At 42.3% G+C, this 60,948-nt stretch overlaps 1 protein-coding gene and 1 non-coding gene across 6 annotated transcripts; one reads left to right on the top strand and one right to left on the bottom strand.

Moving 5' to 3' along the window:
• Nucleotides 1-8,629: 8,629 nt before the first annotated feature.
• Nucleotides 8,630-49,274, top strand: CDCA7 (cell division cycle associated 7). Of its 5 annotated transcripts, XM_042243708.1 has the most exons (11): nucleotides 36,000-36,098; nucleotides 36,804-36,899; nucleotides 39,343-39,468; nucleotides 39,888-40,124; nucleotides 42,836-43,072; nucleotides 43,374-43,451; nucleotides 44,318-44,521; nucleotides 45,084-45,221; nucleotides 46,190-46,339; nucleotides 46,732-46,868; nucleotides 47,959-49,274. In XM_042243708.1, the coding sequence occupies exons 1-11, from the start codon at nucleotides 36,078-36,080 to the stop codon at nucleotides 47,987-47,989; spliced, it is 1,455 nt and encodes a 484-aa protein (XP_042099642.1). In that variant the 5' UTR covers nucleotides 36,000-36,077; the 3' UTR covers nucleotides 47,990-49,274. The 5 variants fall into 5 exon arrangements, with proteins under 5 accessions (XP_042099643.1, XP_042099642.1, XP_004004629.1 ...); XM_042243709.2 differs by lacking the exons at nucleotides 36,000-36,098; nucleotides 36,804-36,899 and adding an exon at nucleotides 8,630-8,832; XM_004004580.5 differs by lacking the exon at nucleotides 36,804-36,899.
• On the bottom strand, nucleotides 11,110-11,182 carry TRNAE-CUC (transfer RNA glutamic acid (anticodon CUC)). Its single transcript has one exon. It is a non-coding gene; the product is annotated as a tRNA-Glu (tRNA).
• Nucleotides 49,275-60,948: the final 11,674 nt, after the last annotated feature.

Raw genomic sequence — 60,948 nt, 5'->3', positions numbered from 1 at the left:
CTAAGCTCCCAGGGAACCGCCAAGGAAGTCCATATCTGGCTCCCTTTTGGGTCTCAAATCTTAGGCTCCAGTGCGCTGCGGCAGCTGCTCAGTTGCTTCAGTCGTGTCCAGCTCTTTGCAACCCTATGGACTATGCCCGCCAGGTTCTTTGGTCCACGGGATTCTCCAGACAAGAAGACTGGAGTGGATTGCCATGCCCTCCTCCAGGGGATCTTCCTGACTCAGGAATTGAATCCATATCTCAATGTCTCCTGCACTGGCTTCCTGCTAGGTTATTCACCACTGGTGCCACCTGGGAAAGCCCAGGCCCCAGTATGAATGTATGTACTTAAAATTGTTTTATTTTTCTCCTGTTGCTGCTGCTGCTAAGTCGCTTCAGTCGTGTCCGACTCTGTGCGACCCCATAGACGGCAGCCCACCAGGCTCCCCCGTCCCTGGGATTCTCCAGGCAAGAACACTGGAGTGGGTTGCCATTTCCTTCTCCAATGCATGAAAGTGAAAAGTGAAAGTGAAGTTGCTCAGTCGTGTCCGACTCTTCATGACCCTATAGGCTGCAGCCTACCAAGCTCTTCCTTCCATGGGATTTTCCAGGCGAGAGTACTGGAGTGGGGTGACGTTGCCTTCTCCTGTTAACCTGTCTTTATTATGAGAGTGAGGGGTCTTAGCCAAGAACTTGGAAAAATAGAGGGAAAATTATTTTATTTCCCCTACATCACTTCAGAAAGCAGAATGCTTAGCCCTTATTTCGCTAAGATTACTCCACAATAAGAGTAAGACTTTAAAGGATAAAAGAGCCTGTATATAAAGTGCTCAGTTCATAGATGGCTCCTGCCATGGGCTCAATCGATTATAACTATTATCATTGTTGTTATTAGTACTGTATTATATCTTAATACTCAAATTAAAAAGGCCAGGTCTGAGAAAGAAGCACTAAAAGTATTAATATATTCCAGCTACTTCCCAGGTAAGTGCTTACATCCTTGGTTTACTCTTTTTCTTAATTGTCTTTGTTTAAACTACTCTCCCTAGCCTTTTTCTGTGTTTCATTTTTACATTGCTTTAAGGAGACTGGGTTGATAGTGGACCAATTTTTCAATTCCCTAAAATTTTATAATCTAGTCAGCTTCCCCCTCAAAATAAATATACTTACTGCCTCCAGGCCTTGGTTATTTTTAAAGGACTATATAGCTGTGATTGGGTTGTGCAAGTTTTCTTGTTCATAGATACTGTATACCACGATGTCTTAGTACTGATAAATGGAATATTGCCTGCCATAACAGTAAACAAAGGATGTCTCCAATTTCCAGAGGTTGCAGCTACAGTCAATGGTGAACTGATGAGTCCTGAGGGGACTCAGGAAGGAAAGAATACCTGCCAGCTAACAGCTATCATCCAGTCCCATCACTTGATGGCAAATAGATGGGGAAACAATGGAAACAGTGACAGACTTTATTTTCTTGGGCTCCAAAGTCACTGCAGATGGTGACTGCAGCAGTGAAATTAAATGACACTTGCTTCTTGGAAAAAAAAGCTGTGACCAACATAGACAGCATATTTAAAAAGCAGAGACGTTACTTTGCCAACAAAGGTCCATCTAGTCAAGGCTATGTTTTTTCCAGTAGTCATGTATGGATGTGAGGGTTGGACTATAAAGAAAGCTGCTGCTGCTGCTAAGTCACTTCAGTCGTGTCCGACTCTGTGCAACGCCATAGACGGCAGCCCATCAGGCTCCGCTGTCCCTGGGTTTCTCCAGGCAAGAATACTGGACTGGGTTGCCATTTCCTTCTCCAATGCATGCATGCATGCTAAGTCGCTTCAGTTGTGTCCAACTCTGTGCAACCCTATGGACAGCAACCCACCAGGCTCCTCTGTCCACAGGATTCTCTAGGCAAGAATACTGGAGTGGGCTGCAATTTCCTTCTCCAAAAGAAAGCTGAGCACTGAAGAATTGATGCTTTTGAACTGTGGTGTTGGAGAAGACTCTTGAGAGTCCCTTGGACTGCAAGGAGATCAAACCAGTCAATCCTAAAGGAAATCAGTCCTGAATATTCATTGGAAGGACTAATGCTGAAGCTGAAACTCCAATACTTTGGCCACCTGATGTGAAGAGCTGACTCATTTGAAAAGACCCTGATGCTGGGAAAGATTGAGGGCGGGAGAAGGGGACAACAGAGGATGAGATGTTGGATGGCATCACTGACTCAATGGACATGAGTTTGAGTAAACTCTGGGAGTTGGTGATAGACAGGGAGGCCTGGTGTGTTGCAGTCCACACCGGGTTGCAAAGAGTCAGACACAAATGAGCAGCTGAACTGAACTGAACAGCTATCAGACTCCAGCCACTCCCCATGTTGAGCGCTAAAGAAACTCAGGATATGAATACATAGCCTACTGGCCCCAAATAGCTAAGGTGCATATCAAAGGGATGACTTCACTGAGCCCAGACTTGCATCTTTCTATATATAGAAAGTGAAAGTGAAGTCGCTCAGTTGTGTATGACTCTTGGCGACCCCATAGACTGTAGCCTACCAGGCTCCTCTATCCATGCATGGGATTTTCCAGGCAATAGTGCTGGAGTGGATTGCCATTTCCTTCTCCAGGGGATCTTCCCAACCCAGGGATCGAACCCGGGTCTCCTGCAATGTAGACAGGCTTTACCATCTGAGCCACCAGGGAAGTTCTAAATAGAAAAGTACTAAACTACTTAACTTCACATATCTGAGTTTTTTAAATTAACAATAATCTTTTGTTGTTCAGACTACTGCCCTTTGTTGCAGAGCTTATATATATCCTGGTTCCTCCCTCACATCCTTGGAGCAATTATCTCAGGGTTATTTGACATGCTGCCTCCCAGGCTTAAAGTCCTAAAAATTCCTGCTAAATAAAACACAACTCTTAACTTTCAGGTTATGAATTTTTTTTTTAGTCTACAGTACATTGAACAACACTGTGTAAATTTTTAATAGATCCCCAATATTCCAAATTGATATTATTACCTAAAAAAAGTCAACTTAAAAAAACACACACACACACATGGGATTTCCCTGGGGGTGCAGTGGCTATGACTCTGCTCTTGCATGCAGGGGGCCCTGATCTGATCCCTGGTCAGGGAGCTAGGTCCTACCTGCAGCAACTAAGACCTGGTACAAAACAAACAAACAAACGTGTGTGAGAGAGAGAGAGAGAGAGAAGAGAAACAGAAACGATGTCTGGAATGATACATAAGAAAATATTAACTTTGTCACTGGCTGATTAGATAGGTGATTTTTTTATTTTAAATTAATTTATTTATTTTAATTGGAGTCTAATTACTTTACAATATTGTAGTGGTTTTTGTCATACAGTGACATGAATCAGCCATGGGTGTACATGTGTTCCCCATCCTGAACCCCCCTCCCACCTCCCTCCCCAATAGCAGGTGCTTTATATTTTATCTTTGTTTTGCTTATTTGTACAATACCTCAAAAATTACTTGTACTTTTTTAGTTGAAAATGTACGTATTATAATCTAATATCTTTAGCATACGGAGAAGGCAATGGCACCCCACTCCAGTATTCTTGCCTGGAAAATTCCATGGACAGAGGAGCCTGGTAGGCTGCAGTCCATGGGGTCATGAAGAGTCGGACACGACCGAGAGACTTCCCCTTCACTTTTCACTTTCATGCATTGGAGAAGGAAATGGCAACCCACTCCAGTGTTCTTGCCTGGAGAATCCCAGGGACAGGGGAGCCTGGTGGGCTGCTGTCTATGGGGTCGCACAGAGTCAGACACGACTGAAGCGACTTAGCAGCAGCAGCAGCAGCAGCATTACTAAATATAAAACATAAAGAAGGACTACTTACTGTATAGCACAGGGAACTGTACTTAATATTTTCTAATAACCCACACAGAAAAAGAACCTGAAAAAGAAAACACAAACACACACACACACACACACGTATGTGCTAAGTTGCTTCAGTCATGTCCAACTCTGTTGGACCCTATGAGCTGTAGCCTGCAGGCTCCTCTGTCCATGGGATTCTCCAGGCAAGAATACCGGAGTGGGCTGCCATGCCCTCCTCCAGAGGATCTTCCAGACCCAGGAATCGAACCCATGTCTCTTATGCTTCCTCCACTGGCAGGCAGGTTCTTCACCACTATACATACCACCTGGGAAGTATATGTATAACTAAATCACTTTGCCATATACCTGAAACTAACACAACATTGTAAATCAACTATACATCAATTTTAAAAAATAATTGACTGAAAAAGGGAAGATACGGGGTTTCCCTGGTGGTCTAGTGGTTAAGAATCTGCCAGCTAGTGCAGGAGACATGCGTTCAATCCCTGGTCTAGGAAGATCCCCAGGCTGTGGAGCAACTAAGCCTATGCACCATAGCAACTGAGCCTGAGCACCTAGAGCCTGTGCTTTACAGCAAGAAAAGTGATCTCAATGAGAGGCCTGAGCATCGCAACTAGAAAGTAGCCCTCTCTTGCCACAACTAGAGAAAGCCCACATGCAGCGGCGCAGCCAAAAATAGACAGAAATGAATAATAAAATCCTTTTTAAAAATGAAGATATGCGGAGAAGGCAATGGCACCCCACTCCAGTACTCTTGCCTGGAAAATCCCATGGACAGAGGAGCCTGGTGGGCTGCAGTCCATGGGGTCACAAAGAGTCGGACACGACGGAGCAACTTCAGTTTCACTTTTCACTTTCCTGCATTGGAGAAGGAAATGGCAACCCACTCCAGTGTTCTTGCCTGGAGAATCCCAGGGATGGGGGAGCCTGGTGGGCTGCCGTCCATGGGGTTGCACAGAGTCAGACATGACTGAAGTGACTTAGCAAGGAGGTGAGAAGGTGGAATGAATTGGAAGATTGGGATTGACATATCTGCATAATTATGTGTAAAACAGATAACTAATGAGAACCTACTGTATAGCAAAAGGAACTCTATCCTCAGTGCTCTGTGGTGGCCATTTAGGCCTATTTAAGGAAGAAAATCCAAAAAAGAGGGGATATGTGTATATGTATAACTGATTCACTTTGCTGAACAGCAGGAACTAACAACATTGTAAAGCAATTATATTCCAATACAAATTAATAAAAAAATAAAAATAAAAATAAAAAAATGAAGATATGGTTAAAAATAAATAAATAAACTAATATCTTTAGATAAGCCTACTAGATAGAGTTTTCTATCTTCTCAGCCCAGTGGGGTCTTTCTGTATCTCACCGGGCTCTGAAGAAATCACACCAATTATTATCCATGATGAGATCAGATTGCTGTCTGCACCCCTAATTCCAGGTAAGCATTTTTAACAGGTAATCAACAAAACAGCACAAATTGATTCCACTGCTACCGAAGATGGTCTCTGGGCCCTTGTTCCATCAGATGTGAGCTGATGATTTCGTCTTTGGAACAGAGATAGCCCTCAATTTTAGTTTAGGAGCTGTACCATGTTGGATACACATCCGCAATATATAAGATGGGTACAAGGATCATGATTTCACAAGAATATAGTGATGGTTAGGAATGAATGTAAAACTCCAAAGAGTGCCTCGCAAGAGCTAGCATTCAACACCTGGAAGCCATTCTTATAATTCTCTGTAGGCAAAACAGCACATGGTCCCTGTCCTTTCCACTATCTCCTAAGTCTTTCACTTTCCTGAGTTTGAGTATCTCGGAAAGGCAGCTCCTTCTGCACAGCCTCACCAGTGAAAGGGAACCAGCCTGCATTCCTTTGGTGCTGAAATGATAAAGATGCATGTATTAATACCTCTTAAGACTATACTATTTTATACATCTATATGATTTATATAAGATAGATATTTAGGCATCTAAAATCTATATTTAATTCAGCTGCTTATAATGACTACTGAATCATAAATGTTACTGCTAATTCTTGAATAGCTTTTTCTCTGCTTACTTATAATATATTAACCATCTAACCACCTAAAGATTTTCTCCCTCTCTAAATAATTAAGTTGATAAAATACTTCTTGGGTAGTTTTCATTTTCAGGTTCCTCAAGACTTCTAAGTCTTTTTTTTAAAATAACAGCTATCTTCTAAGTCTGTATCTCTAAAACTTTTAAGGCTAAAGCCAGAGGCCTCTCAAATTAGACTGTTTCAGCTCAAATTCCAACTCACTGTTTTCAAGCTGTGTGACAAGCTACTTAACCTGACTGTGTTTCAGTCTCCTCAACAGTTTAATAAGAGAATAATAATACCTATCCTAGCCCATAAGTTAAACAGTGAGAGCCTGGCATGGAGTAAGTAGCTATTAATATGTGATCAATATTGTAGAAGTGAAATACACTCCACAGGCATTTGCAGCTCCATCAGTCCATCAGAACGGCAACTGCCTACATGCATGAGTCTGTTTTAGGTGACTGTGAATGAAAAACACTGCCTGCCATATCAGTAAACAGAGGATGTCGCAGTCATCAAGCCATGATATTACAGCTGCTGGGAAGGAAAGCTCGGAGGGAACTCAGAATGGAGGCAGAATGCCCCCCTATCTAACAGTCAGCCACTGCAACCACCCTCTACAGTGCACCAGGCGGAGTCTCAGGGTGAGAAAATATGGGATGCTGCCCAAGATAGCTGAGGTGCATATCAAAGGAAGAATTTCAAAGAGCCCAGACTTTGCATTTTCCCATATACAGAAAAGCAGTAAATTCCTTAGCTTGAGATATGTGGTTTTCCTTAATTAACTAATCTTTTGATGTTCTGACTACCTGGTCTGAGAGCCACATTGGGATAGAAGTAGAAGTAGGGGGCTTTGATCTTCAACATGTGAATGGTTATTAATCACCAGTTTTCAGGATAGAGTCCCTTACTTCAGTGGCCCTTAACATTAATCTCTGCAAATGATAAACAGCTGTCTCAGGGGTGAGGTAGTCATTTAGGGGTACCAGTTGGGGAGGAGCCTGGGGCTCCAGCTGCTTCTTACACTGAATTTCAACCTTTCCTTCTGTTTGTAGCTCACTTGTACCCCTTTTCAGAAAGCTGTTACAATGTTGCCAGTTTCTGAGTCTTTTGGGAATCCTTCCCTGTAAGAGGAGCCCATTTTCTTAAGATGGTTATCATCCTACCCTTTCTTTACCAGCTCCTAAAATGTTGTTCCTTTTCTTTCCTCTCTTAATTTCTTTGATCTTGTGGTTTTCTGTTTGAATTTAAAAAGACATATATATCCCAATGTTCATTGCAGCACTATGTACCACGGCCAGGAGATGGAAGCAACTTAGATGTCCATTGATAGATGAATGGATAAAGAAGTTGTGGTACAAATGTACAATGGAATATTACTCAGTCATAAAAGGGAATGAATGTGAATCAGTTGAACTGAGGTGGATGAGCCTAGAACCTGCTATACAGAATGGGTAAGTTAGAGAAAAACAAGTATCACATATTAATGCATATATATGGGATCTAGAAAAAATGGTACTGATGAACCTATTTGCAGGGCAGGAATAGAGATGCAGATATAGAGAACAGACGTGTGGTCACAGCAGGGGAAGAAGTCGGGACAAACTGAGAAAGTAGCCTTGACATATATACACCACTATGCGTGAAATATACAGTGAGTGGGGAGCTGCTATCTAACACAGGGGGCCTAGCCAGCACTCTGTGATGACCTAGAGGGGTGGGATGAGGCTGGAGGGAGGCTCAAGAGGGAGGGAATGTATATATACTTATGGCTGATTGTTGCATGGCAGAAACCAATACCACATTGTAAAGCAATTATCCTTCAATCAAAAAAAAAAACACAACAAACAATTTAAACCCTTGTTACTGTGGGTTTAGTGGAGTAGGGGGAAGGGGAAGTGGCTAATTGCTGGTATTGAAGTCAGGATGTAAACCAGCCTTTAAACAACTTCATATTTCCTTTAAATGTTTTAAATTTAATATTAGAACATAATCATTTTCCTGTATAATAAAAAATAGCTTGATAAATATCATTTAGTTGTTTGCTTATATGACATTGTCTTTCCTTAATAACTATCCCATCATGGACTTTGGGCATGTTTCCCAATTATGAATAATACTGTAATGAACATCTCTGAGTATAAAAATCATGACCTGATTTTAGATTATTTCCTTAGAACTATTAAGAAACAAAATTCAACTGAGTAAATATAAAGATCTAAACTGGCTTTATTTCACAGTTCATGAATCGGGCACATACTGATAAGTAGAGAGGAGTTCTGAGGAGCTGCACAGAATGGAAGACTGTACAAAAGGGTAGAAAAGGGAGAGAGATAAAGAAAGAGTGCATTGTTTCAGGCAAGGTTACCTTCTTAGAGGGGACGGAAGGGGTCTACTGGGTGGATTACATCATTAGTGCTGACCAGGTAATTCTAGACTGGTTAAAGATTACATTCCTGGGAGAGCTAAAACTGCTATCAGGTTAGGTGCTGAGTCTTGGTTTGCTCAAGCGACTCCATCTGGGGCCTGTAGTGTCTTATTTAACAAAATAAATTCCCAGAGGAAATATTGGAAACAAGAGAATGCAGACAAAAGAAAGAGCAAATCCTTCTGTTGCCTCAGACTAGCCTGGAGGGCTGGTTAAAACAGCCTGCTGGGCCCATCCCTAGAGTGAATGATTTGGCAGGTCTGGGGTGGGGCCAACAATCATTTGCATTTTGGCTAAAGCTAAGGGTTGGGAACCACACTCTGAGAACACTGATCAAAACCAGAGACAGGGAAAAATAGTCTTGAACAAGAAAAGGAGGTAAATTGAGAGCAGATGAAACTGCAGAGGTGTTTGTTGATGGGACCTAGGCAAGAAACTGCTTCTTTTTCCTGACTGAAGTAGGCGGCGGAATCCTCGGCCAAAAAAGGTAAGTGTAGAGCAAAAGGTGTGATAAGAAGAGTGAGTGGTTCAGGTTTAAGCCATGGTGGGATTTAATGAAGGCACAGACTTGGAATCCTAAAGAAGCATTAACTAAGCGCATTGACAGCGGAGGACAGGGAAGCCTGGTGTGCTGCAGTCTATGGGGTCGCAAAGAGTCAGACACGACTTAGCGACTGACCAACAAGGGCATTGAAAATCTAGCTTAAACTAGACATCGTACATTTAAAATTATAGTCTTCATCGTCCTATAATCTTTCACAACGTCGTTCAGCTGCCAGAGGAGGCCTAAAGAGTATAGGGCAGCTGCCCCAGGGGGTAAAGCGCTGAGGCTAGTGGTCGAAGAGCGAAGCAATGGAGATGAGACCTAGGCTAGAGAGGAGATCTCTGTGTGACCATTTTGCCGGAGGGCAGGTTTGATAAAATATATGTCAGGTCTTGTGGAAATAAACGAGTGAGAAAGCTGGAAAGATGGGGACAGGACAGGAAAGTGGTGAGTCAAATGATTAGAGCTGACCATTCGGCAAATGGAGCTGTTCTGAGGTGTGAGAAGAGTTTGGAGATTGGGAGAATTTGGCTGAGGAAATCTGTCCTTTGCAAGGGCGTTAAAATTCCTGGGAATAATGACAAACCCTGGGTCACCTGGAGGTTGAAATAAGTAGCCCAGAGGGACAGTAAAATTGAAGGCTGAGGTGTGTGTGTATGGCGGTCTCAAAGCCTTTTGTATCAAAGTTGGAGACAAATGAGCTGAAATCAGCCACGGAGAGGGAGGAACGTTCACATAACTCTCCTAATTTATGGTAGGTGGGGTGTGGGAGCAGGCCGCCAGAGTTGGCCAGGTGGTCGTGATGAGGGGCCGGGCCTGAGAGTTGAGAGCTTCACTCAGTCATTTCTGTAGAGGCTGGAGGGAAGCGAGAGTTCCCCCAGAAAAGCCTGAGGTCTACAGAGTGATTTTTGGTCCCCAAGAAACCCAGACTTCACCCCTCCAGGATGAAGGATGTTAGCGGCAGCATTGTGAGCATTAATTCATTCCATTCTGTGGGGAGGGGGAAATTTCCCCCTTTACTCCTGTTGGTTCTTATAACTACTCTAATAATCAAACCAACACAAAACAGGTTAGGAGAAAAAGGAGCACATTTTAATCCAGGTGCATGAAGTTCTCATGGAACCTAAGGAGTGGGCAAAGCGGGCAGCTTGTATACCTTTTAGAGAAAGAGACAATAAACCTGTGAGGAACTGGCAGGGCAAAGAAACTTAGGCGCCTAATTAGCGAAGAATCAGCACAGAATTGGGGCTTGGGGTAGTAACTTAAAGAGGCAACAAGGCTTGTGTAAATAGGCATCTCGGCCTGAATTCCCTGTCTTTGGCAGTAAGGGTGTTTTACCTCCAGATGCAGGAAATTTACTTTTCACGGGAGAGATTTATTTCCTGCTTTCAGGGAGAAAGAGAGGAGGGTCAGAGTGTCCCTCTTGTGTTGGCCATTTCTTAAGCAACTTTAATCCAAAATCATCAATATGCCTTTGAGGGCAGCCTACCCCGGCCCCGATAATTCCTAGGCGGCTCTGATACTGGGGGGCTGCCGTTCTTCATCTCCCCAGGATCATGGTCCTTCTCTGAGTTCCAGGCAACCACTACCAGTCCTCTTAAGAGTTTGTACAAAAAAAATGAAACTCCGTGCCATTCTCGTGCTAGGCATTGGCAACGCTAAATCCCCATTCTCAAGGATCTTAATGACTGGGGGCAGGGGAGTGGGAAATGAAAGTCTTGAGGGGGGCTCAGAAAAAGTAACACCTAACAAAGTCTAGAAAGCTGGATAGAAAACGACCTTTCCGAGGATATTTCTTTGTAAGACAAAAGCTCTTTGAGACAGGTATTTTCTAGGAAGGAACCTTTTTCAAAATGCAAATAAACCACTTAAGACCAAAGAGTACCTATTGTTTCCCACAGTCTGCTATTTCTGGCACACTTTCTGAGAACAGGAATTAGCTTGGGGCCAAGTGAGAAAACTAGGGGCAGAGGGACATGTTTGTAGTTGGGCTGCCCTGCAATGACGGAAGCCTCGGCCAATTCTAGGGTGTCCTAGCTCGTAGGGAGAAAGGGGATAAACAAATACATTGCTCCCAAGTGACAGTTACCTTTATTCTGCCTCTGAAATTATTTGCCTTAAAAAAAAACGCAATTATTTCTTTGCGTTGTGTCTTAGTCGCAGCATATGGTATCTTCAGTTGCAGCAGGCGAATTGTTCTTTGCGGCATGTGGGATCTAGTTCCCTGACTAGGGATTGAACCTGGGCCCTCTGCTTTGAGACTGCAGAGTCCTAACCACTGGACCACCAGGGAAGGCTTTCTTATAAGTAGAGGAGGAAAGGAGAGAAAAGAGACAAGCCTGTTGGATGTGATCACAGAGAGCACGTGGGGCACCTCGAACGAGCCCCAGGAACACTGGCATCTTTAGAATGGGCAGAGGAAGTGAGAAAGACTGCCTGTAAAGGGGGGCTATGTAGGTTCCCTGGGAAATACGCCCCATTCCGCAGCCAGTCTTGGGAAAGAGATTAAAGAAACCAAGAGATAAGAGTACACAGTGGATGCTGGAGTTTTCAGACGTGAAGAACAGGCTGTCACATGAAAGGACAAGCAAATAAAAACCAATCAGTAACTGAGCTGGGGTGACATTCTTGAATATTTATTCAGTGGTAGATTGAAAGCCGTTAAGGAGTTGCAAGTAGGGGAATGACATGGCTGTGTGTGTGTGTGTTCAGGTCGCCCGCTGACCAGGAAGAAGCTGTGTGGCTGGGTGGGTGGGTGGGGGGCTGGCGGCAGCGGGGTAAGAGGCAGGGAGAGGATTCAGCCACTCCAGCCTCCTTCCTTCTGTGCTCATCATCGAGTTTCCTCTCCCTTCTACCATGTGTGTGCTCAGTCACTGAGTCATGCCCCACTCTTTGCCACTCCACAGGCTGTAGCCCGTCAGACTCCTCTGTCCATGGGATTCTCCAGGCAAGAATACTGGAGTGGGTCGCCATTTCCTCCTCCAGGGGGTCTCTTCCCAGCCCAAGAATCTCCTGCACTGGCCTTCTTTACCACTAAGCCACCTGGGAAGCCCACCTCCCTATCTATAGGAGCCTAAAAAGAGCCTAAAAAATAGTCTGGAGACTTATTTTTCCTCCCAGGCTATGTGGGGTGATTCTTCCTTTTTACAGTTGTCAGAAATGAAAGTGACAAATGTAGCCTGTTTCTCACCTAAAGAAAATAAGCCTTGCTAGATTTTAAGAAAAAGGAGACCGTCAGAATAGAGATGTTCTATGTACTTTAACCAAGAAACTTCTCAGTTGGCTGTCCTGCCATCCCCAGGTATTATCTTAATTTATTCAATATTCACTATATGTCACTATGAAAGTGAAAGTGAAGTCGCTCAGTTATGTCCGACTCTGCGACCCCATGGACTGTAGCCCCCCAGGCTCCTCCATCCATGGAATTTTCTAGGCAAGAGTACTGGAGTGGGTTGCCATTTCCTTCTCTAGGGGATCGTCCCGATCCGGGGATCGAACCCGGGTCTCCCGCATTGCAGGCAGACGCTTTTACCATTTGAGCCACCAGGGAAGCCCATATGTCACTGTAGAGGAGGAAAAATAATTTTGCCTCTACCCTTCTAGGCTTGAATGAGTGCTGTGCTCAGTTGCTCAGTTGTGTCCAACTTTTGCAGTCTCATGGACTGTAGCCCACCAGGCTCCTCTGTCCATAGGGGATTCTCGAGGCAAGAATACTGGGGTGGGTTGCCATGCCCTCCAGGATCTTCCCAGCCCAAGGATCGAGGTCTTCCACATTGCAGGAGAATCCTTAACTGTCTCAGCCACCAGGGAAGCCCATGAATACCGGGAAAGATTAACAAGAGGAAATTTTAATTCCATTCCTGTACAAAAGCGCCACAAAGACAAGGGACTGAAAGACATGACCAGACCAGGATGCTTTTATGACTTTTAGACAAAGAAACAATAAATTTATGAAGAATTGACAAGACAAAGGGGTTTGGGCTGGAAGTAATAGACGGTGAGGAAGTAACAAGATTTGTTTATCCAGCCTTTTTGGCCCTAAATTCCCTGTGTCTGGTGGTGAGGATGCCTATTCCAGGTACACTGAGGGCACCTTTCACAAGGAGTTTTTTTTGTTTTTTTTTTTTTAATTTCTGCTGTACAGCAAAGTGACTCAGTTATATTTACATTCTTTTCCATATTCTCTTGCATTCTGGTTTAATACAGGATATTGAATATAGTTCCCTGTTCTATACTGTAGGATCTTGTTTATCCATCCTCTATGCTAGTTAGCATCTGCAAATTTCAAGCTCCCAATCCTTGTCTCCCCCACCCTCTTGGGCAACCACAAGTCTGTTCACCATGTCTGAGTCTGTTTCTGTTGTATAGATATGTTCATTTGTGTCTTATTTTAGATTCCACGTATAAATGATATTTGGTATTTGTCTTTCTGACTTCGCTTGGTATGATAATCTCTAGGTATATCTGTTGCTGCAAATGGCATTATTTCATTCCTGTTTTTTATCACATGGGAGATTTATCTTCTGCTTAGTAGGGGGACAAAGGAAAGTGAGAGTGCCCTTCTTGTACTGGCTATTTCTCTAGTGCTCTTAATTCAAAATAAATGCCAAAGTGGGAGATACGTTCTGAACCGCTGTACCAGCCATGGTACTAAGATGAGGTCCATGAATAAGACAGATGGGATCTCTGTTCTCTTAGACTTTACATTCCAGGTAGGTTTTGGATGTGGGTGTGCACATCCATGTGTACATGAGTGTGTGCGTGTGTATGTTGGGAGCAGTGAGTGAGACAGACTGTAAACAAGTAACCCTGAAAACTTGAGATTGTGAGAGGGGCTGTAAAGACAAAAGGGTCCTGAGATAGAATATAATAGGGTGGAGGACAGTCCTCTGAATGTAATACATGCTCAAGGGAGGTGACATTTGAATTTCGACTTGAAGGCAGAAAAGGAATTGGAGTACAAAGGTCCTCTGAAGCGGAGGAAAGAGCCTGTGCAAAGACTTTGAGATGGTTATGAGTCTGGTTTAGGATAAGATGGAGGAGGCAGGCAGGATTGGAGGAAGGGAAAGCTAATGAAGGATTTTTTTTTTTTTTTTTGCTGACGCTGGCTCTTATTTTCGGCATTTGGAATCTAGTTCCCCAAGACTCTGAGCTCCCAGTGCTGGGGGTGTGGGTTTGATCCTTGGTCAGGGAAAGTGTTAGTTGCTCAGTTGCGGTCTCAAAGAGTCCGACTGAGTGACTGACACCTTGCCTTACCAGGGATCAAGCCCAGACTCCCTGTTTTGGGATCGCAGCGTCTTAGCCACTGAACCAACCACCAGGCCCTGGAAAGATTTTTTAACTGGAGAATGACCCAAGTTATTTTCTAAAAAACTGCTGTGGTTCTGTGTAGATATGTAATTGAGGAAGTCACTGGAGTATCCAGAGGGATTTTAGACAAGAGTTTAGACAAGAACAGTGGTAGTGGCAATGCACAGAAGTGGATGGGCTTGTGACGTAGCTGTGCAAGTAGAAGCACCAGTATTTGGTGACACGTCAGATGTGAGAAATCAGGAATAAATAATCAGGATTTTTAGCTTGCGCAACGGAGTAGACGATGATGCTGTTTACTGAGGTGGAAAGGTGTGGAGGTGAGTGGCTTTTGAGGAGGGAATCGGAGATCTATTATGGTATGTTATATTCAAAATGACATTAAGTAGATGGTTTAATATACGAATTTCGAGTTCAGAGGTAAAGTTTTGGCTGAATATATAATACCGGGAGTCATAGGAGATGATGGTGCTACTACCCATGGGCTCAGATGATCTGTTCCTGAAAAACAGTCGGATCAAGTCAAACGTTTCCTGACTTAAGAACGTGTCATGCCTGAGTGCCCTGTTTCAGGTAATCCCCACGTTTCACAGGCAATCACCATTCATTCCAATTTCTATTGCCATTGTTTCGTTTCACCTGTTCTATTATAGGTTTTCCCTTCCCTGTCTGAAAGTAGAGCATTCCTATGAAATGTTTCACAACCTGAAATGGTGTGAGGAAGCAATTACCTTAGGACACATGTTGCTAACCGATGCACAAAATAAACTGAGATCCTGCACAGACAGTTCAAATCTGGTGGTTTGTTGCTGAGATGCTGACTGTTGTTCCCGGGGAAGAAAGTTGGAGGGGCCACTTTAGCTGCTTCCAGTTGCTCACCACCTTTATAATGGTGGTTGGTGGTGGCTGCAAAATAAGCGCTGAATGTTACTGCTATTTTTCATCTTTTTTTGGTAAAATGAAAATCCTCTTTGGCTTTCTTTCCAGTGTGAAAACCAGGTAAAAGTGAAGTGGTTATAAAACAAACTTTTGAAAAGCAGGGGATAATACAATAAGGGGATAAGTACAATAAGCATTGTACTTTCTTCATCATTGTCCAAAGTATTTTCACCTTTGTGATTTCTTTGACTCATGGATTATTTATATGTGCACAGTTCAATTTCCGGATATCTGAGACTTCTCTAGTTATCTTAATGTTGTTGATTTCTAATTGAATTATTGGTGGTCAGGGAATAGATTAGGTAAAATGGCAATTTCTTTTGAAGTTCATTGAGAATTATGAATTCATGACCTAAAATAATGTGTATCATGATAAACCTTCCATTTTCACTTGAAAAGAACATGTATTCCTCTACTCCACAGTTGCTGGATAACATGCTTTATAAAAGTTAATTATGTAATTAGGTGAAGTTACTTAATGACGTTTTTTCATATTCTACATATCCTAGTTTTTTGAGTGTGGTTGTGTGTTGGTCTAATTCTATCCATTTCTGAGATGGGATATTAAATTCTCCAACTATGATTTAACTAAGATTAAAATCTCCAACTAGGATTGTGAGTTTCTCTATTTCTCTCTTTAGCTCTGTCGGATTTTTCTTTAAAGTTTTGAAGTACTGCTATTAGGTTCATACATTTCAGAATTATAGGTCTTCCTGGTGAAACAATCCTTTTATCATTATAAAATATTCCTCTTTATCTCTGGTAATACATGTTTTGAAATCTGATTTGTCCTGATTTCAGTTCAGTTCAGTTGCTCAGTCGTGTCCAACTCTTTGCCACCCCATGAATCGCAGCACGCCAGGCCTCCCTGTCCATCACCAACTCCCAGAGTTCACTCAGACTCACGTCCATCGAGTTGGTGATGCCATCCAGCCATCTCATCCTCTGTCGTCCCCTTCTCCTCCTGCCCCCAATCCCTCCCAGCATCAGAGTCTTTTCCAATGAGTCAGCCCTTCGCATGAGGTGGCCAAAGTACTGGAGCTTCAGCTTTAGCATCATTCCTTCCAAAGAAATCCCAGGACTGATCTCCTTCAGAATGGACTCGTTGGATCTCCTTGCAGTCCAAGGGACTCTCAAGAGTCTTCTCCAACACCACACTTCGAAAGCATCAATTCTTCGGCGCTCAGCCTTCTTCACAGTCCAACACTCACATCCATACATGACCAAAGGAAAAACCATAGCCTTGACTAGACGGACCTTTGTTGGCAAAGTAGTGTCTTTGCTTGTCAATATGCTATCTAGGTTGGTCATAACTTTCCTTCCAAGGAGTAAGCGTCTTTTAATTTCATGGCTGCAATCACCATCCGCAGTGACTTTGGAGCCCCAAAAAGTAAAGTCTGACATTGTTTCCACTGTTTCCCCATCTATTTCCCCTGAAGTGATGGGACCAGATGCCATGATCTTCATTTTCTGAATGTTGAACTTTAAGCCAACTTTTCGCTCTCCACTTTCACTTTCATCAAGAGGCTTTTTAGCTCCTTTTCACTTTCTGCCATAAGGGTGGTGTCATCTGCATATCTGAGGTTATTGATATTTCTTCTGGCAATCTTGATTCCAGCTTGTGCTTCTTCCAGCCCAGTGTTTCTCATGATGTACTCTGCACAGAAGTTAAATAAGCAGAGTGACAATATACAGCCTTGACGTACTCCTTTTCCTATTTGGAACCAGTCTGTTGTTCCATGTCCAGTTCTAACTGTTGCTTCCTGACCTGCATAGGTTTCTCAAGAGGCAGGTCAGGTGGTCTGGTATTCCCATCTCTTTTAGAATTTTCCACAGTTTACTGTGATCCACATAGTCAAAGGCTTTGGCATAGTCAATAAAGCAGAAATAGATGTTTTTCTGAACTCTCTTGCTTTTTCCATGATCCAGAGGATGTTGGCAATTTGATCTCTGATTCCTCTGCCTTTTCTAAAACCAGCTCTAACATCTGGAAGTTCACGGTTCACGTATTACTGAGCCTGGCTTGGTGAATTTTGAGCATTACTTTACTAGCATGTGAGATGGGTGCGATTGTGCGGTAGTTTGAGCATTCTTTGGCATTGCCTTTCTTTGGGATTGGAATGAAAACTGACCTTTTCCAGTCCTGTGGCCACTGCTGAGTTTTCCAAATTTGGTGGCATATTGAGTGCAACACTTTCACAGCATCATCTTTCAGGATTTGAAATAGCTCAACTGGAATTCCATCACCTCCACTAGCTTTGTTTGTAGTGATGCTTTCTAAGGCCCACTTGACTTCACATTCCAGGATGTCTGGCTCTAGGTGAGTGATCACACCATTGTGATTATCTTGGTCATGAAGATCTTTTTTGTACAGTTCTTCTGTGTATTCTTGCCACCTCTTCTTAACATCTTCTGCTTCTGTTAGGTCCATACCATTTCTGTCCTTTATCGAGCCCATCTTTGCATGAAATGTTCCCTTGATATCTCTAATTTTCTTGAAGAGATCTCTGGTCTTTCCCATTCTCACTTTCCCATTCCCACTCTGTAGTTTTCCTCTATTTCTTTGCATTGATCACTGAGGAAGGCTTTTTTATCTCTTCTTGCTATTCTGTGGAACTCTGCATTCAGATGTTTATATCTTTCCTTTTCTCCTTTGCTTTTCCCTTCTCTTCTTTTCACAGCTATTTGTAAGGCCTCCTCAGACAGCCATTTTGCTTTTTTGCATTTCTTTTCCATGGGGATGGTCTTGATCCCTGTCTCCTGTACACTGTCAGGAACCTCAGCCCATAGTTCATCAGACACTCTATCTATCAGATCTAGTCCCTTAAATCTATCTCTCACTTCCACTGTATAATCATAGGGATTTGATTTAGGTCATACCTGAATGGTCTAGCGGTTTTCCCTACTTTCTTCAATTTAAGTCTGAATTTGGCAATAAGGAGCTCATGATCTGAGCCACAGTCAGCTCCTGGTCTTGTTTTTGCTGACTGTATAGACCGTCTCCATCTTTGGCTGCAAAGAATATAATCAATCTGATTTCGGTGTTGACCATCTGGTGATGTCCATGTGTAGAGTCTTCTCTTGTGTTGTTGGAAAAGGGTGTTTGCTATAACCAGTGCATTCTCTTGGCAAAACTCTATTAGCCTTTGCCCTGCTTCATTCCATATTCCAAGGCCAAATTTGCCTGTTATTCCAGGTGTTTCTTGACTTCCTACTTTTGCATTCCAGTCCCCTATAATGAAAAGGACATCTTTTTTGGGCGTTAGTTCTAAAAGATCTTGTAGGTCTTCACAGAACCATTCAACTTCAGCTTCTTCAGCGTTACTGGTTGGGACATAAACTTGGATTACTGTGATATTGAATGGTTTGCCTTGGAAACGAACAGAGATCATTCTGTCGTGTTTGAGATTGCATCCAAGGACTTCATTTTGGACTCTTTTGTTGACCATGATGGCTACTCTATTTCTTCTGAGGGCTTCCTGCCCGCAGTAGTAGATATAATGGTCATCTGAGTTAAATTCACCCATTCCAGTCCATTTTAGTTCACTGATTCCTAGAATGTCAACTTTCACTCTTGCCATCTCCTGTTTGCCCACTTCCAATTTGCCTTGATTCATGGACCTCACATTCCAGGTTCCTATGCAATATTGCTCTTTACAGCATCGGACCTTGCTTCTATCACCAGTTACATCCACAACTGGGTATTGTTTTTTGCTTTGGCTCCATCCCTTGATTCTTTCTGGAGTTGTTTCTCCACTGATCTCCAGTAGCATATTGGGCACCTACTGACCTGGGGAGTTCCTCTTTCAGTATCCTATCATTTTTACTTTTCATACTGTTCATGGGGTTCTCAAGGCAAGAATACTGAAGTGGTTTGCCATCCCCTTCTCCAGTGGATCACATTCTGTCCGATCTCTCCACCATGACCACCCGTCTAGGGTGGCCCCACACAGCATGGCTTAGTTTCATTGAGTTAGACAAGGCTGTGGTCCTCGTGTCCTGTATTAAGGTGGGTCTTTTTTTTTTTTAATACTTATGTATTTATTTTTGGTTGTGCTGGGTCTCCACTGCTGCACTCGGGCTTTCTCCAGCTGTGGTGTGTGCGGTCCGCTTTCCATTGTGGTGCATGCACCTCTTGCGGCGGTGTCCTCTCTTGTGCAGCACGGGCTTCGGTAGTTGCAGCACTCAGGCTTGGCAGTTGTGACTCTTGGGCTTAGTTGCTCCACAGCACATGGAATCCTCCCAGACCAGGGATCGAACCTATGTCCCCCGCATTGACAGGCGGACTTGCATCCACTGTGCCACCAGGGCAGTGTGTGTCTCTTGTTGATAGCACATAGTTAGGTCTTCCTTTTTTATTTAGTCAGACAATTCCAGTCTTTCAGTTGGTTTGTTAGATTTATGTACATTTGATGTAATTCCTGGTGTGTTCAGTTCAGTTCCACTGTTTTTGCTATTTTCTCTCTGTCTCGGCTATTTTTTATTCCTTTATTTCTCCTTCCTATCCTTCTGTTTGGGAGATCATATTTTTTACTATTTAGTTTTAGTTCCTCTATTGGCTTTTTAGCCCTGACACCACAAGCCAATAAAACTCCGGATATCTGCTTCAGGTCTAGCTGCCCCATGCAGCCTAGACATGGGAACAGCCTGTATGAGTGGATTTCATCTAGTGAGTGCGGGTCCCCTTTTTAAGGCTTGAAGGCCCTTCCAGTTTTTGCCTGCAGTGGGGCCTCTCCAGTATCTTCAAATAGTTGATTACATTTTGTCCACAGTTTATAACTGTTAGCAGTGGGAGAGTTATTCCGGTGGTGGTTACTCTGCCATTACCAACACTATATAACTCTCAGTTCTCTTAATCCTTTAAAAGTCTTTCTTATTATCTACGAGAACACCTCAGTTAGATATTGTTATTTAACATCACTTTTTGTTCTGTCCAAGAGATCATGTCTCAGACTTTAGAAGATAATAAAATCTAATAATAGATTAGATTAATAGAACATAATAATAATAATATAACTTAATAATCATGTTTCATACTTTATCCGTCTATCATTTTATTGACAGCCAATCATACTGCTTTTCCAATTGTAGCTATAATTTTAAGTTTTATACAAGTAAAATAAGTGTGAGTCTGTATAAAGAAAAGTAATTAGCACTAATAGTAGAAGGGTTACACAGTTATGGCAAAACATGAAATAATAGTGCTGGGAATACTGAAGTTAGGAAGATTCTTTTCAGTAACATACTTCCTCTGACCCTGAGACAGTGGTGAACGGAAATCTAGAGTAAGGAAGAGAAGTCAGGACAGGGAATAGAGATGAGAGCATTCAAAGGCTTAAGACCTTCAGTCCAGTGCCATTGTTAGAACCAATTTTTGTAACTTTAATGTAAAAGAATACAGCCATTCTAAGAAGTTCTGTCTTTGGTTCTCTAAGATGTTTTTATCCTAATACATTATTAAATTTTGTAAGAATCAGTATAACCTTTTCAATTCCGCTTCTGATAAATGTTTTTTATTTGATTTTTGCTTTCTATTTCTAACCATTTTGAAGGTAGTTTAAAAATACATCTATAAGTTGATTTGCTTGAATGTCTCTGATGAAACTTCAGTTTCAGAAATGTCTATTATTTCCTTTTTTTTTTTTTTCATGTGTTGATCTTGATCCTGAGGAGAGTTACGAAGTTTTCTTTTAAGTCGTCTAACTCTAGTCCTAGATCAGGTCCATAGCACCTGAAAAGTAACCCCTTTGTTATCCAAAGAATGTAAAGAAAATAAACCCCCAGGGAGGCAGCATTGACTAGAGATTAGAAAAAGGGGCTGTCAGGATGATAATCCAATTTAATCAGCTCTCCTTTTTCTAAACACTCTGCTTCCAGTTTTCCACCCTGGCTTTTTAAGGATTGGTATGACTACCTAGTGCTTACTTGTATTTATACAATGAAGGCAACATTTTATTTTCTTAACTAGGTTTTCAGTCATTTCACTGTGGAGTAACTGGTTCTTTGATCTACTCTGAAGGATGGACTGAAGAAAAAAATCCCTGATTGATTCTGTTAAGGGCCTCGTGTCATGGACGTCTTACCCTGTCTTTTCTAGTTGCTGCTGTGCGAAAATTGACTTATGCTAAAACACAATGATGCTGTGTTTAGAAACACAAATACTTTTGAAGAGAAGTCAGTGGTCATTTGTATTTTCTTGTATATGTTTTTAAACTGTTTTTCTCTTCATCTTTGGTTTTCAGAAAATTTACAAAGGATATCACAGGTGTGGTTTTCTTTGTATTTGTTCTGCTTAGGGTTTGCTGAGCTTCTTGAATCTATAAATTTGGGAAATTTTCAGCTATTATTCCTTTAACTATTTGTTTTCCTGCCTTATTCTTTCTGTGCTTTCCTTCTAGGACTCCAATTACTCATATATTAAAACTTTATATTGTTCCCATAAGTCACAAAGTCCCTTTTCTGTTCTGTTCCCCCACCACCACCCCCGCCCCCGCCCCCGCCTCTGCAATCTTTTATCCTCTGTTCTTTAGACTGGATAATTTCTAATTATCTCTCTTTATGTTCACTTATTATGACATCATAACCAATATTCTTTTAAGTCTATCCATTAGATATTTGATTTACGTTATATTTCAAATCTAGAATTTCCACTTGGTTCTATTTTTATACTTTTGCTTTCTTTACTGATAGCTCTTATTTGTTTAAGAACATAAAGGAAAAGTAAGCTTAGTCCTAATAACTTTTATAATCTTCCTTTGCTAATTTCAGTATCTGCAGAATCTTGAAGTTAGTCTGCATTGATTATGTATGAGTCATGCAAGTTTCCCCCTTTGTCTAGTGATTTGGGGTTTTATTCAAAACATAAATAATCACTGTAGAAACTCTGGATTCTGTTCTGTTTTTTCCAAAGAGTCTTGATTATTTGTTTTGACGGGAGGTTAACTGGGCCTGCTTCAAACTCCACACTCAGACTCCCCTGCAGTTGGTAGCAGCTGAAATTTCTGCTTAGTTTTTAAAGCCATAGATGAACTTCTTGGATCTCTCATGCGCACGTAGTTTAGGAATTAGCCAAAGATTTGGGCAGAACTTATGTGCAGCATTTGAGGCTACCCCTTTTTGATTCTCTTTAAAAAAAAAAAAATCTTATTTATTTTTGGGCTTTGTCGCTTCGCTGCACGGGCTTCTCTCTAGGAGCTACTGTCCAGTTGCGGTGCACAGGCTTCTCATTGCAGTGGCTTCTCGTCGCACTGCACGGGCTCTAGGGCGTGTGTGTTTCAGCAGTTGCAGCCCTTGGGCTCAGTAGTTGCAGCTAGAATCCGAGGCTCAATAGTTGTGGTGCATGGGCTTAGCTGCTGGCCATGTGGGATCTTCCCGGATCAGGGATGGAACCCATGTCTCCTGCATTGGCAGGCAGATTCTTTACCACTGAGCCACTAGGGAAGCCCAGACTTCTGTTATTTATTTCTAGTTTGACTCTATCATAGTTATATAATACACTTTCTATAATTCACATTCTTTTTAATTTCAAAGTTTGCTTTATGACCCAGGATATGGTTTGGTTTCTCTGGACACTTTAAAAGAATGTGTATCACGCTGTTTTTGGATAAAGCGTTATATGAATGTTGACTAGGCTCTGCTGGTCGGTGGTAATGAGTTCTTCTATCCCTTTGCTGATTTTTCTGGTTAATTTTATCACTCACTGAGTGAGGAGCGCTGAAATCTCCCAACTATAATTCTGTCCTTTTCCTGATACCCAAGCCCTGTAAATGTTACCTTATTTGGAAATTACAGATGTAATTTAAGTTAAGGATCTTGAGATGAGACCATCCTGGATTACCCAAATAGGCCCTGATCCCAATGGCAAGTGTCCTTATAAGAGACACAAGAGGAGCAGTCAGAGACACAGAGGAGAAGGTCATGCAAAGATGGAGGCAGAGCCTGGTGTGAGCAACCATAAGCCAAAGAATGAGGACAGCAACCCCAAACTGCAAGAGGCAAGGAACAGAGACTCTCTCCTAGAACTTCTAAGGGAGCACAGTCCTCTTGATACCTTGGTTTTAGACTTCTGGCCTCCAAAGCTGAGAGAATAGATTTCTATTGTTTTAAGCCACAGAGTTTGTGATCATTTTTTACAGCAGCCACAGGATACCCATACAGTAGCATACCTAGCCTTCCAGGCTCTAATCTGAAAAAGAGGAGTCCAAAGAGACACAGCTTGACCAAGCTCTCACCCTAGAGATTAGACTACTGTCACAACTCTGGTGACAAACTAGACTAGATCGTTCAGACTCATCAAAGACAGTAACTAGAATAACCAGTCTTTACCAGTTTCCACTTAGGAACTTATAAAGCCAATGTTTGTGTCCCATATGTTGGGAAATTCATGTGTTGATGTTCTATCTCCAGTGAAACAGAATGCGGAGGTGGGGCCTTCTGGAAGGAATGAGGTCATGGGAGCAGAGCCCTCATGAATAGGATTAGTGGCCTTAGAAGAAGAGATATGAGAGAAATTGCTTCTCTATCTCTGCTCTCCCCTGTTAGGATAGCAAGAAGGCCATCTCAAACCAGGAAGCACGCTCTTGCCAGGCACCTTGATTGTGCATTTCCCAGTCTCCAGAATTATGAGAAGTAAATGTTTGTTGTTAAAGTCATCCAGTCTATGGTATCTTTGTTGTAGCAGACTGAACTAATAGCAGCCAGTTTTTATAGTTTCTAAAATTTGGAATTTTGGATAATTCTTCTTGCTGCCCTACGCAATCTTATTTTCTTTTCTTTAAATTTTATTTACTTTTTCTGGGTACAGCGGTTCTTCCTTGCTGCACGGGCTTTCTCTAGTTGTGGCACGTGGGGCCTGCTCTGCAGTTGAGGTGCTCGGGCTTCTCATTATGCTGGCTTGTCTTGTTGCAATGTACAAGCGAAGTAGTTGTGGCACACAGGCTCAGTTGCTCCACAGCATGTGAAATCCTCCCAGACCAGGGATCGAACCCATGCCTCTTGCAATGGCAGGTGGATTCTTAACCACTGGACCACGAGGGAAGTCTGCAACCCTGTTTTCTTACTGGCCATTTGGTCTCTTCTGCTTCCTTGTGACATTAGCTCACAGTAGCCCTTAGTCTGCTTCGGACTCAGAGCATCATTGCTGTGCTTTCTATTTCACCACTAGCCAGTGTTATCTTCTGGTATTAACAAGGATTAACTAAGTTAAGAGAAAGAAAGTGACCATGGGACCACCAAGGTGTTAATGGATCAGTGGCCCCTGTCTCAAGTGTCTAATCTGATTGGGAGCAGGGGAACATTATCACCTGGTATCAAATGTGGTGCTTAACCATGTGGGGCTGGTTATTCAGATTTTGCCTGGTACAATACAGTAGTAAAGAGTGTGACCTCAGTCTAAGTTGAAATAGCTATGCCACTCTCCACATGTTCCATGACCTTGGGCAGGTTAATCTCTCTCAGTTTTTGTATTTTGCCTATAAACTAGAGAAAATGAGCCAAGCCTGCCTTACCGGATTGGCATGAGGATTAAATGAGTACACGTCTGGCACAGAGTCAGTGTACAATACATTTTATTTATTATTACTGAGCCTGCCAAGTGTATAACTTTTCCCATTCTGTAGTTCCAAAGATGCCCAGACCAACATGATTGAGATAATACTTTTCTAGTCAAAAACACATATTCCCATTGCTAAAATAAGCTCCTAAAATCATAACTAACTATTGTATCTACAGACAATATCATGGGGCAGTATCAAAGCTGCTTCTCAGTCTTAAGCGTTCACAACCTCCTGGCACTAAGCATCCCGTCTCTAGTTCTGCAATCCCTTCCTGCCATTTTGTTAAATACAGCCCCCCGTGTCTCAAAGGTGAAGAATCTGCCTGCAGTGCATGAGGCGCAGGAGGTGCAAGTTCAACCCTGGGTTAGGAAGATCCCCTGGAGGAGGGCATGGCAATCCACTCCAGTATTCTTGACTTAAAAATTCCCGTGGACAAAGGAGCCTGGTGGGCTACAATCCACAGGATCACAAAGGGTCAGACACCAGTACGTGACTGAGCACATAGCAGATCAGTAAATGGAATGAATAGTACCACCATCAGCGTCGCTGATACTATTTAGATATTATTTAACTACTTATTAAAGTATCAGTTCAGTTCAATTGCTCAATCGTGTCCGATTCTTTGTGACCCCATGGGCTGAAGCATGCCAGGCTTCCCTGTCCCACACCAACTCCCAGAGCTTGCTCAAACTCATGTCCGTTGAGTCAGTGATGCCATCCAACCATCTCATCCTCTGTTGTCCCCTTCTCCTCCTGTCTTCAATCTTTCCCAGCATCAGGGTATTTTCTTATGAGTCAGTTCTTCACATCAGGTGACCAAAGTATTGGAGATCCAGCTTCATCATCAGTCCTTCTAATGAATATTCAGGACTGTTTTCCTTTAGGATTGACTGGTTGGATCTCCTTGCAGTCCAAGGGACTCGCAAGAGTCTTCTCCAACACCACAGTTCAAAAGCATCAATTCTTTGGCGCTCTGCTTTCTTTATAGTCCAACTCTCACATCCATACCTGACTACTGGAAAAACCAAAGTTTTGACTAGATGGACCTTTGTCAACAAAGTTATGTCTCTGCTTTTCAATATGCTGTCTAGGTTGGTCATAGTGTTTCTTCCAAGGAACAAGCATCTTTTAATTTCATGGCTGCAGTCACCATCTGCACTGATTTTGGAGCCCAAGAAAATAAAGTCTTTCACTGTTTCCATTGTTTCCCCATCTATTTGCCATGAAGTGATGGGACTGGATTGGAGAAGGAAATGGCAACCCACTCCAGTGTTCTTTCCTAGAGAATCCTGTGGACAGAGGAGACTAGTGGTCTGTTTCCATGGGGTCACACAAAGTCAGACATGACTGAAGCAACTTAGCATTGATGCATGTAACGGAGAAGGAAATGGCAACCCACTCCAGTATTCTTGCCTGGAGAATCCCAGGGACAGAGGAGCCTGGTGGGCTGCCATCTATGGGGTCACACAGAGTCGGACACTCCTGAAGTGACTTTCCAGCAGCAGCAGCAGATGGGACTGGATACCATGATCTTAGTTTTTTGAATGTTGAGTTTTAAGCCAGCTTTTTCACTCTCCTCTTTCACTTTCATTAAGAGACTCTTTAGTTCTTTGCTTTCTGCCATAAGGGTGGTGTCATCTGTATATCTGAGGTTATTGATATGTCTCCCGGCAATCTTGATTCCAGCTTGTGCTTCATCCAGCCCAGAATTTCTCATGATGTACTCTGCATATAAGTTAAATAAACAGGGTAACAGTATATAGCCTTGGCGTACTCCTTTTCCAATTTGGAACCAGTCTCTTGTTCCATGCCTATTTCTAACTGTTGCTTCTTGACCTGCATACAGATTTCTCAGGAGGTAGGTAAGGTGGTCTGGTATTCCCATCTCTTTAAGAATTTTCCACAGTTTGTTGTGATCCACACAGTCAAAGGCTTTAGTGTAGTCAAGGAAGCAGAAGTAGATGTTTTTCTGGAATTTTCTTGCTTTTTTCTATGATCCAATGGACATTGGCAATCTGATCATACATATTGAAGTATATGAAAGTATTAATGCAATTATATTAAGTATATACATGTCTATTAATTAATGAGGAAACTAAAAAAAAATAGATTTCTAAGAAATAAAGTAACTATAGAGACAAGCTCAGTTAACCATGACCCTTGCTCCAAGAAAACCAGATCCCCTGTTTCCTGCCTAAAAGTTAATACTGATGAGCACAGCGCTGGGTACATACTGGACCTATAGACAGAGTGAGGACGCTAATGTGGGCTCTTATATTTCTTTTTATAAGCCTGGGAACCATGTAATTCCAATAACCCTACCATTTTATGCTTCTCTCCCACTGGTTACATTCTTGTTCTCTCTGACTTCCTAAATATCTCTTACATTCTGTTTTATACTCATTCCTCCCTCTGTCTCACCAGAACAACATTAATTTAGACCTCATTCTGTGTCCTGGATAGCTGGAACAGTTTCCTATTTCCCCAGCATCCAGCTTCCTTGCCCCCTTCCTGTACATTATTTTTAAATATACATATTTTAATTAATTTATTTCTTTGACTGTGCTGGGTCTTAGTTGTGGCATGTGGGATACAGTTCCCTAACCAGGGATCAGACCGGGGTCCCCTGCATTGGGAGTGTGGAGTCTTAGCCACTGGACCACCAGGAAGTCCCTCTTGTGCATTCTTTATCCTGGGACCAGAGTGATTTTTCTGTAGTGCAAATTTTACTGTATTGTTTGTTCTTTTGCTCAAAACTCTATTGCTTTCAGGATACAACCTAAACTGCTTAGGTCTTTCCAAATTCTAGCCCAGTGGGTTCCTGTGGTTGCTGTTAAATCATCTATATTGCACCTGTTGGTACCTGTTTTCTGCTGCATTGCCTGGTAGTCCTATGTAGCAAAGCTCCTTCCTAGTCCTACTAACACCATCTCATCATCCCCTTAGTCATTAATGTGGATGTTTGATGGCACTTTGGAGTGCGTCAAGGCTGTATATTGTCACCCTGCTTATTTAACTTCTATGCAGGGTACATCATGAGAAACGCTGGACTGGAAGAAACACAAGCTGGAATCAAGATTGCGAGGAGAAATATCAATAACCTCAGATATGCAGATGACACCACCCTTATGGCAGAAAGTAAAGAGGAACTAAAGAGCCTCTTGATGAAAGTGAAAGAGGAGAGTGAAAAAGTTGGCTTAAAGCTCAAGATTCAGAAAATGAAGATCATGGCATCTGGTCCCATCACCTCATGGCAAATAGATGGGGAAACAGTGGAAACAGTGTCAGACTTTATTTTGGGGGGCTCCAAAATCACTGCAGATGGTGACTGCAGCCATGAAATTAAAAGACGCTTACTCCTTGGAAGGAAAGTTATGACCAACCTAGACAGTATATTCAAAAGCAGAGACATTACTTTGCCGACTAAGGTCCATCTAGTCAAGGCTATGGTTTTTCCAGTGGTCATGTATGGATGTGAGAGTTGGACTGTGAAGAAGGCTGAGCCCCGAAGAATTGATGCTTTTGAACTGTGGTGTTGGAGAAGACTCTTGAGAGTCCCTTGGACTGCAAGGAGATCCAACCAGTCCATTCTGAAGGAGATCAGCCCTGGGATTTCTTTGGAAGGAATGATGCTAAAGCTGAAGCTCCAGTACTTTGGCCACCTCATGCGAAGGGCTGACTCATTGGAAAAGACTCTGATGCTGGGAGGGATTGGGGGCAGGAGGAGAAGGGGACGACCGAGGATGAGATGGCTGGACGTGAGTCTGAGTGAACTCCGGCGTTGGTCATGGACAGGGAGGCCTGGCGTGCTGCAATTCATGGAGTCGCAAAGAGTTGGACACGATTGAGTGACTGAACTGAACTGAACTGTAGTTGCAGATTCTGGTCTTGCTGAAACAGGAAAAGGCATCCCTTCCTCCCTTTAGAAAATTCTTTCATTAAATGTTAAAGGGAGCAGTCCATTCTGAGTTATATCCCCAGGAGGCACAAGTTTCATCAGCCTGTTTAAAGACCGTTAAGTGGAATGACTGTGTCTCACTCCAAAACATCTCTTTGAACCAAAAATCTAAGTGGTCCAGGAGATTCCCAGCCTACCTTGAGTATCTGTCAGTCATTTCCTTTTGCACTGACCCTCATCAAGGGCATGCTGGTTCTCCTAAGGCTGGATCTCTGTATGCCTGAGCCAGACTGACAATGCTGATTGTTTTTTCCTCGTTTCTTCCTGGTGGCCCATGAAGGGAGGACATGTCTGTGAGTTATGGATATTATGAGTCATGATCATGAAAATTATTTTTAGTTCAAAAAATTGCAACTTTTTTTTCCTGTCACACACCCTGTAGGATCTTAATTCCCCAACCAAGAATGGAACCTGTGCCCCGTGCAGTGTTAGCTCTGAGTCCTAACAACTGAACCACCTGGGAATTTAACCCAAACAAATCTATTAATATTACAGCAAAAAAGAACTGTGAACTACAATGACTTTTTGAACTATTAATAGTTCCATCACATTTTCCATAGTAATTTCTTCTCTAGAAATCTGGGAGAGGATAGGATGGGAATGTGGTTTTCCTTCTCACTTCCAACACATTTAACCTGACCCCATGAGTCCTTATGGAATCCAGATTTTTGGTCAGCTGTTTGTTGTTGTTATTTTTTAAAAATGTGGTGATATGTACATGAAATTTATCATTTTAATCATTTGAAAGTGTGCAATTCAGTGGCATTAAGTCGCTCGCTCAGTCGTGTTCAACTCTTTGCGGCCCCGTGGACTGTAGCCCGCCAGGCTCCTCTGTCCTTGGGATTCTCCAGGCAAGAATGCTGGAGTGGGTTGCCATTTCCTTCTCCAGGGATCTTCCTGACCCAGGGATCGAACCCGGGTCTCCTGCATTGCGGGCCTACGCTTTAACCTCCGGGCCACCAGGTGTACTCAAAATGTTGTGCAGTCATTAGCACTATCCATTTCCAGAACTTTTTTATTGTCCCAAACAGAAACTCTGTATGTGTTAAGGAGTCATTTTCCTCCTTCCCTTCAGTCCCTAGTAACCTCTATTCTACTTTCTCAATTTTTCTATTCTACGTACTTTATATAATATTTGTCCTTTCGTGTGTCTGGCTTATTTCAATTAACACAGTGCTTTTTAGGTTCATCTATGTAACAGAATTTCATTCATTTTAAGGCTAATTAACATTCCATTGTATGTATATACCACATTTTTTGCCTATCCATTCATCTGTTGATGGACATTTGTGTGCTTAACACCTTCTGGCTATTGTTAATAACACTGCTGCAAGCATGGGTGTACAAGTTTATCATTGAATTCCTGCTTCAAGTCTTTGGGAATATGCCTAGGAATGGAGTTGATGGATCATGTGGTAATTCTATGTTTAACTTTTTGAGGTCTGCTGGTGGACTGGTTTTGAGTTGTATAGATTAATGTGCAGATTAGGCTCCTCCCTAGGGTCCTGATCAGTATCTTGAGCTTTTAACCAATCTATAGTCAACCCTCAAGTCTCCTTTTAGCTAATACTCAAACTTCCTCTCTCTACAATTCTCTTTGCACAGAGTTGCTTAAGAGGAACTGATCTGAAGAAGAAATCAATGCCCTGGAAAATTCACAAGTAGGACAGTTTACAATAAGCTGTCTATGCAGCGAACAGAGAAAAGAAACTTTTCACACCCTTTTTTTGGGTACTCCCTAGTTGTTTCCTATGGTGAGAAAGTGCTGAAGTGTTAATCACTCAGTTGTGTCTGACTCTTTGCAACCCAATGGACTGTATGTGGTCCACGAGGCTCCTTTGTCCATTGAATTCTCCAGGCAAGAACATCCTCCTTTCTCCAGGGGATCTTCCCAACCCAGAAATAAAGCCCTGGTATCACACTGCATGCATGTTCCTTACCATCTGAGCAACCAGGGAAGCCTCCCAGTGGTGGTGGTGGGATGATCAAATTAAAAAACAAACCAAAAACTTTTGAGTAAAAACAAACAGAAACCTTGCTAAGTACAAAATTTTTAAGAAGTTCTGGAAGGAGAACAAGTTAGAAGGAAGTTTGGATCATAAAAATGTAGGCAGAGTTATAGTTATAATTCAGCTTCTGTAATGTTGAAACTGACTGATTCAGTAATTAAAACTTGACTTTATCTTATTCAGTGTTTAATGGTGCCTTAACACTAGCAATCAAGTATTTCACAATAGATAATGCTTATCCATGAAAAACCAAATATTTCTTTTTGCAAAAATGGCGGGATTTGCATTCACGTTTCCATCTTCCATTCTTGCATCAGGCATCAGATTCAGTAAACTGACCTACTTAAAATGGTATTGACATATGATTAAAAGCAAACATACCAATACGGTTTGGAGGCATAGGATTTATGAATTTGACTGAGCCAGGGTGGTCATGGGCTGGGCCCTCATGCGGAGGGACTTCTGGCAACAGAAGGGTAACTTTAGAGTTTTTTGGTTTCTTGCCTTTGTGCATCCTGAAAGCAGGCACTGGGCAAGTAAATCAATAATTAGGGGGTTATTTAAAGTAGAGATTTGTCACCTGACAGACCGCAACCTGTCTATATCCACAAACACAGTGACAACTCTCCCAGCCCTTTGTCCCCACGTGTGTGGTGGCTATTGAGGGTTTCTCATTTACAGAGCAGCTTGGGTTCAAGTTACCTTGCTTGAAAGAAGGAAAGGTGGGTGGGACTAGAGCAGCACACCTACGGGGGCATTAGCTTTGTTTTGAAATCCACCTAAAAGGGATACCTCTTATTAATTTTTGCACTCTTTGTCCTAAAACCAAGCATCTTGAGGTCGAGATTGACTTAATTCACCTTGTTATTCTACAGGTGCTGAGTGCTCAGATGCTCAGGGTCAAGTACCAAACTTAATAGGAAATGAAATTCTTTGTGCAAAGTGAATAAAAGCGATGAGACAGCATACAGCCATCCTGAAAGTTCATAATAGCCTGAGGAGTTCAAAGCTCTGTTAGAGGAGATTGGTATTTTAGAATGTTTCACAGATTTAAAATTCCTCCCACAATCATTCTAGTTGGTAATAAGTAGTTACTGAGGACCTGCTGTTTTTACAGCCCTTGGATCAGATACTGTCTGTATATGACAGGTATGTGCTTATGCAACGTCAGGTATGTGCCTACTACCTGTTGCTCTGGCCAGTGACCTCATCATCTCTGCTCATTGAATTTCCATTCTTACTCATTTGCATCTTTCATTCAAAATGAACATTTTACCAGTATATGATTAACACAGTGACTTAAAACCTTTATGAAGCAGCTATAATTACAAGACTAACTGGCATTCCCTTTTCTAGGACCCTGTATGGAACTGCATATGTGTGTGTGTGTGTATATATATATGTCTATATATCTGCATGTGTGTGTGTGTGTATATATTTTGGGGGGTGCTGTGTTGGGTCTTTGCTGTGGGCAGGCTTCTCCAGTTGTAGTGCATGGGCTTAGTTGCCCTGTGGCATGTGGGATCTTTGTTCCCCCTACTCCACAAGGGGTCAAAACCACCCCTCCCCCAGGTCCCCTGCCTTGGAAGGTGGATTCTTAACCACTGGACCATCAAGGAAATTCCAGGACTGCATATTTAACACTACAGTATATGTCTTGATTGACATATACTTTAATTTTGTTTCAAAATTTTAAAAAAACTTTGTATCATAAAATGTTTCAGATACAAAAAAGCCCACAAGTGAAATTGTAAGACACTCATGTATCTACTACTCACATTGAACACTTTGCCATTTTTTCTTCGTACTGTTTATTTTTATTTTTAAAAATATTTATTTATTTATTTGACTTTACCAGGTCTTAGTTGTGGCACATGGGATCTTTACTTGTGGCACGTGGAATAGCTCCCTGACCAGGGATCGAACCCCAGACCTCCTACACTGAGCACGCAGAGTCTTAGCCACTGGATCACCTGGGAAGTCCCCATACCGTTTATTTTTAAAGAAAGCGTTAGAGATAGAGTGGAAAACCTCATCTTCCCGTGTCCCCCATCTTTCCCTCCTTAGAGTTAACCTCTATCCTATTCTAATCGCTCATGTCTTTATATACTTTCATAGTTTATGTATGTTTTGTGTTTTTAAAATTTGCATAAGGGGTATCCTTTACCAAAATGTTTGCAATTTGCTCTTCCATTCAACATTAAGATTTACCTACATTGATGCACGTAAGCTATGCCATTCCTTTGAACACTGTTCAAATTCTCTTGTATGAATATACCACTGTTGCTGTCTCCATTTCCTTTCTGAGGGCCATTCAGATTGTTTGTAATATCTTACTATGGTATACAACACTACTATGAATGAACAATCCATTCCTCTGGTCCAGTTAGCTCTGCCTTCAAAATGATATATCTTAAAATCTGACCACTTTCTGCCTCATCCCACAAACACCCTAGTCCAAAACATCATTTTCTCTTTTAGGGGTTCCTAAGTGTCTCACTCTTGCTCTCCCCTTCCCATTTAGTATATAGTTCACGCAGCTCACGGAGTCTGATTGGGTCTTTTCTTCATCAGAATCCTTCCCCGCATACCTGATATAAAGTCCAAGCTTCTTCCATGGCCAGGGAGCCCCCATATGATCTCTCCCATGCCCTCTCTTTCTCTACCTTTCTGTAGTTCAGTATGGTCTGCTGCTGAGCTTCTGTTCACTGCCTTAGAGCCTTTGAACTAGCTGTTCACTCTGTCTTATGCCAGCTCTTCCTTCATCTTCCTATGGATTCCTCCCTTTTTTTTTTTTTTTTTAATGTATTTATTTATTTGGCTGCACCAAGTCTAAGTTGTGGCATATGGGATCTTTAGTTGTGGTATGTGTGATCTAGTTCCCTGGGATCGGATCCGGGTCTTCTGCTTTGCAAGCATGGAGTCTCAGCCACTGAAGTTCCCCTCCCTTGTCTTTATTTGGGTTTTTGATCAGATAACACCTCCTTTCCTGTTTCTATTATCTGAATTGGTACCTCTTTTTATTTCCTATCCCTTTATTCTGCTCTTTGCTTCCCTGATAGCTCAGATGGTAATAAATCTGCCAGCAATGCAGAAGACTTGGGTTTGATCCCTGGGTTGGGAAGATCCCCTGGAGGAGGAAATGGCAACCCACTCCAGTACGTTTGCCTGGAGAATTCCATGGACAGCGGAACCTGGTGGGCTATAGTCCATGAGATCACGAAGAGTCGGACACTACTAAGCAACTAACAGTTTCTTCTCAGAAGTGATCACATCTGAAATCATCTTATTGTTTAGTTCCGCTCCTCCACTAGAATGTAAACTCCCTGGGCTTTATGCCCTAGTTCTCAGAATAGTGCCTAGTGTTACAGATGTTGGCAAGCCTCAGCTGAACAAACAAACAAGGGAGCACCAGTACAAGCCTCAATGCACCTTCTCCTGAACAGTGTCTTGGAAACTTGTTGATGGTGAAGCACAATAAGAAGTGCACGTTTTATACAGCATACACACAGACAGGCACAAGAGTTTCCGCAAACAATATACTACTCTTATTTTTAAAATTCTATTTCAAAAAGAAAGAAAATATGCTAGTTGCAACCCATGGAATTGATTTCAAAATTTGCCAATGGGTTCTAACTCACAGTGTGAAAAACTTTGTTTTAGAGTATATACCTGTAAGTGGTTTTGCTGAACATTCCTGAATTGCTCTCCAAAGTGAAACATTTACACTAGTAACATCGTTGCAGGGATTTCCTCATATCCTTACCAACACATGGTCTTAACAGGCTTTAAATTTTTTTGCCAGTCTGAGTGAAACTATCTGTTTTAATTTGCATTTTCCTGATTACTAAAAAGAACAGCCCAGTGATCTTAACCTAAAAAAATAATGTAAACTATATTATAGTGCCCCCGGAGGACTAAGCGGATTCTTTACCAACTAAGCCACAAGGAAAGCACCAGTAAGCAAAGTGACTTAATCTTTCCCTTCCTTAGTTTAGCAATTCCAAATTCTCATATGTTTGATTTTAGTGGCACAGATTGCATTTCCAAGGACACAGCACTAAGGACAATTTCAGTTCATTCACCATTCATGCAGTCATTTATTTACTCAACAAATATTTATCGAGGGCCCACTACTGCCAAGGAATTTCGAAGGACAGACCAACAACCTCTCGGCGCCTACCTTCCAGACCAGGAGTTCTTTGTCCCTGGCACTGTGGCACAGTGACCACGGAGCGGGAAGACTCCGAGCAAGTCCCCTCCAATTTTTCCAATCCACATTCTCTTACGTCTTGTTCACAAGCTTTTGTCTTCAGTACACCCAGAGAGGAAGCAGTATGTTCATCTCTTCCTGCAAAGAAGTATTCCCAAGAGAAGTTGGGAAGGAGAAAACTGATGTTTCATTTCAAGCATTTGTTTTAAAATCTAAGATTACAATTAGCCTCTTTTAAAGCAATCCAATTTATTTAACTTTTTCTTCTCAAAGCAACCTTTTTTTTTCCTACTCTCTACATAGATTTGTTTTAAAGCTTCACACTTGATCTCGTTGTAATGTCAGGTTCGATTCAAAGGGCCATGAAAAATCTCAAGTTCTTTCTGACTTAAGTGATTACAAATTTTGACAGAAGAAAGGAGCCCCAAATCACATTATTACAGTCTTTAGCTTCTATTCTTCTATAATCTCTAGACTTTATTATCCCATAGTTAAGTCTTAACTAACATCAGACCTTTCTTATTTAAAAATCACAAGGCTTATGTAAAAGAACTTCCCGTGCTTTCTGGAAAGAAAGATAAGGGATTTAGCTCATTTTATTACTTTAGATAATGGTGTGGTTACCAGATAAGAGGTGCTAGCTATATCGTGGGACAGTGTCTGGGCTGTTGGGAGTTCGTGCTCCAGTCTTTGATTTTTATTTTAAATAACGTAAACCGCACGCCTCAGGGAAAGTGCTAAGTGCGGAGGCTGGCACCGCTCTCCATTACCCCCTGTCTCCCGCTTCCCCACCCCAGCCCCAGAATTCATGCAAATTAGATTGCTATCCCCGGGGCAATTTGACCCATTTTTCGCGCCATTCTGTAGGGACCGTGCAGCTATGTAAAGAGAGAGGTCCCGCAGCTTCCAAGGCAGTACTTTTCCAAGGCGGATCTTAGTGGACTGCAAGACTATTACTGGACTTTAGCGTATCTGGAAGGGCTGCTTTTTTCTCGGGGCCGAGTGGGTTTTGCGCTGGTGGGCCGTTACCAAAGCTGGCAGGACCTGGGCCTCAACGCGGGAAAGTCGGCCGCGCCCCGCCCCTCCGGCCCCGGCTCTGCACACCCCGCCCGCCGGCCCTCGCGGCTAGGGCTCCGGCTCCTGCGCTGTGGGACGGCGGCGCGCGCGGCTGCTCAGCTCTCCCCGTTCCAGCGCCGGCCGCCAGCATGGACGCTCGCCGCGCGCGGGTGAGGCTGGACGGGCTAAGGCGCGGGATGGGCGCGGTGGGTGCTGGGGGCGGGCTGACCCCTTCCAACTTCGCCGGCAGAGTGCCCTTATCAACGGGTGGCAGTCCTGGGCGGCACCCGTTTAGGCAAGCCCCAGATTTTGTGCACTTGGGGGTATTTTGGAGACTATGCACTGTGTCCAGCGGGCGTGACACCCGGCGCGCGGGCGTGACACCCAGCGCGCGGGCGGTCAGAGTTGTGAGGTTTGAGGTTTGCAGGATGCTTTGCAGCCTGGGGGAGCTCAAGGCCACGTGCGTCCGAGGCACACGTGTGCTGCGGGCAGCAGGGGCGGACCGGTCCCCCATTGTGTCTGCTGGTCCGAACCCTGCCCGCGGGGCGCGGAGGGGAGCGGGACGTGGAGGAGGGTGCTGCCTTGCAGCCTCCCTGACCTTTCCCGTGCGGAGCCCAGGGAGGATGAATGTCTAGTAACTCATCCTCCTGGGCGCTGGCTTCCTGCTTGTTTTTCCTTTGGCCGTGCTGGCAGGCGCATCTAACTGCTGAAAGTTGATGGGTTGGGAGTTTAAAGGTCTTGAAAACCTCTCTTTAGAACTTGGGTTGCCCACACTTGAGAGGGCACTTACGGTCACAGGAGGTGATTAGTGCAATGGTGGTCTCATCGGTTTGCCGACCATTTGCTCGTTTCCCATTCCCTTCCCCATCCCCCAGCCTTTCTTGCAGCAACAGGACGGAGCCCTGAATGGAACGTGGAACGTTACTGTTTACTCTAACGGAAACCGGAACGGAGGGTCTGCCCCAGGAGAGGTTAGAGGGTGGGGGGTTGGGTGAAGAGGAAGAAAATGACAAGCTTAAAATAAATAGCTGGGGTAAGGGGCCCACGTGAGGGGGCTGGGGTACTCTGGGAGTGGGTTGGAGAGGGCGTGTTGGGGGCGTAGTTTCACAGATACCTCTTCCCGAATGGACCTTGACATTGGCTTTCAGGATGAAGAAAACCACATGTAGCAGGACCTGGAATCTGACATCCCTGGGCTCAAATTTGAGCCATCATGGGACTTGAGTAATCTGTTTCACGACTCTACGCCTCAGTTTCCACCTTTGTTGCAAGGACTTGCTTAGTGCCTGGCACAAAAAATAAAAAAACCTGCTGAATGGTGTTTGTTATTACCTACCTGCCAGGAAAGTCCATGACCGTTTGTGTTGCTTCTTTCTGTCTTATTCTCCAAGCATACATTTGCCTGTTAACTAACTTCGCATGCGCTGACTTGTTAACGCCCAGCCCAGCAATTATTTCCCTGAAAGCTTCCAGTAGAATACCTACCTTGAGGCAGTCTTGTGCCTCTGACTGCAGGCAGGTAGATAGATGATTGCGGGAGGGCGGGCGTGCTAATAAGTTGCTTCAGTCCTGTCTGACTCTGCCACCCTATGGACTGTAGCCCACCAGGCTCCTCTGTCCATGGAGTTTCCAGGCAAGAATACTGGAGTGGGTTGCCATGCCCTCCTCTAGGGGATCTTTCCTCCCCAGGGATTGAACCCCCACCCACGGCTCCTGCACTGCAGGAGGATTCTTTTCCTTTGAGCCACCGGAAATGGTGATAATTCCTGCAGCAGTGTGAGGAGCACAGCTATTTTAGGAGACTGCGGACTCCTTCCAGCCCTGTGATCTTGGGCAATCTAGTTTCACCTACCTGGTACTTTTAATTTGTTCATCTGGAAAATAGGGAGTTTCTGAGACCTCCGCTATTAGGTAGTACCTCTACCTATTATCACATTTTCATGATTTTTAAAAGGACAAGACTGAAACTTCCCAAGATGATTGAATGGAGTCTGTTGAGAAGCACTGACTGGGTGGTTGGGTTCCACCATCATGAAAATAATTTTATTTTCAAGAGAAATGTGTAACGTCAGGTGTAGAAAGAAGATCAGAAAGTTATGTTCCCCCTACACCTCACGTCTTGGCATTATTTTGCAGGACCCATAGCAGAACTTGCCTTCTTAAAGTTTTCAGTGTATGGAGTCACTTCTGTTATTCCATGGCCATATTTCAGATATGAGAAATATAGGAAGTAATACAACAGTAATGATATTCATTGGAAAGACTGATACTGAAGCTCCAGTACTTTGGCCACCTGGTGCAAAGAGCCAACTCACTGGAAAAGACTCTGATGGTGGGGAAGATTCAGGGCAAGAGGAGGAGAAGGGCATGGTGGAGGATGAGACAGACAACATCACTGACTCAATGGACATGATGAGTTTGAGCAAACTCTGGGAGGTCGTGAAGCACAGGGAAGCCTGGCATGCTGCATTTGATGGGGTTGCAAAGTTGGACACGACTTAGCGACTGCACAACATTTAAGAAATCTCTTATTATTAAATATGAGGAAATGGTAGAAACTACTATCTTTTTTACATGAAGTAGATGTCAGTTGCATATTCTAATGATTGGTGCCAGGCAATTCATTGTGTTTATGAAGGAAAGAAGCATTTTCATATCCATAGGGCATATGTGTCTAATAAAAGGGCTTGTAAAAACTTAAGACTTGTGCAGCAATGAAACTACAGAAAGAGCTGAATGGCCAGCCTAATAGAGCCCTGAAGTGGAATTGGGAATTCTACCTGGGTTTGGAAGACCGACCTTTAACTTGGTTCTTGTACGTTTGTTCACTGGGTTGATATATTTGATTTGTAAAGACTTGTGCAGAAATCACTGTTCCCCTCCTGATTGGCACAAGGGCTGTTTGAAAGTCTGTCCTCTTGAAGTAGAGGTGCTGCCCAGGATTTGAGGTTTGAGAAATTAGCATCACAGTACAGAGCCCAAAGCTTACTTAGAAAGACCTCATTAGCTTGATTTTGGCTGAGGGAAAGAAATCACTCTACCATTTTGTACTTTTGAAGTACAGTCTAATTTCTTTTTTTTTTTTAAAGGGCAGATTTTAGCAATTTAGCATTTAACGCCTTGGGAGCTCAGTATAATGTTAAGAGTTTGGGAGTTTTTAAGGTGGGTTAAAGGGTAATTCCACAGGTATTTGAATAAATTTATACCAGTGTTCCCTCAAAGGGATCTCTTTAGGATTTTACCTGATTTTGGAAAATTTTGTGGCAATTGCAAACCCTCCTTTTTCTTTGTAGGATATAAGAAATGGACATACCTCCTCTGCACTGTTTGAACCTACTCAACTCAAAAATGATACCTTTCTTTAGATTCTGCAGCAAGCATCCCATTTAATAGTATGGCCATTTCCGTTTGCAGCAAAAGGATTGCAGAGCAAAGAAGAACTTCAAGAAATTCAGATATGTGAAGTTGATTTCCATGGAAACCCCGTCATCCTCTGATGACAGTTGTGACAGCTTTGCTTCTGATAATTTTGCAAACACAGTAAGTGCTGCCTGAGAATAAACAGAATGGAGTCTGCAGTGCTCAAAATGTCCCAAATGCTTTGTGCATGATTAAAACTGCTTGCTTTTTGCCTACATTTCTATACAGCTGTTACGAAAATACAGTATGCACTGTAATTTCTTTTCACTTTTTGCTGTGGTTCTAGGTAGTAATTGTTGGAGGTAGATTAGCTACTTATTCTATCCTTTTGAAATGTCGCCTAACCTAACATGCCTGATGATTTGCCATAACAACTCAGAAATCATTTGTAAACCTCTGAACCATTTTTCTTTGTAACAAAAGCTATTCTCTTGTAGTGCACTTGTAAATGTGATTTGCTCTCTGCACGGTTTACGGAAAATTGGTTCTTCAAAAAGGAAAAAAAAATGCACAACCACATTTATTTATTTATTTTACAGAAACCTAAATTCAGGTCAGATATCAGTGAAGAACTGGCAAATGTTTTTTATGAGGACTCTGATAATGAATCTTTCTGCGGCTTTTCAGAAAGTGAGGTGCAAGATGTGTTAGACCATTGTGGATTTTTACAGAAATCAAGGCCAGATGTCACTAACGAACTGGCCAGTATTTTTCATGGCGACTCTGATGATGAATCATTTTGCGGTTTCTCAGAGAGTGAGATACAGGATGGAATGGTGAGTTTGAGAATTTCACCAATATCAAGCAATAAGGTACATTTAGAGGCATGACATACTTGCTTAAAAATCTTTTTTCCTTATGATTTTCATTTTAGTCATGCCAGAAGGTTTTGTTGACTTTTAAGAAAGTTTTAAGAGTATTTTCTTCATGTCTTAAAGCAGTTTTTTGCTAATGTAATTCTAATAGTAAGGCTTAAGGATTTTTGTAGTCTCTGAAAATCTTAGAAACTTGTAAGAAACAATTGGCCAGCATGCAGATTTCTGTGGCCACAGAAGTGAAGCCCAATCAGAGGAAGCAGAGATGTCCTCAAGATGAGCTCCAGTGACATTTAAGTGCCCAGACCAGGGCCTGACATAGAGAAGGCCTTCAGTAAATGTTGCTTCCCATAGTGGGTCTATACCTGCACCTGGAAAGCCTGTGATAACTCGCATGCAGGAGCTTGAGTGCAGGTGATGACAGTTAGGGCCCTGCCTGCTTCTGCTCTTGCTCCTTCGCTGGCTTTTCTTACGCCTGCTGTCTTACCTTTAACCTCTATTGTCCTGCTCAGGACGCTGCTGCCAAGGATGCGCCTCAGTCCCACTCTTACCTGAGCATGCTGTTGACTTCTGTGCATGTTTTCCTCTTAGCAACACTTTCTCGACAAAGGAAGTGTGTTTTGGGTGCATGCTCTTCAGCTCATTGTGGTCTGACACGGGTCCACTGCCTGGGACCACAGTCGGGCAGCCCTGATATAAGTGAGAACACCTAGCCAGGGAGTGTTTTATCATGACGTAACTTCATGATAGTGTAATGTTTTCTCCTAAGAGGTGATGCTGATCTGAATCAGTGCGTAATGGAGTTATTGGCAGCACTGCTCTCTGAATCTGGGTATGACTCAAACATTGTCTATCGCCTGATTCATTTCTGGGCAGTGTTTCAGTTCTTTGTAGATGCTGTTTGTTGCAACTGAGAAAATGCCAATCGATTAAAAGGCTTAAGGATTTGTAGAAGATTTTTTGTCATTTTATGTTCTCTCAATCTGCGCACTAAAAATAACATAAAGGTTATAAAAAGCAATGAGTTTGTTGAAATGTTAAAAAACGCTTCTTCCATTTTGGGACTTTATGGGTGGTATTTTTTACTTCTCTCTTTTTTGTAAGTTTGTTTTCAACAATAACCACAATCAATTTCAGAATGTTTTCATCACCCCAAAAAGAAACCCTGTTCCCATCAGCAGTCACTTCGCATCCTTTCCCAGCACCCTCAGTTCCTGGCAACCACCAGTCTATTTCCTCTCCTAGGTTTGCCTGTTCTAGGCATTTCATATAAATGGAACCAAACAAAATGTGGTCTTTTGTGACTGGCTTCTTTCACTTAGCATGATGTTCCTGAGGTTCTTCCATGTGCCATTACTTTGTATCTTTTTATTGCTGAATAATACTCAGCTGTAAATATTCAGACTATATCACGTTTTATGTATCCATTCATCAGCTGATGGATGTTTGAGTTGTTGGCACCTTTTGGCTCTTTTGAATGGTGCTGTTGTGAACATTCATGTGCAAGTGTTTTGTGGATATACACCCCTGAGCATATACCTAAGAGTAGAATTGCTGAGTCATACAGTCTCTATGTTTAACCTTTTGAGGAACTGCCAGACTGTTCCAAAGTGGCTGCCCCATTTTACACTCCTCCCAGGGTTTGCAGGTTCAGGGTTTTCCACATCCTTGCCATACTTGTTTATTTGGTTCTGCTAGTAGGTGGAAAGTGATATCTCGTGATTCTGATTTTCCCTGGTGGCCAACATTAATACATTTTAAGTGACGGAAACATTACTTTTGGAATCTGAAATTTAAAAAATTTTATGCTTACACAAAATGGATTAGAGAGTTGTTGTTAATGTTATTTAGTTCCTAAGTTATGTCTGGCTCTTGTGACCCCGTGGCCTGTAGCCTGCCAGGCTCTTCTGTCCTTGAGATTTCGAGAGAGGTAGTCAGATTCATAGAGACAGAAAGTAGAACGATGCTTGCCAGGAGTTCTGGGGGAGTAATTGCTTAATAAGTATAGAGTTTTAGTTTATGAAGATGAAAAATTTCTGGAGATGGATGGTGCTGATAATCGTTGCAAAACATGGAGCCTATTTAATGTCCCTCAACTGTACACTTAAGAATGGTTGAAGTAAAATTAAAAAAAAAAAAAAAGAATGGTTGAAGAGTAACAACATTGTAAATTAACTATACTCCAATAAAAATTAAAACAAATGGTTAAAGGGGTAAGTTTTATGTTATGTATATTAAAAGTAGATTAGAGCATTGAGACATCTGTAATATAGTTTAATACTACCATAAGTATGGAAATCATGAGAGAACATATTTGTCTCTAGGGGAATTCCTTTAAAATACATCAAGATTCTATTTTTTGAAGAAGTGAAAAAAGAAGCTGGGATTTTTCACAGTTTAAAAAATGATTCAGAACCACCTAGAGGCTGTGACTGTGGCTTAGTACAGTGTGTCCCAGGAAAGCTCCTAGTTAATCGGCCCTCAGCTTGTTGTGTTTATTGGTAATTCCTGATTTTGTTACTCAGAGCCGCCAGTTGAACTTGACAATTAAAGCGTTCAGTGCAAATGTATTTGCAAGTGTCTTTTGTTCCAAAGGCATTGTGTAGTCACACTCTTGCGGACTGTGTGACAGTCAGCAAGTCATTAACGCCTCACTTGTTCTGACTGACCAGAGGCTGCAGGCGGACCGCGAGGGCTGTCGGACCCGCAGTCAGTGCACGCGGTCGGGACCTCTCCGCGTGGCCATGAAGTTTCCCACTCGAAGCACCAGGGGAGCAGCCAACAAAAGAACAGTGCCCTCTGAACCCCCAGAGAATTCTGTGACCGATTCCAATTCTGACTCAGAAGATGAAAGTGGCATGAATTTCTTGGAGAAAAGGGCTTTAAATATAAAGCAAAACAAAGCAATGGTAGGTATCTGACTTTGAAGGTGTCAGAACTGATGACCCTTCCCAGCATTTCTCTAAGCCACCTGTTGCTTATATCCGTGTCCTAAGAACTATTTTCCACGTAGCTCTGAAAACGTCATCACATATGCTTCAACATGTATTTCTTTCCCTTTTCTAACTTTTCTGTTTTTTCAGTCTGTGAAAGTTTTGGGAAATGTACAGGGGAAGCAAACTGAGTCGCGCTGCTGTGATTTCTAGAATTTGCTTGTTTACAGCAGTTACTGTAAACCAATAATTTCTGTTTAATTTCCTCCCTTTCTAGCTTGCAAAACTCATGTCAGAATTAGAAAGCTTCCCTGGCTCCTTCCCTGGAAGGCGTTCCCTGCCGGGCCCCAGTTCAGTAAGTGTAAATATTTGTTTGTGGAATGGTGTTTGGGGTAGGTCTGAGGTGTTGTGATAGTTGAAAGTCCGATTTTGTTATTTTGTGTAGATCTTGTAGACAGAGGTGATAGAGGAAGTCTAAAAGATCTCTGGGACCTCTTCCTTGCACCCCAGGCCAGGTGTGGGCCCTCTACCCCATGCTCAAATCACCCCCCTTTTTTTTTGGCTGCACTGCGTATCATGTGAGATCCTAGTTCTCCCATGAGGGATTGAACGCACACTCCCTGCAGTGGAAACACGGAGTCTTAAGCACTGAACTGTCAGAGTAGTTCCTCAAATGCCTTTTGATTGGTTATTTCTCTCCCTCCCACTCAAATAAACTAAGCCCCTCAGGGATAGGGAAGAAAAATCGCAAGTTGTTTTTTCTGTAACTCCAGCCCTTGGAACATTTCTACCTGGCATGGTAATCTGTCTTTTTAAAATCTGAGAATGAGAAAAAAAGAAGAAACGATTTCTTAAACCAAGTCATGGCCTAATATATGTGATTGTATTCTGAGGAGCTAAGCTTGTGCTACTTAAGAGATATTGTAGAAAAGGTTTTTTTTTTTTTTTTTTTTTTTTAAGAAAACAAGAATTTTTCCTTACATCTTTATCAAATCAAGAGTAAACAGGTCATCCCTGAGTTTGAGAGAAACTGGGCTTGGTGTTACAGAAGCTGAATTTCAATGGCTGTATTATTTCTGGGCTCATTTCCCATGCATTACAGAAAGGATGAAGGAAAATGGCAAGTGGAGCATTCCTTTTACTTATGGGAAAACCTGCCTCAGGAGAAGCTGCCGCTTGTCATTTTGGAATAAGTGGGTCCATCCTCTGTGTTTTCTTCAGCGTCCAAAGACCCCGAGGAGGCGCACATTTCCAGGTGTCGCCTGCAGGAGAAATCCTGAGCGGAGAGCTCGTCCACTCACAAGGTCTAGGTCCCGGGTCCTTGGGTCACTCATGGCCCTGCCCACGGAGGAGGAGGAGGAGGAGGAAGAGGAAGACAAGTACATGCTGGTGAGGAAGAGGAAGCCCATGGTCGGCTACATGAATGTGAGTTCTCTGCTTTTGTGCCTGCTCCTCTGTTTGTCATCTTCTGTGGGTCCAGGGATCATGGACAGAGGATGGGAGCACATACAATTTCAACACCAATGATCCATGTATATTTTTAACTTAAAAAAATCAATTAATTTGGCTGTGGCATGCAAACTCCGAGTTGCAGCATGTGGGATCTAGCTCCCTGACCAGGGACTGAACCTGGGCCCCCTGCGTTGGGAATGTGGAGTCTCAGCCACTGGACCACCAGGGCGGTCCCCAAGGATCTGTATTAAATGGCCTTCTCAAACCGTCCACAATGGCTAAGGTCACATCAGCTTGTTTTGCTGGCTCTTGGTAGCAGGCACGAGAATTAAAAAGTTTTCTTGGGCTTTTCTTAATTATAGGAGTTGCTTCAGTAATCTTGTTCTGTGATCCTCAGTAAATCCCCTTTCTCCGTAAGTTCCAAGACCGATTTCCAGGTTGAGTTCTCTGAAGGAGTGGCAAAGCGAAGGTCTAAGAGTCAGAGCTGGGGAAAGCGAGCCAGGAAGGACGCTGCTCCTTGATTCTCGTTATGCAGGAAGATGACATGCCCCGAGGTCGTCGCCCCGGACCCATGACCCTTCCCCATGTCGTTCGCCCGGTGGACGAAATCACGGAGGAAGAGCTGGAGAACATTTGCAGCAACTCCCGAGAGAAGATCTATAACCGTTCATTGGTCAGAGCCTCTAAATAATGTCTGTACATGTCCCCGTCTGTGAGAGGCGTTTTGCTCATGTTCTAATGGTCTTAGCGCATGGGATGTGTGCCTGGGTATTTTTTTCATGTAAGAAAAGAGAATTTCGTAGCATCCTTGGGATTTAGCCTGGTTAGTAAGTTTGCAGTAGTAGTAGTTGCTTAGGTAAATCTTCAGTAGCATTAAGTCTTTTCTCAATTTAGAAACTGATTTCATTCAGCCTAAGTAGCTGTTAATGTGTGCCTACATAGATGGGTGCTGAGGATATGCTGCTGCCGCTGCTGAGTCGCTTCAGTCGTGTCCGACTCTGTGTGACCCCATAGACGGCAGCCCACCAGGCTCCCCATCCCTGGGATCCTCCAGGCAAGAATACTGGAGTGGGTTGCCATTTCCTTCTCCAGTGCATGAAAGTGAAAAGTGAAAGTGAAGTCACTCAGTGGGGTCCAACTCCTAGCGACCCCATGGACTGCAGCCCACCAGACTCCTCTGTCCATGGGATTTGCCAGGCAAGAGTACTGGAGTGGGGTGCCATTGCCTTCTCTGCTGAGGATATGGTGGTGTGCTAAAGACAAACAAGATTTGAGCAAGCTTTCTTTTGCATAAGATCTTTTCTTGAGATAGTTTTGATAGCATTAACTGTTGGATCTGCCAGTTGAATGGAATCACCATGCTTAATACTTTTCATGGCCTGGTGTATACGTGTGTATATAGATGTGAGGTAGGATTCAAAGAGAAAAGGTCAGACTACCCACAAAAAAGGACATTCTTTTTTTTTCTTTTAATATTTTCTTTTTGTAGTCAAATTTCTCTTTTTTTTCTTGGTTGTGAGGCTTGTCCTCAGCAGTAAAAGCACAGAGTCCTAACCACCAGGCTGCCAGGGGATTCCCAGAGAATGACTTTAAGATTTTCTCTACAAAGAATAGTGTTTCTATTTTTCTTCTTATTTGCAGGGGTCAACTTGTCATCAGTGCCGCCAGAAGACTATCGATACCAAGACAAACTGCAGAAACCCAGAGTGCTGGGGCGTTCGAGGTCAATTCTGTGGCCCCTGCCTTCGAAACCGTTACGGTGAAGAAGTCAGGGATGCTCTGCTTGACCCAGTAAGGGCCTTGAAGGGGTGATCCTGTAGGCTCCAGGGTCAGCTATGAGCTGATAGGGGCAGAGAGAGATTGAACTCTTGGAGCTGAAAGGCAGAGGAATTCATAGTGTCGGGTACTGGACAGCTGTGAGCGCTTGCGGAGCACTGGGGACCTGGCCGTTGAGGGCAGGTCCATTCTCTAGTTCCCATACTGGTAGTGGTTGTGTGACTTTTTCTGTGGGATTTCCCAAGGGAAGTGATGCATTAACCACATTATGTTTTTTTGTTTCTTTAATAGTAATAAAAAAGATCTGAATGCAATTGATGACACCCACCTTGGAGGTTAAACAGGAGTAGATAAGTAGGGGGTGGTAAGGTTTGGCTTAATGGTGCCTTTTCACACTTCTCCTTCAGAACTGGCACTGCCCACCGTGTCGCGGGATCTGCAACTGCAGCTTCTGTCGGCAGCGAGATGGGCGGTGTGCAACTGGGGTGCTCGTGTACTTAGCCAAGTACCATGGCTTTGGGAACGTGCATGCTTACTTGAAAAGGTAGGGCTGGTTTTTCTCTCTTCTGCACCCCAATCTTAATTTTTTTTTTTTCCTTAAGTACTTTTCGTATTTTTTTCCTCCAACTTTAAACTCTATTTTGTATCGGGGTATAGCTGATTAACAACGTTGTGGTTGTGTTAGGTGAACAGTGAAGGGACTAAGCCGTACGTATACATGTGTCCATTCTCTCCCAAACACCCTGCCCCTGTTCATTTTTGTTATCTTAATAAAGAGAAGGTGGAAGTCGGGATAGCAATCACGTGGAAAGCAGGAGAGGCACGTGGGGCGTCAGGGAGCCTTGCAAACCTTCCTCTGGGTGGTGGTGATGCTTGTGGGCCCTCGTGTGTAAAATTTAAGCTGTGCACTTAAGATGCACGTTACAACTCAATAGAAACATTTCTAAAGGAGTGAATTAGGCTCTCAGAAGATTATTATTATTTTTGTAACTTTTTAAAAATAGAAGTATGGTTAATTTACAATGTTGTATTAGTTTCAGATATACAGCAAAGTGATTCAGTTACATGTTAATATATTCCTTTTTTGTATTTTTTCCATTACAGTTTGTTACAAACTATTGACTACAGTTCCCTGCTCTATACAGTGGACCTTGTTGGTTATTTTATATGTAGTAGTTTGTAACCGCTAATCCCAAACTTCTGATTTGTCCTCCCCCCAACTCCCTTCCCCTCTAGTAACCATGTTTGTTTTCTAGATCTGTGAGTCTGTTTCTTTTTTGTAAATAAGTTTTTATCTGTGTCATATTTTTGATTCCACATGTAAGTGATATCATATGGTACTTGTCTTTGTCTAATTTAGTATGATAATCTCTTGGTCTATCCAGCTGGTCCATCCAGATTGCATAATTTCATCCCTTCTTTTTTATGACTGAGTAGTATTTCACTGTATATATGCACCATATCTGCTTTATCCATTCATCTGTCAATGGACACTTAGGTTGTTTCTATATCTTGGCTATGGTAAATAGTGCTTCTGTGAACACTGGGGTGCGTGTGTGTTTTGGAATCAAGTTTTTATAAGAGAATTCTTAGGCCAAAAACTGTATCCTGACATGTTCCCTCTTCTCTTTCAGTCTGAAACAGGAGTTTGAAATGCAAGGATAATAACTGGAAGATCCACTCCCTGCCTTCCACTTCGCAGGTCTTCCTTGTTAAAGTCTTCAGTTTTGTCATGTGATTGAAACCCAGGTTAAGAATTCTGAGGCTCAGTCTGTCTTACAGGCAAATCAAGTTGTTCCCATTAAGTGCACACGTGTGTCTGGGCATCACAGAAGTGATGTGCTCCACCCTCCTGCAGTTTCTCCTTTGCTTTTCTGCCCACCCCTCGCCCCATGCCGTTCTCTTATTTCCAGAGATTCTCCTCCGTCGTTTAGTTTGGGAATCCTTTTTGAACGGCAGTTTTATGAAAGCATGTTGGATTTAATTGGCGTTGAAATAGCCCTGGAATCCACGTATAAAACCAAGCACTTAGAAACACAGTAGTAGTAGTAACTACCTCTATCCAGTTTCAGAGACTGTCCCTGTAACTTGCTAACATGTAAACACTGGGTCTGATATAGCGTTTGTCAACCTTTTTAGCAGCATCATGGCACAAAAGTCGTAAGACCATGTGGAAAAATTAGGTGATTGTTGGCAAGTGGAGTATATGACTTTGGAGGCTTCTGAGGAGAATATTTCGTGTATTTTGCTTGTGATTCAAGTTGTCACAGTTGAGACTTAGTTGCTGCTGATTTCCTCTGCCATGTGCATCTGGCCCACACGGTCACAATATGAAGGTTCGAGGACAGGACTAAGCTTGAAATCATTGTAGAAAAGCCATCCTAGGAAGTTGAAGATGGAGAGGCTTCAGGAGTAGGCCAATCTTTGAATTCATGGAATAGAACCTCAGGATAATTGAGTTTGCCAAATTTATTTCAGTTCATAACATAAGGTGTTTCAAATAAATTCTTGGTTATTTTGCATGGAAAATTGATACTTAAACTCAGCTACAATCCTTTGCAGTTTTTGCTTTCTTGAAGAAATCATAAGCCAGGCATAGAGGATTCATGTTCAGGCTTAAAGCACTTTTATAACTGAGAAGTGCCTTTTTTGGTAAAGGGTGACTGTCAGCAGTTCGTGAACTTGCCACCTCTGCCAGTTGAGTTTCTGGGCAGAGTCGTGTGTTGTCTCTCCCTTGCCCTGCTTTGGCATGAATCAAATCTTTCGGTAGAGGTAGACGCAAAGTGTGTGTGTGTTCGTTTGGCTTTGCATCTGCAGCCTGTAGCTATGCCGTTCAGTTCAGTGTTTGGTGCATAATTGGACCTTGAATCAATAGATGTAAATAGAGCTTTTGATCTGTTACGCTTTTATACAAAGTTTTTTTATTTTAATAATAAAACATTTTGTTTTAGCTTGTGTTACTTTTTTAAAAAAATCTTTGCTACTCAATCTTACTGCACTGAGTCCTAATGTTTCTTTCCTATTTAAACAAAAGACCATTTCTGCCTTTTCAAGACCCACCTCCGCCCTTCTGGCTTAAGTTTCTGATGACCAAGGGCTAGCTCTTTTGAACAGGGCCTGATTTGGTGATGTGATTAATAGCTGTGAATCAGAATCAGCTAAGATGGCTACATCGACACATAGAAAGTAGGGACCCATGAAGTTTTAAAAATGTTGTTTTCTTTCCCTTGGCCATTTGCCAACACAAGAACCAACAGCAATTTCACAATACCTGGGTATTTATTTTAGACTCCCTGTATCTTGAGGCCTGTTCTAGGACTGAGAGACTCAAAAGACAGAAACAGCATGGTTCAAAAGTTCTCTTATCCCATTCTTTTATTTTTTAATTTAAAAATTAAAAACTTTTTGGGGCCATGCTGAGCAGCATGTGGGATCTTAGTTCCCCTGCATTGGAAGTGTGAAAGAAGTCTTAACTACTTGACTGCCAGGGAAGTCCTAGTACCCATTCTTCACATTAGGGTTGGCATACTACAGCCTCTTAGTTAGAAAGACAAAGAAAGGTAGGAAATTGAGAATTTTGGAGAGTGGGAGGCCAGTCTGTAGACCTGTACTGTAGCACATAGTTCTGGGTGAACAAGCTACTTTGTTGGATACCAAAATGGGGAGGCAGCCTGTAGGATTGCAAATGGGCATAGCTGGCCACATAGGAAACTTTTAAAAACAACTCTGTGCCTTGAAAGTTTGTTGGAAGTGCTTATTATCAGATGAAAGTACTTGCTGGTAACCCATGATTGCAGCAGTGTTCAATCCAGCATTATGAAGATTGGCCAAAGAAGGGATACTAGAGTTAGTCCAGCACCTCCTAAGTACCAGATACAGTGCTCAGCACAGGATGTGTGTTGGGCATTTTGGAGATGAGACTCAACAAGGTTAAGTATTATAACTTAGGAAAACTCAAGAGCCATGCCAGCTGTTGTAGATAATAGAACCAAACACTGTTCTGAGGGCTTCTGATAGACTGGGTTACATGTGATAGGTAAGGCTGCATACGTTGATCGTAACAGGTAATACCTGCCACCCGTAGTTACATGTTTATTTCACTTTCTCTCATAAGAATGAAGTCATTGGAAGCAAGACCACTTTGATCCAAATACTCATGTACTCTGGATTCAGCACGTGGTTACTGAGGGAGTTCCCTGGTGGTTAAGATTCTGGATTTTTACCGCTATGGCCTGGGTACAATTCCTGGTTGGGGAACTGAGATTCCCGCAAGCCACACAGCCAAGAAAAAGAAAAGCTTACTAAATATTTATCAAATGACTTGAGGTTCCTGGACAGGAAAGTTCCTGAGATTTGAGCAGAAAGAACTAAAGTCATGGTGGAGGAGAAATAATGGATAAGTCCCAACATTTGTTAATCCCAGCATTAACCCCTGTGAGGTATAATCTTTCTTTGTGATACAATGCTTAGCTTTCTATGAAGCTGCAATGGTCAATTCATTAAAAATCATGTATTTCTAATAATGTGTTTTTCTATGGGAAAATACAATTTAGTTCATTGTACTAACTTGAAAAAATACCACTGTTCAACTAAATGAAGAATTTGTATTGAGCTGTTAATGAGCTACAAGAAGATAATTTTACATACAGTAGCTCTAAATGGTATCCATTCGGGGAAAATTTGAGGTGGCAAAAATTGAGTTCATGGACGTTAAAAACTTACTGTAAGAGAGAAGATACCCTCCCCTACTGTGTGTGCCCATCACTGACTTGAGCAGTGGTCCATCCTGCTTCATCTATACTCTTGCTCCCCCCAGTCCATTGAATTATTGTGAAGAAAAACCCAGACATATGACATTCATACATACTTCACTATTTCTAAAAGTATACCTAAATAAAGTTAGAGTTCCTTAATATCAAATATCCAATCGTTCAAATTTTCACTATCCCACACCTCACCTTCCATTTATACAACTGACCTATTTGAATTCAGGACTCCTAATGCTTATTTAAAGTCTCTTAATTATTAGGTTTTCCCTCCCTTTATTCCCCTTGCTGTTTATTTGTTGATAAAAGTCATTTTTTTCCTGAAGAGTTTCCACATTTTACTAACTGCAACCCCATGGTGTCATTTAGCATGTTCCTCTGTCCTCTCTGTTATATCTAGAAGCTTGATCGGGTTCGAATGCAGCAACAGTACTTTATTTTGTGAACTGACATCAGAAGACTTTTACTGGTCCTGTTCTCTCCCTTTTTGTACTGTTAATAGCCACCGACAAACATTTTCTATAAATTCTCTCTTCATTAATCAACTGGGATTTCCCCTCAACTATTTAGTTATACTAGGTACAGTTTTTACACAACATATGTATTAAGGACTTGATTTTTTTTTTTTTTAACCAGTTTTCAGGTATCTTCTAATGGTGCCTAACAAGGGTTTTCTTGTTTACTTGTTTAAGTATCATTTCTCTTGGAGTTCTCAAATATTTGATGTGTTTCAATTCATAGCAGTTATTCTTATTGATGCCCAATTTGGGCCCATTGAGAGAGCTGTCACATAGGTCCCTGCCTCCTTCTGATGTGACCCCAGGGGTCTTTATAATTCCCTTTGTTTTCTAGTAAGACAGAATGCTCCAGGCTCACCCTATACATTATCTACCTCAAACCTACTGTCAGCCATTCCTCCACTGTATTTTGTTTTCATAACACATTTCTTTTGTATCTGTATATTACATATACACACAACTTACATAAATGAGCTCATGTAAACAAATTATAGCAATTATAAGTAAGTATATTAGCGTCACTATACATAAACATGGTTTCAGAACAATAGTACCAATATTACTACTTAGATATTACTGAAAACAGTTAAAGATCTTTCTCTTTTCACCCTTATTGTAAGTCCTTTGGTACTGTTTTTAAAGTCATTTTAAACTCTTTTTATGGTTATTAAGTTTACTTGTGTTATTTTGCTTTTGTTTTTGAAGAAGTGAAGTCGCTCAGTCGTGTCCAACTCTGCGACCCCATGGACTATAGCCTACAAGGCTCCTCTGTCCACAGGATTTTCCAGGCAAGAGTACTGGAGTGGGTTGCCATTTCCTTCTCCAGAGGATCTTCCCGACCCAGGGACTGAACCCAGGTCTCCCACATTGCAGGCAGATACTTTACCATCTGAGCCAAGACAGCTTTTTAAAAAATTAGGATTTAATTTTGTCTTCTAATGATGTAACACAGTTACATATTTCCAAAGTCGAGCTTATAAAATAAGATGTTTTTAGTGAAGTCTAGATTTTCTTTCTGTCCTTCCACCCTGTTCCTTCTCTCCCTCTCCAAATTAACATCTTACACTTTTTTATGACTTACACTCAGATTTTTAGAACTATAAACAAATATGTATGTATATCTACTCTTTTTGCCTTCTCAGATAAATTATAGTATCTGACTCACTATATACTTTTAAAAAAACTTTTTTACTTAATATGTGCGGGAGAGAGTCATAATTTAATTTTATTATACAGAGAATTCTGAAATATGCTCATATACATGAACATGAAACTTAGCCATAAAGTTTCAGAGAAAAAGATGTTGCACAAAGTGGTTTCCTCTACTACTCCAGCATTAAAGAACATACTGTTCTGTGAGTTTGTGCTAAGATACTCAGATTCTCTCTTCTCACATTGAGCTTAGTAGGCAAGCCATATTAGCAGGAACCATTATTTCATTTTTATTTTCATTTGATTATACATTCTTTAATAGACTAGTCCTCAAGTATATCTTCTAAAGTGAATAGCTGTAAATGTTTCTCAAGGGTTTCCCTGGTGGGTCAGACAGTAAAGAATCTGCCTGCCAATGCAGGAGACGTGGGTTCAATCCCTGGGTGGGAAAGATACCCTGGAGAAGGAAATGGCAACTGATTCCAGTATTCTTGTCTGGGAAATCCCATGGACAGAGGAGCAAGGTGATTGCAAAAGAGTCGGACCCGACTTAGCGACTAAACAACAACAAATGTTTGTCAATTGTTAAAGACTATCCAGTATGGCTTTTTAAAAAGTAGTAATTACCACAGGAGCTTGCCTAAATTTTAAGACATGACCATTTTGAGAAACCTAGTGCTTTAGGAGGAAAAATATGTAAATAAAATTCCTTTATGCAAATGATTCTTGCAATTCTCGTTGCCAGTCAGATTTTTGTAAATCATGATAAACAGATGCTACTGAACTAAATGACTAAGTAAAATTATGGAGATAGATTCTATTTATCTTCTTTTTCAGCGTTGGGGAGGGGGAGAAAAGGATGATCAGGGCAGACACCAAGAACTCTATTAATTGATTTCAGTGAAGTAACATGTGGGATTTCTAAAATATTGGAGAGAGCTGACAGACAGGCCCTGGTAAGAGAGAGGTTTGACTTCAACTTAGTTTACTTTACCAGAAAACTAGGTTTTAGAAACAACCTAATATCAAGCTTGCCTAGTGTTTAGCATTTTTATTTTTTTAGTTTTTATGACTTTTATGAAATCCTTACAAAACAGAATACAAAATTCTGGCATTGACAGTTGGTATAAAGGAAAATTTCTGAGCTGTATCAGTTTGCCTAATACAGTGGAGTTAAAAGGCTTGGATGTTTTCTTCCTACTTCAAAAAAATTTTGATTTTTTTTCATCTTTTTTACACATCTTAACACTGAAACTATGCTGTGACCCCTTTCCCTAGTGTGGGAACAGCCTGGAAGCGAGGCTGCTCATTCATAGTCATGGTTCTTACCATTCCTTCCTGGCTGCACCCTCTGACATGGGGGAGGAAGTACTGTCCCACCTTTGGAAAAAAAGAAAAACAACTCATAACTCAGCTTTCCTGAGTAAAATGGCATGGTGCCTTGCAGCGGGGGAGAGCCCATTTGTTTCTTTTTTACAGAAAGGCAGAATCTCCAGTTTTAAAATGTGGAATCACTAATGGGAGAGAAATGGTGGTGGAGGTGGGTGGCCTCCCTACGCCCGGAGTCTTTGGAAAGGCCAGTCCATGGATGGGCACGTGGGGGTGGTGAGGGGCAAGGGCCTCCCACTAGCCACCACAAACTGTGACAACCTCTGGGACTTGGAACTGCAGAGCTGGCGCCCGAGCCCCAACGCCTCGATCTTCCCTCCAAGTAAGTCTTCGAGAGCAGGGAAGGGAAGTCAACTGATGTTTTAGAAAACTGAAACAGGACAAATGGACTAAAAGCTGGAGGATGGTCTGGGCTGCATGCCCTCAAGGCTTAATGTTTGCTTCTTGTTGCTTTTTTTCTTAATTTAAAAAGATTGAAAGATGTACAGTTCCGGATTTCCCTGGTGGTCCAGTGGTCAAGAATCCACCTGCCAGTGCAGGGGACACGGGGTTCCCTCCCTGGTCTGCAAAGATGCCACGGGACAGCTAAGCCTGTGCAGCACAACCACTGAGCTTGTGTGTGACAACCACTGAGGCCTCTGTGCGCTAGAGCCTGTGCTCCGCAACAAGAGAGACCGCCATAAAGAGAAGCCCATGCATAGCAGCGAGAGCGTAGCCCCCACTTGGCGGAAACTAGAAAAAGCCCACGAGCAGCAAGGAAGACACTGCATAGCCAAAAATAAAGTTAATTTTTTTTAATGTATAATTCTGCGGCTTCCAGCACATTCATGGTGTTGTACAACCATTCAGTTCAGTTCAGTTCAGTCGCTCAGTCATGTCCGACTCTTTGCCACCCCATGAATCGCAGCATACCAGGCCTCTCTGTCCATCACCAACTCCCGGAGTTCACTCAGACTCACATCCATTGAGTCAGTGATGCCATCCAGCCATCTCATCCTCTGTCGTCCCCTTCTCTTCCTGCCCCCAATCCCTCCCAGCATCAGAGTCTTTTCCAATGAGTCAACTCTTCGCATGAGGTGGCCAAAGTACTGGAGTTTCAGCTTTAGCATCATTCCTTCCAAAGAAATCCCAGGGCTGATCTTCAGAATGGACTGGTTGGATCTCCTTGCAGTCCAAGGGACCCTCAAGAGTCTTCTCCAACACCACAGTTTAAAAGCATCAATTCTTCGGCGCTCAGCCTTCTTCACAGTCCAACTCTCACATCCATACATGACCACAGGAAAAACCATAGCCTTGACTAGACAGACCTTGGTCAGCAAAGTAGTGTCTCTGCTTTTGGATATACTATCTAGGTTGGTCATAACTTTTCTTCCAAGGAGTAAGTGTCTTTTAATTTCATGGGTGCAATCACCATCTGCAGTGATTTTGGAGCCCCCCAAAATAAAGTCTGACACTGTTTCCACTGTTTCCCCATCTATTTCCCATGAAGTGATGGGACCGGATGCCATGATCTTCGTTTTCTGAATGTTGAGCTTTAAGCCAACTTTTTCACTCTCCTCTTTCACTTTCTCAAGAGGCTCTTTAGTTCTTTGCTTTCTGCCATAAGGGTGGTGTCATCTGCATATCTGAGGTGATTGATATTTCTCCTGGCAATCTTGATTCCAGCTTGTGTTTCTTCCAGTCCAGCGTTTCTCATGACGTACTCTGCATATAAGTTAAATAAGCAGGGTGACAATATACAGCCTTGATGTACTCCTTTTCCTATTTGGAACCAGTCTGTTGTTCCATGTCCAGTTCTAACTGCTGTTTCCTGACCTGCATACAGATTTCTTAAGAGGCAGGTCAGGTGGTCTGGTATTCCCATCTTTCAGAATTTTCCATAGGCAGAACATTTTCATCAACTACCCCCCCACCAAAAGAAACCAGTCACTAAGACAGTCACTCCCCATTTTCTCTGTCCTCAGTCCATAGGAACTCTGCTTTCTGTCTCCTGGATTTGCCTGTTTTGGATATTTGGGAATATACAGTGTGTGACTCTTTGTGTCTAATTTTTTTCACTTAGCAAGTTTTCAAGGCTCATCCCTATAGTAGTTATCAGTACTTTATTTCTTTTTGTGGCCTAATTATATTCCATTTTATGGTTATACCACAGTTTTCTCAATCAGTAGATGAGTATTTTGATTGTATTCACTTTTGTCTCTTGTGAATAATGCGGCTATGAACATTCATTTGCAAGATTTTGTTTCAACATTCAAGTTCAACCTAGGAATGGAATTGCTAGGCCGTAAGAGTCATAATTCTTTGACTGAGTAACTGCCAGAATACCTTTTTCACTTGCTTGATTGTACTCTTTGGTGCACTGAAGTTCTCATTTTCAAGGGGTCCTTTGTATTGATTTTTTGCTTTTGTTGCTTGTGTGTTTGATGTTATATCTAAAAATCCATTGGTGGGCTTTCCTGATGGCTCAGTGATAAAGAATCTGCCTGTCAGTGCAGGAGACACGGTTGTGTCCCTGATCCAGGAAGATCCCTGGATCATAGGAAGATCACTGCCATGGGAGCAATGAAGCCCCCTGTGCCACAACTGTTGAGCTTGTGCTCTAGAGCCCATGAGCCACAACTACTGACACCTGCGCTCTGCAACAAGAAACCGCTGCAATGAGAAGCCTGCACACTGCTTTTGAGAGTAACCCCCTGTCTTCAACTGGAGAAAAGCCCGCATAGCAACAGAAAACCACCACTGCCAAAAATAAAATTTTTAAAAAGGAATCTGTTGCTAAATTCAGCATGATGAAGATCTATACCTATGTTTTTCTTTTAGGAGCTTGACATTTTTTAGTTTTTACATTTTTACATCTGTGATCCATTTTGAGTTAATTTTTGTATGTGTGCGAGGAAAGGGTCCAGTTCCATTCTGTTGCATGTAGATAGCCAGTTGTCCAAGCACCATTTGTCGAAAAGACGTTTTTTCCCCATTGGATGATTTCAGCACCCTTGTTGAAAATCAGTCAACCAGATATGAGTGGGTTTATTTCTGGACTCTTAGTTCTGTTCCCTTGATCTTTGTGTCTGTCCTTATGCCACGACAACACTGTTCAATTACTAGTTTTGCTGTAAGTTGTGAAATTGGAACATTTTCCTCCAACTTTCTTTTTCAAGATTGTTTTGATTATTTTGGGCCCTTTGCAATTTCATGTGAGTTTTAGTATCAGTTTATCCATTTCTGCAAAATTGGAAGTTGGAAATTTTATAAGAATTACGTTGAGTCTATAAGCTGACTTAGGGAGTATTGCCATGTTAACAAAATCAAGTCTTCCAATGCATGAACATGGGATGTCTTTCCATTTATTTAGGTATACTTTAATTTTTTTCAACAATGTTTTCTAGTTTCTAGTATAGTTTCTGTCTTGCATCTCCCTGGTTAAATTTATTCCCAAGTAATTTACTCTTTTTGATGCTATTACCATTTAAATTATTTTCTTAATTTCATTTTCAGATTATCACTTACATATAGAAATACAACTCACTTTTGTATATTGAAGCTTACTATTGTTTTTAAGGGAAATTTTCTCACCCGTGCATCCTTGGAATTTATGCTTGTTCTTTGGGTTTAACAGACCTGCAGTCTTTCTAAGAATAGAGGATATTAATACCTGTAAGGATATTAATACCTGCTGAAGGATATTAATACCTCCTTAGTCTCATCCATCTTGATATAAGAATTTCAATACTGTCTTGTTTCCAAGAAGTTTTGCTCTTTAATTAACCAGGGAGGGACTTCCCTTACAGCCTAGTGGCATGGATCACTGGTTAGGGAACTAGATCCCACATGCTGCGCCGAAAGATCCCGTGTGCCACAACTAAGACTCAGAGCCGCCAGATAAATAAATATTGTAAAAATGTGAACCATACTACATTTTAAAATGCTGACTGACATGTTCAGATGGAGAAAAAAGGGAGATACGGGCAATAAGCTTATATTCATCATATTTTTAAATTTATTCTTATTTTTTAATTTTCTATAAAACTGAAATTTCATAATTTAAATCATCCACATCCTGTCACTCACAGGTAACCATAGGGAAGAATTGGATCACATGGGTGTTGAACTTAAGTATTGTTAATGTTGCTAAGATCATACTCTGCATATAATTTTTGTCCTTCTTTCTTAAAAATGTCTAAATTCTGTAATAGCAACTCACTGTTAGGAAACATCAATTTAATCACTATTAAAAGATAATTTTTTTGCATTTATTTATAATAGGCACAACCACTTTGGGCATGTCTTCATGGGGTTTTTTTTTTTTTTTTTTGGCCATGCCAGAAGGCATGCAGGATCTTAGGTCCTTGACCAGGCATAGAACCTCTGACCCCTCCAATGGCAGCACAGAGTCTTAAGCACTGGACTGCCAGGGAAGTACCCACACACACAGTTTTGGTTTTTTTTTAATTAAAGCATTACACATACATTTTTTTAAAAAATCAAATATTTCTGAAGGATTCCTAATGAAAAGCAACAATGTCTTTCTCCATTTCTCCAGAACTCCAGTCCTATTTAATTGCAATTTTTACAACTTTTGAGGGATAACCTCCATATGTCAAGTAATATTTTCCCGATATTTCTCTCTCTCTCTCTCTTTTTTTCTGCTTAAAAAATAGACTTATTTCTTGAAGTTCTGAAAGTCCCAGGCTAGTGTGCTAGCAAGCTCTGAGGCTTCTCTCCTTGGGTGGCAGATAGCTGCCTTCTCCCCGTGTCCTCACCGGCCCTTTTCTCTGTGCCCTGTTATACTATCTGTTGATCTCTTGACCTCGTTTTCCCCACATCCTCCTCATCCCTCAAGGCCTGACCAGAATAAGCATATTGGCCTGATGTTAGAAGCAACTAGAATTTTGTAAGCGCTTACATGTGCCAGGCACTCTGCTGTAATGTTGCCATTTTAATCCTTACCACAGCCAAATGAGTTAGTTGACATCATTCTAGTTTAAAGGTAGGGAAACAGATATTCAGAGAGGTAAGAAACTTGTCCAAATGTGGCAGATTGCATTTTCCAAAATGTGGTCACAGTAGTGTTTCTGGTCCCACCTGCTTTTCCAGAACTCTGCTTTCCCAGAACTCCATTGCCTTGGAGTATTTCCTTACTCCTTAAGCCAGGGTAAGCCTCTGTGGCTGACTTAATGAGTAGAATGCTGTGGAAACACTGCTGCTGCATGACTTACAAGCCTGGCTTTATAAACATAGAATGCTTCTTACTGTCTTTCTCCCCATGGATTCTTTTTTTTTCTTTCTTTCATTTTTTAAATTGAAGGATAATTGCTTTACAGTATTTTGTGGTTTTCTGTCATATGTCAACAAGAATTAGCCATAGGTACACCCTTGTCCCCTCCTTCCCAAACTTGCCTCCCATCTCCCTCCGCATCCCACCCAGAGCTCCTGTTTGACTTCCCTGAGTCATACAGTAAATTCCCATTGGCTATCTATTTTACATATGGTATTGTAAGTTTCCATGTTACTCTCTCCATACATCTCACCCTCTCCTCCCCTCCCCACCCCCGTGTCCAAAATGACTGTACTGCAAATCATTTTGTAAATGATCTGTAAATGCAATCTACAGATGCCCGTGGATTCTTACCATGATGTTGTAAGGAAGCCTACGCTCCATGAAGAAGCCACACGTAGGTTTTCCAGCTAACAGCGTCAACTGGAGAGCCCAGCTAGTACAAGAGCTGGCATTATATCCAGACATGTGAGAAAACAGGCCCTCAGATGGTGCTTGGCTCCAGCCCATGAGTCACTCTCATCCTTCCAGCTGGGGCCCTGGACAGTGTAGAACAGAGACAAATTGCCCCTTAATGCCCTGTCTAAATTCCTGACCCACAAAGTTGGTGAATGTGACAAGAAACAGTTGTTTTATGCCACTAAACTTTGAGGTCACTCGATACACAGCAATGGATAACCAGAACATCAAGACACTGTACATCTGGTAAGTGACGGACCTTGGGTTTGAGACTCGTTTCTCCTCCAGAGTCTTTGCTTGTAGCCACTAGGCTCCACGGTCTGTGAACGCTGCTGTATTAGTTGGCTAGGGCTGCCATAACAAAGCACCACAGACTGGGTGGTTTAAACAGTAGAAATGTATTTTCTCACAATGTGGGAGGCTAGGAGTCCAAGATCACGGTGTTGGCCACATGGGTTCCTTCTGAAGCCTCTTTCCTTGGCTTGTAGGCACCATCTTCTCCCAGTATCTTCACATGGTCTCCCCCTTCGCTCACTTGTGTCCTAATCTCCCCTTCTTGTAAGGGCAGAACCCACATGTATGACCTCATTTTACCGTAATTACCTCTTAAAAAGTCCTCTATTCAATTACAGTCATATTCTGAGGTACTGGGGGTTGGAATTTGGGGAAGACACAGTTCCACCTATGACAGCTAGCCATGGGGCGGGGAGCTCTGGCTCCTAGCTCACTCTGTCCTGTGCCTTCATCTACTTACCTTTCAGGGCAGTGGTTTTAGAGCCTGGCCGCGCATCAGAATCATCTGGTGAGTTCAAACAAGAAGAGTTATAGCCACGCCCTAACCCAGACCAATTCAGTCAGAAACTCTGGGGCAAGACCTGGGTACCAGCGTGTTTTTAAAGTTCCTCGCCCTGATTCTAATGTACAGCCGGGGTTGAGGATGCCCGCCCTGGGGTGGAAGAGAGGTCTGGTGAAAGCACTGAGTCAGCCAGGACAAGTGAGGGTCCCCTGGGGCAGCCAGCTGGTGCTTCAGCTACTGGAAGAGAAATAAAACTGACAGAGAATCCC

Source organism: Ovis aries, chromosome 2, assembly GCF_016772045.2.
Source record: "Ovis aries strain OAR_USU_Benz2616 breed Rambouillet chromosome 2, ARS-UI_Ramb_v3.0, whole genome shotgun sequence".
NCBI lineage: Eukaryota > Metazoa > Chordata > Mammalia > Artiodactyla > Bovidae > Ovis > Ovis aries.
This window is presented reverse-complemented; position numbering and strand designations above follow the sequence as displayed.

Coding starts and splice junctions, on each gene's coding strand:
- CDCA7 (XM_042243708.1), top strand. CDS start 36,078: ATGGACGCTCGCCGCGCGCGG. Junction 39,469..39,887: donor CTGATAATTTTGCAAACACA/GTAAGTGCTGCC, acceptor TTTATTTTACAG/AAACCTAAATTCAGGTCAGA. Junction 43,452..44,317: donor CCCTGCCGGGCCCCAGTTCA/GTAAGTGTAAAT, acceptor TGTTTTCTTCAG/CGTCCAAAGACCCCGAGGAG.